At 43.6% G+C, this 72089-nt stretch overlaps 1 protein-coding gene across 3 annotated transcripts; it reads left to right on the forward strand.

Annotated features, from left to right (window-relative positions):
• Positions 1-6203: 6203 nt before the first annotated feature.
• LOC147610374 (Ran-binding protein in the microtubule-organising centre protein) lies at positions 6204-52468 on the forward strand. 3 transcript variants are annotated; one of them, XM_086786013.1, is made up of 12 exons: positions 6226-6419; positions 6530-7002; positions 7100-7201; positions 25168-25248; positions 26275-26384; positions 26464-26599; positions 26692-26790; positions 27137-27718; positions 27828-27974; positions 28078-28275; positions 51456-51782; positions 51867-52468. In XM_086786013.1, the coding sequence occupies exons 2-12, from the start codon at positions 6754-6756 to the stop codon at positions 51957-51959; spliced, it is 2124 nt and encodes a 707-aa protein (XP_086642139.1). In that variant the 5' UTR covers positions 6226-6419; positions 6530-6753; the 3' UTR covers positions 51960-52468. The 3 variants fall into 3 exon arrangements, with proteins under 3 accessions (XP_086642136.1, XP_086642139.1, XP_086642137.1); XM_086786011.1 differs by having other exon boundaries at positions 6230-6419; positions 6562-7002; XM_086786010.1 differs by having other exon boundaries at positions 6204-7002.
• Positions 52469-72089: the final 19621 nt, after the last annotated feature.

A 72089-nucleotide genomic window follows, 5' to 3' on the forward strand; every position in this document is an offset into this window, starting at 1 on the left:
TCACATCGACTTTATGGATGCATTTGGGCAATGGGGCCCCCTATTCCATCATATTGTGTGGATGTTGCTAATGCCTTGATGGACAAAGATTGCATAAGAGCTTTCATGGCATTGTGGGATGCAAAGAGCATTGTATTTTGATTTCAGAAATTGCATTTTCAGTTGAGATTTGGCTCCATTTACAAAGGAGACTATGACGAAATTTTTCCAAAATCTTGGCTATGCATGGCAATTGAGGTTGGTGAAACATTAATTGCAGACCTTGGGATGCAAAGGAAGTGCAAAAGGTGCTAACAAAGGTGTGGGAACAAGCAAGGATCATTGGGGGCACAAAAGGGTCACTTGGGCAAGAAAATTGCAGATTTACAAAACCCTAATTCAGTCCCAAACCTTTTGGACTGAATTAAAGGTGATCATACGAGCTCTTAGTGCTTCCTTAGAGCTACCCAATGAGCCCTTAACCTTTCCGTTTCGATATCTCTTTGGGGTAGAAATTAGGGTTTTTGCAGAAACAATAAACCCTAATTCAGTCATAGGGGTTTTAAGGTCTTCAAGATCTAATCACATAGGCTCGTAGTACTCATCGAGGGCTTCGATTTGAGCTAAGAAGTTTTGCATTCGGATATTTCTAGCTCAAGTTATGCTCAAAATACTATTTCAGCCTATAACCCTGTAAACCCTAAAACAGAGAATAGTAGCACTTCTCACCTCTTAAGGGTCTTTGTATAGTGGTCTAGTACACCTCATTAGCTCTCCAACAAGCTCTAGACCACTTCAATCGGACATTCCTACCTCAAGTTAGAGCCAAATCTTTGAAACCGATACTTTCCATGGGAACGAGGACAAGAGGGCGACCAAAGCATAACACCTTGACTCCCGACGAGGTAGAGGGAGAAGAAGCAATTATGGAGCAAGGAATCTTAGATGCTCCGGAAGATACTTATGGGCATACTTCAAGGGAAGTGCATGAAGAAGTGAATGTTGGAAGTGCCCACAAGCCCACCCCACAAGCGTCACATACCATCCCCATTGATTCGATCATGCAAATGCTGATGCAAATGAATGCGAAGATGGACACGATGGCTACAAGGGTGGAGGTCAATGATAGACTTGATACTATGGCCACAAGGATGGAAGTCTTGGAAGAGAGGGTGGCTCGGCCAATGAGCCAACCTTCATTTGATAGTGGTCATGGTGTTTCACATGCAGGCAAGCAATATGGGACAGCTTTTGAAGGCCGTAGGGAAGGCAAGCTACCTATGGCACAAGAGGTTTCTCCCAAAGTAATGCATGAGCATGCCACCAAGAATGCTACTTTTGGATTCATGGCGGATGCACGGAGGCCCCTTGTCAAGGACATGTTTCATTCTTCTTTTCACTCGGGTCCATCTAATTCCAATATGCACATGATTGATGAAGAGGTGGTACTCGATTGGAACCAATTGTCCTTTGCCCAAAGACAAAGGGATGCTCATGAGAAGTGGATGGAGTTACCAAATGACATCAAGAGGGACTACAAAGACTTTGCACAATTCATGGAATCGTATATGAAGATGCAAAGGTTCAAACCCTCTACCCAACATGACAACCCATCCTACACAGCTTCTAAGGATGTCAAAGACAAAGTCTCACTATCAAAGTTCAAAGGTGATGGATCATCTCCGCAAGAGTTGGAAGAGTGGGCTACTAAGCTTGACACTTATTTCCAACTTTACCCAAAAAGTGAGCGTGATATGGTACAATTTGCTTCCTTACACCTTGAAGATTATGCACATCAATGGTGGAGGCACTTGGTCAAACAAGGGAACACGCCATCAACTTGGGAAGGATTGAAGCGGGAGATGAACTTGGCCTTCATTTCACCCCTAGTGCTTGACCGTTACCATGAAGAATGGTATGAACTTTCTCAAAAGGGGATGATGGTGAGAGATTATATCAAGAAATTTTTGAAGCTTTCAATGTACGTGGAAGGCTTGAGTGAAGACATGAAGATGAAAAAGTTTGTGCATGGGCTTGAACACTTCATCAAGGCGGATGTGTCGGCTCAAAGGCCTAGCTCTCTCAAAGAAGCTATGAGGTTAGCCGAACTCTATGAGCCAAAGTACAAGAGGTCTCAGCCCATGACCTTCACCAAGGACACACTCAAACCAACCACTACTTCTTACAATTTTGGGAAAGGTCCTACCTCTACATTACCATCCTCTAATCCAAGAACTCCTACATCATTTGGGGGTGGACAGCCAAAGAATGGGATATATCAAATTGATGCCAAAAAGGGTAGTGACTTCATGAAGAAGAAGCCCTTTCAACCCTTCAAGAAGACTCAAAGAATGGATGATCCAAAGATTGAGGAGTTGAGAAGCAAAGGGCTATGTTTCAAGTGCAAAGAGAGGTGGTCACCCGGGCATGTGTGCAAATCAAAGAAGATTGTGGCCACTATGATCCTCATGGATGAGGAAGAGAACAAGGATGACTCTCATGACATTGAAAAATGGGAGGATTGCAATGAAGAAGCACATGAGGAGTCACTTGAAGACCATTCTTTCATCACGGAGGATGGTGAGTTTCCGTTTGATCCGGGAGGTGGTACTTGCTGCAAATGCACCTAAGAAGCTCTCTTTGATCACTCCAAGGTGACTCAAGAAAGAGATTAAGGCTTTTGACACTATCTATGTGTTACATGTTACCCAAGAGGGGATGGAAGGCAGTGGACAGCACATAGATGAGGAAATGGCAACTCTTCTTAAGGAGTATGAAGATATTTTTGCAAGTGCCAAAGAGTCTACCACCTAAGAGGGTCTTATTGATGAATACCTTGTCAAATGGAAGCAATTACCCATGGATGAGGCTACTTGGCAATCATAGGCGTATGTCCAACAACATGGTTTACTTGTGGATGACTTTCCGTGACCAAGTGGTATGGTTTACTTGAGCAAATTGGGTAATATGAGGAGAAGTATACATGCTGTAATTTCTGGACAGCTTTGGGAAGGTCTACTATTGGGCCTATTTTTCTACTCCAACAAGCTTCATGGCGTATCCTAATGAAAGATTATGATGTGGGCTACATATGGCTGAGTGTACATATCATTTTCAGCCCAATATATGGAGTCTAAATGAAGGATTTTCAAGGGTCTTCATCGACTAGAAGGGCTGTCATAACAGTCCCACTCATACACTTTGGGCTTGAAGCTTTGTGGACTCGTACACATCCAAATTTTCATTGTATATGTGCTTTGGATGTACTTGAGAACTCTTAACCACTTCCCATCGATTACATTAGAGTCTCATACTTTGAGATTGTACATGTTATTGATTTTGAGGACAAAATCTTTGGGAAGGGATGGTTTGTAATAAAGTAGGAACTTTATTCAATAGGGTTAATAATGGGACAAGTCCATGTATAAAAGAGGGGACTTGGACCATGGTTGTAACTTTTGATGATCATTTTTAGAAATGGAAACTCATGTTTCTTGGAGCTCATAGCTTCTCTCTTGGCTTGTGGAAGGCTATTTCCATTCTCTTGGTGTGAGAGACTAAACACACTTAGGCATCATGTTTACATGGTGATTACTCATATTTTCATGCATTACATCCCTTCATTCCACTGTCCAACCCCACAAGTGGTAGGAAATCTAGGAATGGAGGAGGGTGGTATAGAAAGAGACTTTGCACCCTCTTATTAGAAGAAATAATGGGTGGCTTAGATGAGTCATTGATGAGTGAAGTGGGCTGTGATTTTTTGTATTTGGGCTCATAAAGCTCCGCCAACCTCATAGTCTCTTTAAGGGTAGGTGGTCTGTGAGAGCTGACACATCCGCCTTGATGGAAGAATCCAACCCATGTATAAACTTCTTCATCTTCATTTGCTCACTAAGCCCTTCCACATACATGGATAAGTTCATAAAACTTTTTATGCACTCCCTTACTACCATGTCTTTTTGCAAAAGCTCATACCATTGCTCATGGTATCTATCAACAAGCACTCCCTTACATGGATAAGTTCATAAAACTTTTTATGCACTCCCTTACTACCATGTCTTTTTGCAAAAGCTCATACCATTGCTCATGGTATCTATCAAGCACCAAAGGTGAGATGAAAGTCAAGTTCATCTCCCTTATTAAATCCTCCCACAAGTTTGGTATATTCCCAAGTTTAACCATGTGTCTCCACCATTGGTGAAGCATAATCTTCTAAGTGTAGGGAATAAAATTGCACTTTATCTTTCTCACTCTTGGGATAGAGCTGAAAATAAGTGTCTAACTTGGTGATCCACTCCTCCAACTCATGTAAAGTGGAACCATCACCCTTGAACTTGGAGAGGGACACCTTGTCCTTGATATCTTTGGAAGCATTGGAAGAAGGTTTCTCATCATGTGGCTTACCCTTTTGTGATTACATATAAGAGTTGGCAAATTGGGCAAAGCCCTTGTACTCCTTTTTTATAAAAGAGGGTAACTCCATCTAACTATCACGAGTGGCCACTTGTCTTTGTGCAAAAGACGTGGACTCCCAATCATCCTTGACCCTTTCCTCATCCCAATGCATCTCCTCTTCCACCTCCATAGGCTGATTTGATTTTGGGTATGATGATACCCTCTTGGCCTTTCCATGATATGTATCCATAGGCTTGAATGCAACTTGTCGGGGCTTGCCATTCAATTGAGAGGTACTAGGCTGAAATGACGAGGGTTTTAAAGCCTTGATAAGGGGTTTCCTAGCATCACTCATAAATTTAAATGAAGAGGTTTTCAATGAAGCCTCTTGCATAGCTTACTTGCCTTTCTTATAACCACCATGAGAAGCTTCGTGCATAGGTTGCTTGCTCCCATCCATACCACCAATTCTATCATTTCTACTAGGTAATCCTTGAAGGCTGTGCTCATTAATCTTTGGAAGCATCTATTATCGGCTTCAGGGCTAATTTTTGGAACTTAATATTAAAATACTGCTGTGTGAAGGGAGCTGCATGTATGAGGGGGAAGATTTGACCCAATTGGTGTCAGTGATGTTTATCTTTGCTTCTTTCAATTTGTTTATGCTATGCTTGTCTTGTTAATTTGTGGAAAGTCTAAGCTTTTATTCAGCTAATATACGCGAGAAAATTGATTTATTTTCTTAAGTGTACAAGAGAATTTATGCAAGATTTAATCCTATCTTGCTTAGGCAAGCATGTACACATGGGGTATGACGCGGTTCCTTTGTTAACTTTCACCTCTAGACATTTGTGCTTTTTTTGACCTTCTATTCTTGGACACTGTTAATTACTCTAGGTCAACACATGATCATTATGCGATAGCCTCTATAACAAAGTCTCCTCTTCTTTCGGTTGGTGGAGTCTATAGATTGAATGAGGCTCACAAGAAAGAGATGCTATCATTCCAACTGTCAAGGAGATTGATGTTGCTATTCTTGCTACCTTGTAAGTACTGCATCACCACACTACATGGCTTTGTAAAAACTTCCTATTGAAAGTGCTCTACTAAATGGGGGAATGACACTTTCCCTTAGGTTTACAATTTTAAGGCGATATTTGTGCTACCTGCTTGCCATACCTAGTGTTGGTCTTTTTTTAAAGGGCTTGGATGAAAGTACAATACTCACACCACACACTAGATGCCATCGCTTGCATAGGGGGAGATTTGAACCCATTACCAAGGGACTATCAAATTTCTTCTTTACCACTACACTAAGTGCAATCACACACATATGCACTTAATAAGCGTAGTAATTGTAAAATAAATACCTTTACCAAACAACTGATGTTAGTCAACATGTTCATGTGTAAGGAGTACGTGAGAGGATTCTTATGTATTCAATGATTGGAGCATCTACCTCGTTCCTAATAATTACTCTCCAAAATTTAGCAACTACATTTTTTATATTGCTGTTATGAGAGTTGTTAAAAACTAATCGATATAGCTTAGCTATGATCAAGGTTAGCAAGACAAATTTTCAACAAGGTAGCTAGCTGTCCAAGCATTATAGTTTTCATTTTGGGTTGGTTGGTTGGTTGGTTTGTTTGTTTTTTTTTCATTCTAAAAAGATAAGGAGCACTAAAAAAACAATAGACTATTTTCCAAAGCTGCCTAAAAAAAAGAGAGAGCTTGCCACGTGGCTGAAGCTCTTTGGAGCATTTGTAAAAACCTTCTTAGGTAGCCACGTAATAAAGAACTAGGTAAGCTTTTCCAATGAATTAATTATAAGAAAGAATAAGAAAAATCTAGACGCCTGGTCTTTTTGAGTTCTCATATTTACCTAGTTCGCGGATTCGGATACTCCCGCCCAGCCCAGCGATCGTCGTTCGAGCAGCGTTCCGAGCCTTGCTGATATGGTCTATGGCAGGCACGTGCTTTGCGGTGCGCGAGGAGTTCAAGTGTCTGTTTTATGAGATGTGATCTGACCCTGTTCTTGCACGGTAATTCTTGAGTAGCGAGTCTTGAGCCGTGTTTTAGTACCTCATGGGGTCCGCTCTTCTTTCCTCCTTCTGTATTACGCAATCTCTTTTGCCGTTTTGGTGTATTCCAGAGACTTAACCTGATTTGCTCGCTCACCCTCAGCATTGTTAAAAGACCGTGGCAGTGCTTGCCTGCCCGGTGCACGCAGTTATTTCTACTTTGAAACGGGGAAGAAATCCGTTCAGCTCGTGCTCCAAGTTTTTGGAGCAGTAGTTTGAAAATCAAAGAGCGGCACATCAGCTTCTTTTTAACTTTCTGGCTGCTACTTTATCATCACCACAAGGTCAGGAGCGCATGCATGCCATGGACAATATACCTGTCAATTGGAATGCTCTAGATGCTCTTATTTTGGATTATGCCGAGGCAGAGCAGCTATTCGTGGACAGTGGCAAGAGTATGAGCAGCTTCGTAGTCCGCTGTACCATAGGTCATATTCGCAGACTGATTGAGCAAGGTTCAATTAGTGAGGCATTGGACTTGCTCCGGCAACAGGCACCCTCTGTTCTACAAGATCAACGGCTTCTTTTCCGATTGCATAAGCAGGTTAGATTTTGTCTTATCCTGAAGAATCTGGATTAGCTCTTGTGCTGCATTTCTAATTGGAGGCCTATTCATTCTGGGTAAACTTCATCTTCTGCAGAAGTTTATAGAGCTGCTTCGCAGTGGTGGTGTGCATGCTCGAGATCAAGCAATACAGTGCTCTCGAACTGTTTTAGGGCCTTGTGCTCTGAATGCATATCCTGTGAGTTCTGTTATCTTTGTTAGAATGTGAAATTTTTCACTGTCTGCATGGAGTAACATGTCAGTAACAGCTGCAGGGTTGACATGTTCTAAACACATATTTATGAGAGTGATTGCTGATGTTGCCTCTTAATTTTCTTGAATGCTTTCTTTACTTCTCTTTTTGAAGCGGCTTGATCAAATTAAAGAATTCGATAGGATAAAATAAAATTATACACTAGCAGAACAACACATTTCACAAGCACGAGCTCGTGCAAGTACCGAATTGAGTTCTTGCGTGCGTGAAAATTTAATCCCTCCTGTAAAAAGTTGTCACCATCCCTTGTTCATGTAGGTGCTTTTTGGATGGTGGGAATGGTTATCCATTCCAAAAAAAGATTCATTAGGGACAAGCCCTTTTTAAGATGTCCTGTAGAGAATCTTCATTATCCCTCGCTCATGAAGGCAGATTTTGGATAGTGGGAGAGTTGAACCTCTTTAGGGCATTTAATTTATTAAGTTTTTAAATCAACAATCATTAACACATTTCTAAATAACCAAGAACAAGACTTTAGGACAACTAAATAAAATTATCGGATTTTATGGCATGCAAGGCAAGATCAAAGCTGAAACAGAGATACAAACACCACCCTTGGTACCAAGGGCCGGTGACCAAAAGGTGTGTCCCGAGAGAAGCTTGCCTGATCTCCCACACTGACTAGCATCTAGTTTATGCTCTTGCAAGAGCAATATATCCATAGGTCCACCTGTGACTGCACAATCAAGCTGGGTTTTTACAATTTGTTTCTGTCGACGTGGAAAAAAACCCCCATGACCCTGAATGTTCCAAGAGACAATCCTCATAAAGACTCAGAGACGGAACGACCAGATCTCGTGGTCGACGAAGGACCCCCTTTAGAGGTGGAAGTATGTCTCGCATAGGTAAGGGAGGGGAAATCTGACGATGTAAACCTTATCTCTCTCTCCCACTCCGGGGAAAAGCCAAGGCTAGTCCTCCAAATCTGAGAACACTAGAGCAAGAACAGTGCAGAAAATAAACAGCAGAGGTGTGTAACTCCGCTCTATATACACAAGATCCCGGAATATACAAGATACAATGGTGTGGGGGCCATGGGGCCATTTTATATGGCCCCAAACATGTAGTCGGCCTGTAGAAAAGGCAGCCGATTGGACCTAAATGTCCACGACCAGCTATATCCACCAGTCGGCGAGCTATACACAGTTGGCCAACGTACATGAGAGATCGGGGACCAGAAGGAGCAGTCGGCTAGCATCCAGTACACCCTAACCAGCAGTCGGCCAGTGTATGGATCAGCCCCCACACCTGGTAGAAATAGGGAAAAAATGGGGAAAAATATGGAGAGTGGGGAAAAATGAGAAAACACCTAATACGGGTGGGCACACCCACAACAGAGGCCTCGGTGTCTCAGTAAAGACAAGAGATGACTTCTAACACACCTAACCTTGGATGATTAGAGTGGAACCCTAGCTGACTCGTCACGGACTGGGGCTCACAAGGGACCACTTTCCACTCTAGGTCCTGCACCTGCTTGTCTAGATATGTCCACGTGACACTTTTATAACACCCAAGGGCTTTTTCCCCAAAAAGAACTAGCCTTTTTTAGCCCCATCTCTCTCCCTCTCCGTTGCCTGGGGTGCCTGAGCATGGGAAGGGCCACTGGGGATACTTTGCCTCGGTGGATGAAAGGGCCACTGTAGGTTGCTTTTTACTCGTCCATCAAATTGCTCTTGATCCAAGAGTAAAGCAATACCTTGTAGTAGATCATTGGGTATCCGCATCCCCAGCCCAGTAGTCAGAGTCGCTCTAGCCACATAAGGTGCCCCCCTCTCCATATAAAATACGAAATTCCTTGGTACCTTGCAAGTACCACCGCATGTGGAGTGTTGCCTGCGCGAGTGAGCGTCCAAAAGTGCTTGCATGAAGGCACTGCGAGTGTGGGGGAGCCCATCGGCTATGGCTTTGCCCCATGAAGCCCCATAAGCATGTGTGGCGAGCCCTTAAAAGGGCATAGGCCTTTTTGGCCAGCCTCTAGGAGGCAAGGGGCCAGTCAGCCAGCCCCTAGTGGGCATGGACTGGCTGTAAGCAAGCCCTAAAGGCCTGGGCAGCCAGTTGCCAGCCCCAAAAGGCCTTCTCAGCCAGTTGGCCACCAGCCATGGAGGGGCCTGTCCGGCAGGCGGCCCGCCTGGACAGCATGGCCAGCACCAGCAGCAAGGGCAGCCAACATGTGAAAGGTGCCCATTATATATGGTGTGATAAAGAAGTTGTGGGAATTATTCCTGCAGACCGACTCCTCCTAGAGCAAACCGACCAGCATCATGGATTAGTATATAAGCATGGGTTAGCCCAAGGTTTTAGTCATCTCATAATTCACAAAGTACTCAAGAACTCCAAGGGCCAAGACAGCCAAAGGGAGCCTAAAGCAAAGGTGAACTTGAAGGTCAAGAACCAGGTCATTTTCAGGCTGAAGGTTTACAGCCAAGGAAGATTTCCAGAAGTTAGTCTTCTTCTCATCATTCAATAAAGCAAATACACTAGTCTTTGGCGGGGGCCTTACAGAGGGTATTTGGGACCCAATGGGATGTACTGTGTCTTTGTTGTGATTCTCTCTCTCTCTCTCTCTCTTGCACTCTTACTTCTGCTGCATTGTGAAGTCGCATGAACCAAGGTGCTGAATATTCATTATCTAAAGTATAATCCTATCTGTAAGCTTCCGCATGTTACAAAAAGGGGAGGCCTTAGGTCCCTTGTACTCAACCTATATCGACTTAAGGCGACCCGTTGCGAGGATTCTCAGCCGGCTCTTCATCGGGGTACAGGTGGGTCACCTTGTTTTGAATGCCTTTCTCAAGTTTGTTGCGTAAAACATTTGTTTTTTTCCATGGCTTTTCTAAATTTTAGAATTAGTCACATAGGTATCTTGCAATAGCAGCAGACCTTCCTTTCTTTCTATTTATCCCTTCACCTTGCGGCACGACTCCACTTTGGTGATGCAAATTAACCTCTCTATATAGGGCAAAAATGCCTTTGGTCCCCCCTCATCTCCCACCTTTATTGGTGGTCTCATGGGATGTTCTGGTGGGGGGGGGGTGGGGGGACCCGGTTGGTTGTTGGCCTCGGTCCGCATGCTATGCGCCTCCGTTCACTTGGTGCTCCGTGCTCCTTGTTCTTTCACCATAAACACAACTCCTACCAAACATATTCTAGTTATTGCCAGAGCCATATGCTCAATGGTATCATAGGCAAACTCGACCATAGGGATGTACCTCTTGAAGGCTTTCAGCTGTTAGGGTTAGGGTTTGGAGGTGCTGCAAATACAAACGTGGGGAAGCAGAGAGAGAACACGACTCTAGTTGTGTATTCAGTTGATAATGTGAAGTACAATAGCCACATAATAAAGTGACCTAAAAGATGTGTTCACATGTCCGGCCATAAAATGTGCCGGGTGGACCAAAACACTTATAAACTGTTTATAAGTGTAACTAAGCTAAACTGGGGAAAAAACCTCCACTAACTGAAGTAAAAAGTGCCCCAGTAATCTATTGATGATCACTAGCACTCTTGGAGTGATATGTGATCACTGTACATCATCCACCAAAAGGAAACAAATTCAAAGCAGTGCGGAATGCTTCGAATTTCAGACGTGGTAATGCCTTGGTGAAGATGTCTGCCACGTTCTGATATGTAGGACAGTAGATCAGACTGATATCACCTGCCTGGAGTCTCTCCCGAACAAAATGATAGTGAATCTCAATGTGTTTCGTGCGAGCATGAAACACAGGATTCCTGGCCACAGCAATGGCACTCTGACTATCAGTATAGATAGGTGTAGGCTCCTCCACTGAAATATCCATATCAGTCATGAGACGACGCAGCCAAACACACTCAACAGTAGTAGTAGTGTAGGCTGCTCTGTACTCTGCCTCACAAGACGAAGTGGCCACTGTGGTTTGTTTCTTGTTTAGCCAAGAAATGCATGAAGAGCCAAGAAAGAAACAATTTCCACTAGTGGAATGTCTGGTATCAAAATCACCAGCCCAATCTGAATCACTGTAAGCGTATAACTGCATGTCAATCCAAGAGACAAGGTACCCTGCAAATACCGGAATACATGCTTCACAGCTTGCCAATGTGACAACCGTGGGCTGTGCATGAATCTGCTCAACTGAGATACGGCATACTGAATATCTGGCCGTGTAGTACACAAATAAATAAGGCACCCAACAGCCTGAGCATATGTAGTGGCATCAAAGGAAATACTGTCATCTTGTAGTGACAGTTTCATCCCAGGCTCCATAGGAGTGCTAATAGGCTTGCAATCCTGAAATTTAAACTTCTCCAGAAGTTTAGCAACATACCGAGATTGCAACAACCCAATGCCTCTGTTATCCTGCACAAACTGTATGCCCAAATAGTAGTGTACAAGCCCCAAATCAGACATGTCAAATGTCTGTTTGCAGTATCTCTTTAAAAGCTGCAATTTTGTCATCATTTGATCCCATGAGCAAGAGATCATCTACATAAAGACTGATGACCAGCAGATCTTTCTCTTCTTTCTTTACATACAAAGTGGCTTCTGATGGACTGTTCACAAAGCCTTGAGTGAGTAGGAAAGCATCTATCTTTGCATACCAAGCTCGTGGAGCTTGTTTCAAACCATACAAGGCCTTTTTCAGCCTGCATACTTTCCCTTCATGACCATGTTCTGCAAAACCTATGGGATGATGTACATAAACTTCCTCCTCGAGGTCCCCATGTAGGAAAGCAATCTTTATGTCCAACTGGTGAACAACCCAACCACGATGTGCAGCCAATACAATGACACACCTAAGTGTTGACATACGGGATGGGATGTAGGAGCAAATGTCTCCTCATAATCAATGCCCTTCTTTTGTGCATAGCCCTTTGCAACTAGACGGGCTTTGTACCTGTCAATGGACCCATCTGCATGTCTTTTCAACTTATAGACCCACTTAGTACCAATAGCTTTCTTGCCTTTGGGCAGATCAACCAAATCCCATGTTTTCTGAGCATTTGTTCTTTGAACAGGCAATGGCTGACCTGGAGCCTGTACCTGTTGTCCTCGCACCACTAACCAAATCCCAAAGACCTTTTGCTACGAGCACATTTTTCAGCATAAAACTCCACAAGGAGTAGTTCGTGCCGTCCAATTTGTCTTTCTTAGACAAATACGTGAGTACATCACTCTGCTGTTGATTTGCCATTATGCCAATGCACAATGTTGTACCTGTGTATCAAAAAACCCAATAGCAAGAACCCTAAAAGCAACTGTACTCCATTCAATACAGTTAACCCAAATATGCCTGCACTCTCAATTCTCTGAATGTGCAACACAATGCACCACTGACTGAGTAGAGCAGCAAAAATGGCTTACACAGTGCCAAAATGCCCAAAAATTGCCCAAAGTTACTGCACCCAAAACCTTGCAAGAAACCTGTAGAGTTTTCTTTGCAAGAAAGTCTGCCTGTATGTGCCAGAAGATTTTCAGAGAGAAAATAAAAATGCCCGAAATTCCAAAATATGTAATGCTTACCACTACTGTACTGAACAAGTAATGGTATTTGTAATGAACAAGTACAGTCGACTGTACTGTGCAAGTACACAGCAGCTACAGTCGAGGTACTGTACGGAAGCAGGTACGGAAGGTGCAGTCGAATGCACAGCAGGTACGGAAGCTGCAGTCGAATGCACAGCAGGTATAGTCGATTGGTACAGAAGCTGGTACGGAAGCTGCAGTCGAATGCACAGCAGGTACCGTCGATTGATACAAAAGCTAGTACGGAAGCTGCAGTCGAATGCACAGCAGGTACTGTTGATTAGAACTGAACAGGTACGGAACACTGAATGATGCAGGTCGCCTGTACTGATAGCTGTACGGTTGTCTGCGCAGGTGTGTACAGAGGCGCTGTCTGTGTACGGAGCAGGCACAGGTGTACGGAACAGTACTGTCCTGCGCAGGTGTGTACAGAGGCGCTGTCTGTGTACGGAACAGGCACAATACGGAAGGCTGCAGTGTACGGGCTGTTGCAGGTGAAGTTGTACGGGCAGTGCAGTACGGAAGGTGGTGATGAACAGTACGGGCAGGGCAAGGGCAGGCCAACCTGGAGGCTTTGATACCAAATGAAGGCTTTCAGCTGTCAGGGTTAGGGTTTGGAGGTGCTGCAAATACAAACGTGGGAAGCAGAGAGAGAACACGACTCTAGTTGTGTATTCAGTTGATAATGTGAAGTACAATAGCCACATAATAAAGTGACCTAAAAGATGTGTTCACATGTCCGGCCATAAAATGTGCCGGGTGGACCAAAACACTTATAAACTGTTTATAAGTGTAACTAAGCTAAACTGGGGGAAAAAACCTCCACTAACTGAAGTAAAAAGTGTCCCAGTAATCTATTGATGATCACTAGCACTCCTCTGGGTGCATACACAGCATAAAACCCAACACCTCTACTAATAAAATGGTCGCTTGGAGCCATATCATAGGCAAACTTAGGGATGTACCTCTACTAATAAAATGGTCGCTTGGAGCCATTTGCAGAAAGCATAACCTCCAAAACCCGATTCCACTCTCCCTGTCTGCCCATCAAACTAAGGATGATAAAAAAAACACAAGTTAGTCGAATCTCCACATGATCTGCTGTAGGAGCGTTGCAATAGTCATAAGAAGTCATCTACTAATCCTAGCACAATCCGCCGCATAGACTCTATCATCTCGGAACAACCGGTTTCAAATAAAGTATTGACTACATTCCACCCTAATAGGTGGAATGATCCTTGAGTCTTGGTCTAAATCATTAGAGCTCCCTGTTTAGACCTACTACCAATACCGAATGAAATGTGCCCATTGGCCCGACATAGCCCTCTCAAGGAATTATACAGGCTAGCATAAAAACTGTGAGAATGTGTAATATGAAGCGACACAACATGCAATGGTGATATGTATATAAAGGATGAAGTCTAGTACAGGAGCTCTATATGAGACTCCGAATGAGCAGAGAAGGCTGCTATCCCAAAAAACGCAGACGTCAATCCCGAAGTAAGCTTGATGTGAGCGCCTAGAAGCGAGCACCGATGTATCTTTGAAGTAGAGCTGAGATGTAAGCGCTTATGAGCTAATAGCTGCTCACGGAAAAACGCAAGAGTGTGCTGTGGTGAAAAACGCAGATGTATGCACAATGGACCAACAGCAGCAATATGTGAAAAACGCTGAAGAAGAACTGTAGGAGAACATGTTCAGTTCAGCAGCAGTAGTGACGGGTTTCACCAATTTGAGGGCGGCTTGTTCCAACGCCAACAGATGGTACTGAAGCACGTTGTGGTGCTGTCCGTGATCATCCAGCAGAAAGGGGGTGAAACGTTGATGAGAGTTGGCACCCAGTCGATGTTGGTTGATGGAGAGGATTAAGAGGTGCCGCATATTTATATGAGGGCAAGGAGCTGGTCAGCCAGCATGAGCAGTCGGGCAAAGATAAATGTTATAAAAACGTGGCCCTTTTTGGGCTGGGAATAGTGGAAAAATATGGGAAAAATCCCTAAAAACATCAAATAAATATCTGGATAAAAAGGGGATAAAATGGAGTAAAAGAGAGTTGGAGATGACATGTCCAACACCTCCTCTCAGCTCCAGCATGGGGTCCGACTCCCATACGGGTAGTGAGCTGATCAATAGTATCTCGAGGAAGAGGTTTGGTGAAGAGATCAACAATGTTGTTTTGAGAAGGACAATACTCTAGTGTGATGATGCCGGTAGCGACCAACTCACGAACAAAGTGAAAATGGACCTCAATATGTTTGGTCTTGCTATGGAAAGATGAAGTTCGAGCCCACCTCAAGGCACTCTGGCTGTCCGTAAGAATATGGATCGGATAATCCGAGAGAACATCAAGATTGCTCAACACTTGGAACAACCATAACAGCTCATAGTGGGTATCCAGATAAGCACGGTACTCAACGTCAGTAGATGATAATGAAATTGTATTTCACTTCTTGGATCTCTAGGAAATAAGACCGGAACCAAGAGTGAAGCAATAACTAGAAGTGGATCGTCGAGTATCCTGATCACCTGCCAGCATGAGAGTATCCAACAAGCTCAGTGCCTCCTCTGAAAGAGAGACCATAGTCCAAGATACCAGATAAGTATTGGAGAATCTTAGAACGGCCTGCCAATGAGAATGTGGAGGAGCGGAAGAAAACTGACTGAGAACACTGACACTGAAAGAAATGTTGGGCTTGGTGTAAGTCAAATAAATAAGAGAACCAACAAGCCTCCGGTATTATGAACTGTCATCAGAAGAGGGGAGAGGGATCATCATGGGAGGGCTTGGAGTTAGGATCCATCATCGGACAAGAAATTGGACGGCACTCGGTTATCCCAAATGTCTCCAGGAGATGTTGCAAATATCTGTATTGGCTAATAAACACTCCATTAGAAGATTGATAGACCTCCATCCCAAGAAAGTAGTGGAGAATTCCTAAATCAGTCTTCTCAAGGTGAGCTAAATCTGACTGTAGCTGTTTAATCTTGGCAAGATGTGAGCCAGTGATCAATAAATCATCAACATATAAGACAATCAAGTAGAGCAAAGCATCTTGAGCAAAGACAAAGAGATTGTTGTCTGCAAAGCATTTGTAGAATCCAAGGGAAAGAAAGAATGCATCAATCTTATCATAACATGCCTTGGGTGCCTGTTTCAAACCATAAAGGGCTTTGTGTAATCTGTACACCTTACCCTCATGTCCGGGAACCTGAAAACCTTGAGGTTGTTCAACATACAGCTCCTCATGTAAGTCATTATTAAGAAAGGCAGACTTGATATCCATTTGGTAAACCAACTAGTGCTCATGAGCAAAAAGAGCAAGAACTATCCGGATGGTGGTGTATCTAGTTGTAGGAGCAAAAGTTTCCTCATAATCCACACCCTCAATATGAAAGTGGCCTCTGCATTGACAGGTTACTGGGGTCAAGTGGGTCTTTAAGACCAAGTTTCATGCTGATGGATCTTTGGACAAACATAGAGCGAGATTGATTGCGAAGGGATGGTCCACAAGCTCCCATGTACGATTCCTCTCAATGGAATCAATCTTGGCCTCCATGGTTGCTCGGCCACAAGAGTCTCTTTAGCTGTAGTAGGCTCATATGACTGTATCATTGTACTCATCAGGGCGAGGTTACAAGAATGACGAAGCTACTGTAATCTCTGTGCCCGTGTCAAATATTGTGCTGAAGAATTAGCAAGGTGATGAAGTTCCATATCGGAGAGATGAGAATCACAAATAGTGGTTTCCAGCCATTGTGGAATCTTGGGAGTAATCCTCCATTGCAAGGAGCAAGAGGAGGAGAAGCCGGGGAAGGAGGGGGTGGAGAGGTAGGGGGTAAAGAAGTTGATGGTGGAGAAGCTGGTGGTGGAGTTGGGGTGGCTGAGGAAGAAGGGACCTCGATGGTAAGCTTGGGATGAGAGCGAGAATAATCTGATGATGGTTCAACAACATGAACATCGCGAGAAATCACCAAGGATCTGTTGGAATGGGCAATGGAAATGAGATAGAGATCTCAGAGTAGAAAACATAGAGGTGCAAGCGAGGAGAAGAAGTGTATAACTCTGCTATATACACAATCTAACCAATATAACAATATGGGGGCCCGGGGGGGCAAGTGACGTATATATATGGCCAAGGGCAGTTGGTCGGCCTTGCCTAAACAGGCCGATAGCCCCCTATACGGTCCCACGACCAAGCAAAGGCTGGTCGGCTGGCCCACAACCAGAATAACCTAGTTGGCTAGCATCAAGGTGGGTCCCCCATGGCTAGCCTCCTCCTAAGGTCGGCCAGGGAAAAAAACAGCCCCCCACAACATACGCCTACCAAAACTGGAGAAAGTAAATGGAAAAAAACCAGGGACTCCTCCCGCGGGCGAGCACATCCACATCACAGGCCCTCACTCCCTACAATATAGTATGGTACAGACAAGAGATGAATGCTAACACCCCCTCTTAGCTCCTGGATGTGAAACCAATCCGAGTGGGTTGGAGTGTTGTCGGAGCATCTGCTGAGGAAGAGGCTTCGTGAAGAGGTCCACGGCATTGTCCTCCGTTGAATAAAATATGCTTGGTCCGGGTATGGAAGACCGGGTTTTTAGCAATAGCTATACAGCTTTGGTTGTCTCATTGGATGACCGTGGGTTCCTTCTGCGGAAACCAAATCTCTCCAAGTACCTCCTCAGTCATACCACCTCACAAGCAGCACCACAAGCAGCCCGATACTTTGTCTCAACCAACCGTTGGCTGCTTCTTGCTACCCCAAGAGAGCCAAGGGTAAAGCCGTATCTTGAAGTAGGTCTTCTCGTGTCTGGATCTCCTTCCCAATCAGAGTCACTCCAACCTCAGAGACTGACTCAGTCCTTTGATCCCCCTCCAGTGTCATAAAAGAGTCCAAGATCCTTAGTACCCTGCAGATAGCGTAAGGTCCGCAATCCTGCGTCCCGATGAGTCTTCAAAGGTGTCTGCATAAATGGGCTCAATGGCCCCACAAGTCCAATCAACGAATCGATAAGTTTTCGATATAAAGAGGCATCACCCTGCTCACAAGGATCATGTATAGTAAGTTTGGTATTCGGGTCCATCGGAGATGAAATAGGCTTGCAGTTCTCCATCCCAAAGGCCTCAAGTAACTCATGAATATACCGTTGCTGAGAAACAAAGAACCCCCTTTGGGCCTGCCAAATCTCCAATCCCAAAATGAACCAGAGTAAGCCTAAATCCGTCATCTCAAACTCCTCCCACAAGGCAGCCTTTGTCACGGCTATGTGCTCCACATGACTACGAGTGAGGACAAGATCATCCACATAGAGGATAATCAATGTGACCATACCACGTTTCTGAAAGAGATACAAGTTCAGATTTGCAATTTTATCCGAAACCCTGTATCTGAAACAAAGCATCAATCTTCTGGTTCCAAGTCTTGGAAGCCTGTTTTAGACCATACAAGGCCTTTCGCAACCTGTAAACCATACCTTTTGAGCCCGGAACCTCAAAGCCTGGAGGTTGCTCAACATACACCTCCTCCTGCAAGTCACCATTCAAGAATGCATATTTAACATCCATCTGATACATCGGCCATTGCTGATGAGAGGCAAGGGCAAGAACTGTTTGAATCGTGCTGTCGGTGCAAAAGTGTTCTCATAGTTGATACCTGGTTGGTGAGCATAGCCCTTAGCCACAAGTCTGGTCGTGTGCTTGTCCACAGACCCATTGGACTTAATGTTGAAATATGCAACGTAAACTAAAGCTTGGGGTTATTTGGTTGTATGTGTGAACGCACCCTAGAGGTGCAAGATATTGTGGTAAGATAAGAATGCCACATATGATATTGTATGGTGTGTGAACATTGAGAGCCACATAAAGGAATGTGGAAAAGAGAGTGCCACATAGCATAATGATGTGTAAAGTGGGATAAGGCTAGAAGGCCTATATCATTGTATGGTTCATTGTGATATGCAATAGAGATATTGTGAGTGTGCAATCTCTCTCTCTCTCTCTCTCTCTCTCTCTCTAGTTATGGAGTTTCTTGTGTGGTTTAATCCACCTTAATCTTATGCTTAATCTTGTATCTATACCATGATCAATCTCATATTAGGATTGTTAACATGGTATCAGAGCTAGGATGGGCTCTTGATTATGGTAAATATCTAGTATAGTTTTCTTGTTTATGAGGTTATTTGATTAAGCATTATTTTCATTTTATTATGGAAAAATTTAGCACACTCATTGTCATTAGTATTGCATTTGGAGAGAGATTATGTTGGTTATTGGAGAGAGTCTTGAAGTTGCCCATGGAAGTTGAAAATGGAGATTTCAACAAAGATGAAGTCTTGGAAGCTGCCTCATTATCAAGAAAGATGCAAAAGGCAATTGCATCATTGAAGGTTAGTTTTTTGTGGATTTTGTCTCATTTCAATTTTGGTTGAGCATGGATTTGCTCAAAGTTTTGGAAAGGGGTTGCTATTTTGGGATGTATGAATCCCTTAGTACCTTGCAATTTGGCAATGATGTTTCGCGTGAAAACAAGCAATTATGGGCTGGTTGGAGCCCAAGTGGAGCATGATGGAATGATTGTGCTCACTGATTTGCGCTGGAAGATGAGCTGGTTGTGGATGCTATTGGAGCATTCTTTTTTGGTTTCGTTTGAGAGACCATGTAAAAAGCACCCTTGTAGTTTTGGCATGTAAGAGGTGAGCATGAAAATTTGGAGCTCAATGGGGAACTCAATATTGCCAAGTTATTGGCTAAAACCTCACAAAAGGGGTTACAGAGGCAAAGCTTATTGCAGCAAGAAGGGGAGAACTATTGTGCCGACCTCAATGTGAGATGGGTAGTGGAAGTCATTGGAGGTGTGACAAGCTTCCAACTTGAGACACGGTCTCGTGGAGTGCTCTATTGGCAGGATTTTCCAAACATGGGAGAAATGAGGAGGTACTCTACTGTTTTGAAGAAGGCAACACAATAGTTGAGCCAAGTTGCAAGAGGAAGACAAGATCATGAGGTGTTGCCGCCTAGAGAAGGAAGGTAGCCAAAACTGTAGTAGCTTGTATTTGAAGGAAAGGAAGCTTTTGAGTGAGAAAGAAGCACACATGGTGCACAGTGAACCAGGCGACAGCCTTGACTGTAGTAGTAGCTCAGTGGCTTCAAAGATTTCAATCGATCTTCAAGCATGGCCGCTGTGAGTACGAAGGCATGCATCACTTGCTCAACGTCATCATCGGAAAGAAGGAAGTCTTGTTGCAAGAAAGCAAAGGAGAAAACAAAATTGTTGCATGACTAGTCACCAACAATAAGAAGTAGCTGAGATGGCATGACCACTACACACAGCCAACACCAAAGAAGGGAAAGGGCTTAGAGACAAAGAAGTAGCTTTGCACAGTCAACAATCAGCACAAGGCGAAGAGGACAAAGAGAAGGTCGATCAAAGATCCAGTGGGAAGCACATGTAAGCAGCATAGAAAAAGTGAATGGCAAGCAGTCTGTGTTGGACTCTGCATGGCGTGTCTCTACACAAGAAAGAAACCAGAGGTAGTAAAGGGGATTGCAGAAACTCAATGGCCTGCATACCATGGTAGAGCACTAGCAGCAGGCAGTAGTAGTGAGCGGTGCAACAGTCTTGTCGGCATCTAGCGAGCCATAGCACAGCGATGCTATCACCATTGGCATTGAAAGAAACCACAGGCGACGAGCTCAGTGGTGGTCAACGTGTGTGGTGTTTGTGAAAATGTAGGAGATAAGGGTTTGGACCTTAGAGATAAAAGAATTGTTGTAAAGGGATCCAAATTAAGCCCTGATTCACATGTAACTTCTGAAAAGGCATGTGGTGATTACATTGGTGCGAAGATGCCCAAGTGGAGGCATCTTGTTATTCTTGGAGGTCATCAAGATTGTTCATTTAGCATCTTTAAGGTGCAGAGTTGTATATTTTTATCTCTCCAGTGCCTTGAAGTAGCGAGCAAATATCGGCTTATAAAAATAAAGCCGTGGAAATTGTTTTGACCACTTGGATTTTGTGGGTACCCTGCCCTTGCTTGCACGCATAAAAAGGATTGTATTTTCTCTCACCCACGTTATGAGGGTCCCTTGCCTGAGCCCGTGGGTGCTCAAAAGGAATGTAATGTGGTGTGCGTTGAGTTGTGCACGCATAGGCATCGCACTTTATGGGTTGGTTCCTTCTCCTGGGCACATGGGTGTCCAAAAAGCACTCAGTGGTTTCGCCGGAGCAAAATGGTGCTCGAAACGGACTTGAGGTTTCTAGGTTGGCTAGACACATGCACACACACTTGTTGAACACTCTAATTTTGCATTGAGGGATGGTGTTGAGATTGGCAATGCCAAATTGATAGGGTGAGAGGTGAGTTGGTCACTTGATTTGAGAGATTGTATGCACACACCTAAGTTTACATTGAGGAGGGGTGTAACTAAAGCTTGGGTTATTTGGTTGAGTGCGTGAACGTACCCTAGAGGTGCAAGATATTGTGGTAAGATAAGAATGCCACATATGATATTGTATGGTGTGTGAATGTTAAGAGCCACATAAAAGAAGGTGGAAAAGGTAGTGCCACATGGCATGATGATGTGTAAAGTGGATTAAGGCTAGAAGGCTTATATCATTGTATGGTTCATTGTGATATGCAGTAGAGATCTTGTGACATGTATTGTAGGGCTAGATACTTACCTTCAGTCCTTTCTTTTCTTTTCCAGATAGTGTATCAGATGTCATATGGTTGTAACTTTGGTCTCATAGGTCACTTTGGCCTTTTGAAGACGTTAATATAACATTTCATTTCATTTCATCTCTCTCTCTCTCTCTCTCTCTCTCTCTCTCTCTCTCTCTAGTCATGGAGTTTCTTGTGTGGTTTAATCCACCTTAATCTTATGCTTAATCTTGTGTCTACACCATGGTCAATCCCATATTAGGATTGTTAACAACTTATACTTGGTTTTGTAGACCCACTTGATACCAATGACTGACCGTTTCGACGGCCTCGGAACCAACTTCCAAGTCCCATTCTTCTCTATGGCCTCTAGTTCCACTTGCATGAATTTCCTCTAAGTCTCTTGGGAAAGAGCTTCCTTAACTGAAGTAGGCTCCTTGTCCCTAATGATACGAGACATCAAGGCATAATTTACTTGTAAATGCTCCTCTGACTGACTTTTGTCATGAACTTTGTGTGATATTCAAGGTCCATTGTCCGTGGTCCACTCGGAGGGATACTCTGTCTGACCAGATTCTCGAATGGTATCCAACAACCACTTCGGTACCCGAACAGAACGCGGAGCTGCCTGCTATTGCTGGAGCAAATCTCCAACCTCGGGATAAACCTCTCGTACTGATTGAGGTTGGCTAGGTGGAACAATAGCTCGAGACTCATCCTCATCCTCATCCTCATTTTGCTCTTGAAGAAGCAATGGCTCCTCAACAGTGGAAGCTAGAACATGCTCATTAAAGACATCTTTGCTGACAACCACCTCATTCCGCTCCGGGTCACATAACCTGTAGCCTTTGGAAAGAGAGTTATATCCCACAAAAACAAGCTTCTGGGACTTGGAGTCAAGCTTCCTCCTCTGCTTCTTCGGATTGTGAACATAGGCATTACTCCCAAAAACACGAAAATGGGACACATCTGGTTTCTTGCCAAAATAAGCCTCAAATGGAGTCACCTTAGGCATTGCAGTCGTTGGAGATCGGTTGAGGATATGGACAGTTGTAGCCACAGCCTCTCCCAAAAGTGGATGAGGAAGGTCGCGATGCTTCTACATCGTTCTCGCCATCTCCACCACAGTCTGGTTCTTTCGCTCAACCACTCCATTCTCTAAAGGAGACCCAGTATTGGTCAGTTCCCGCTTGATGCCATTCTCTGCACAAAACTGCATAAAAGCATTCGGAGAGAACTCCTCTCCTTTGTCAGTCGAACAGTCTTCACTTGCAATCTAGACTCCTTTTCCACCAAAGCATACTAGTCGCTTGGTCTTTATGTGGCAGAAAGTACACCCATGTGAACTTGTCACAATCATCCACAATCAGCATGAAATACAAGGCTCCTCCCAAAAATGGGATCTGCATAGGTCCACACAAGTCAGTGTGAACCAACTCCACTGGTTTCGAAGCCCTCTTGGTAGCGTGCTTCAGACTCCCTATATTGCTTCCCATGAATGCAAGAATTGCAATGTCCCTACGTGCTGCCAACATCTGGCAAGCCATCCACCATTTGGTCTTGGAGCAGTCCCTTTGGTGCAGAACCACGCATTGATTTGGTAAGCTCTGAACTTGTCCATCTTTCTTTCTTTCCACTGGCTTATGTCTGCTGCAGATTTGTGTCATATGGCCCTTTGTGAGAGGAGGGGTATGGCAGTTTGAAAGGGTGGAAACAGAGATTGGACAGTGGATGTATATGTGAACTGAGTTGTGGAACCATGTTCATGGAATATGCCAGATGTGTGCTCAAGGCTGCCCTGTTGAATGGTCTTGGTTGATCAGAGGGAAGCACAGAGTGTTGCTTTTGTGGGACACAGATTTGTGTGTGAATCCTCTATGTTAAGAGGTCTTGAGGGCTGCGAGATTGGACATACAGGTTTATTCTCCTGGCTGGTTTTGTTGTACTTAGCTTTACATCTCATTGAATTTGAATAAAGAAATACCGAAAGGGGTGCCAAGCTTTGGGGCCAACAGGTGTCGATTTCATTTCAATTTTGGGGCATTCTAGCTCCAGTTAATTTTGTTATTTATTTGGACTACAAGTGGAAGGGTGACTGCTAGTCTACCGCACTTTGGTTTCTACCAGAGGCCGGTTTTAGTAACCGGTCTTTCTTCCTGCATTAAGACAACACCAATTCCATATCGGAAGCATCACAATGTATTACAAAATCTTTATTTAAATCTGGCAGATGCAGAACAATATATTTGCTGGCCTCTTCTTTCAATCTTTTGAAGGCAGCCTCCTCTCTTTGAGTCCACTTGAAAATAGCCCTCTTTTTGCACAAGTCATGCAATGGTGTAGCAATGTGTGCAAAGTAGCGCACATACTGACGGTAGTAGGAGCAAAGTCCAAGAAAGCTTCTCACTTCATGGACATCCTTCGGAGTTGGCCACTCCACGATGGCCTTGACTTTGGCTGGATCCATCATTGGCACACGTGCCCGGAGCATGTGCCCTAAGAACTTGATTTCCTGCAAAAAGAACTCTCTTCTTTGGATTTATATACAACTTATGTGTTCTGAGTTCTTGAAATACCATAGCTAAATGCTTCTTGTGAAAAGACAATAATGTATTTAAAGAAACTTTCACAAAATTTTCTGTGTTTACTGAAAATCCAACCCATCATTCGGTTGAAGGTCGTCGGAGCATTAGTCGGACCATAAGGCATGATCAAGAAATCATAGAGACCAAAGGTGGTGCGGAATGCAGTGTTTGAGATGTGCTCCGGTGCAATCCGAACTTGATGACCAAGATATCATCGATTCTTTGAATAGGGTATCTATTCTTCATAGTGACGTTGTTTAGGGCTTGGTAATCCACACACATGTGGAAAGAACCATCCTTTTTTTGTACCAGCAAGACTGGCGAGCAGTGGGGAGAGTGGCTAGGTCGGATCAAGCCCTTCTTCAGCAGTTCATTTACTTGTCTCATGATCTCCTCCCGTTGTGAAGCACTTACCCGATAAGGAGCTTGATTCGGAGTCGAGCTTCCTGGAATGAGATCTATCTTGTGGTCTTCAGGTCTTTCAGGTGGGAGTTCACCTAGAAGAGACTCACTGAAACAATCATTGAATTGTTGCACAAAATTCATATGCTCATTATTTACATCATTTTTAGATTTACTTTCTTGTGCAAAAACCAAATAAGTGCAAATGGAACTTTTCATTGCTTTCTTAATTTGTACATGACCAACAAGAGGAATGGGAACTCCTACTTCTAATGCAATATTCTTTCCTTTATGAGTAATCTTGATTTTACCTTCATCTGGGCCGTACACAGGTACAGCTTTGACCTTGTGCATCCAAGGCATTCCTAGCATTACATCACACCCTTGAGTAGGGCCTATGAGAAAATCCACATGATCCAAGTAGTTTCCTATGTGAATCCTCAAAGGATCCTTCATAGGGACAACTTATGCTGCTTGACCAAAAAGTGTGTTAGCAATAGTGGGTATACCTTTGTCTTCCTCCATTAGGCCAATGGATCTGGCCACCTCTTCAGAGATGAAGTTATGAGCTTGGTGTTAATCTAGTAAGATACTTGATCGAAAACAACCTTTATACACTTAGGATATAGCAAAAATAAGCATTCTTGATGCAGCAACATTGGAAGGTTAAAGGTTAAAAAATAAATTATTTCATTTGAGATTCGTGACATGCTTTTTTGTTTCCTTGCCATTGATATTATATACAGGAAGCTTATGAGGAGTTCAAACGAGTGCTCTTAGCTCTAATTTATAACAAAGATGATGATAGCTCTCCAGTTGTTGAGGAGGTACTTCTGTCTACCGTTTTTTCCCATTGAGAAAATTTTATGAAAGGGTTTATGTTGGTTCTAGATTTTCAACATTTTCACTGTTCAAGGGGTGGTGATTATCACTAAGGAGTATCAACTACTAAACATAGTCGTTATGGTGGAAACCAAAGAATTTGACTCTGCATCATTGTAATTTTGCCTTCATGTGTGAAACTTTTGCCATTGTTCTGAATTTTTGTTTGCTTCTGCCAGGGCAATTGAATTTCAGAATCTGCTTGGCACATGTTCACCACCTGTTTTTACCAATGCCTGCATTTAACCATCTGTTTTCACCATTGCTTGCTTTATTTCTTCTTACTGAGCGTGTTTTACATTCTCAATAGTGGCATTGGATTTTCCAGCCCTGTCCTCTACTTGTTCTGCACTGATTATATGCACAGAAGTTCTCAACCGACTTCGAATTTAAATTATTTTCTTTGAATATAATCTTATGTGCAATTTCGTTTCTGTCTTTTTTTCTCTTAGGCATTCCCGTGGGTGCTTTGCTTACACAAGTAGCCCGGTTGCCTTCAAAATAACGAGCTTAACTTTTCCTCTCGAGCTTGAAACTATGTCGGTCAGAATCCTTTGGCTGAATGTTGAGTGAGAAGATGCATGGCTCCTCCCGTACATGCTGCTCTCCTATGCCCACGGCTCGTCTCTCCTTTTTGCAATGAGAAGCAAGAAGTTTCATTGCTGAATGTTGCGTGAAAGCTCCAGATCCCCTTTGCCTACTCCATTTATTGCTCTCCTTTGGCAACTTTACGCTGATTGCTGAGTGTGAAAGCTCTTCTCTGCCCACCCATACATGGATCTTTTCCTTTTTCTGACAACTATATGCTAATTGCAAGAAGTCACATTCTAGTAAAAAAGATGAAAATATTTCAGTTTTGTTGCAATTCTCATGAGATTCATTCATCATAATTTGCTTTTTGTTTCTTTATTTTTATCCCTTAAGGTGTTAATAAAGTCATATTTTGTAAAATTTTGTTATGTCATCAACAGTGGTCTGAATTTAGGAGAGTTGAGCTGGCGGCTACTGTTGCGTCTGTTTTGAAAGCACAGCTGCATGCATATGACCCACTTTTTTCACTTGCTTTGCGCTACCTTCTAAGGTAAGTTTTGAAATCTATGATTTATGAATGTTTCTCTCAAGTGCCTCAATGGAGTCCTCATTTTTTCATGTTTTTACAGTACTCATAACAGCTACTGTGCTCGACAAGGTGTAACCTCACCAATAGCTAAGGTGTCTGATACCCTCCTGGCCAAAGAAAAAGATCCTCCTGCAACTCCACACGATTGTCTTCTAGAGGCCCCAAATTTTGACGAGGTTCGTTTTTAGGACCCTCGTATTTTTTCTTTTGTTCTAAGAATCATGTGAATGTTGATGATCCATTCACACTGCATGGTTGGCTGTTTTAGAGTGATGTGCAAGCCCTGGCACAGGCTGTGGATCTGTCAAGGCAAGGAGCCGTGGATAGTTTGAGATATGCAGGAGGTGACTTAACCCTTGCTTTCAAGGTATATTTGCATTATAAAACAAAAATTGGGCGGATGCCTCATATTGGATATCTATATAGTAAGATTGAAAAGTATAAGCCTACTCCGTTTTATCAACAATTTGTGGATTCTTGCTTATCTGCTTTGTAAACAAGGATGTAGCTCCTTCCCCTTGGTGAGTCGTTACTTTCTTGATTTTTTGATTTGTCAGGAGACATCTCTTATTCATTGTTTCTTGACCTTGACAATAAAGTTTATTTGTTTCAATGAGGGTTTACAATGCTTTTGTATTTACTTTACTTCAGCAAGATACCATGAAAACAAGGAAACAATTCAGCGAGTTCTTTTTCTCTCTTGGAATTTACAGAATGAGCTGAGCCGAATTAAGCTAGACACAGGAGTTGTGGATGAGCTTGTGCATGGTTATTGTGTGTATAGAGGTCTGATTGATGGCACCACAAGTTCAGTTCCCAGCACACTCTCTCAAAACATTGACATTGTGCCAGAGCCAAGAGATGAATATGGTAGTTCAGCAAGAGATGAAAGCGAGCATGCCTCAAAAGCTCACACTCTATGTGATATCTCACTAAAGCATAAATGTGGTGAAGCAACGATGCAGGAGCATTTGGGTACCTTTACAGAACAGAGGGAAATAGTGACAGATGGAGGGGATGCAGCCATGGAGGAGCAGGCTGATACACTTTCAGAACAGAGTGTAGCAGGAGAATCTGCTTGTGCTGATAGCTGTACTGCAAGTGAGAGCATCTGCAGCACGAGTGACTGTGTAGCTTTAGTAGAGCAGAAGCATAATATAGTTTGGAAGAAGTCACAGCCTAGTTGCCCTCGGAAAAGATGGAAAGGGCGTCCAATGCTGTCTCAGAGTGGTAACCAAAAAATCACACATTTGGAAGATGGACATCACACTGCCGCTCCCAGTGGTCAAAGCAAGGTGAAGAATGTTGTTACGAATCTTAATGAAGAAGAGAAGTTATGTTCCCTTATGTAGTTTTTTACTGGGGCAGAGTTAGTGACTGATGCAATGCTTGGTTTAATTTCAGGGATCCGAATTCGATAAGTTTGGATTAGCTCTTGAGATAAGAGAGCTGGCAGGGGAGGGAAATATTCATGAAGTCATTCAGAAAGTAACGTGGTTGAATCCACACTTTTTTGAATGTAATCCACATTTACTTTTTCAGTTGAAACAGGTGGGACTTAACTGCAAATGTATCTCTGATGAATTTAGATATTCTTGGTTGGTGAATCATGTCTCTCGTATCGACTTGTATTTTCACTTTTTTTATTTCACAGGTGGAGTTCCTAAAGCTGGTGGAAATGTGTAATTACACTGAGGCACTTCATGTAGCACGCCGTGATATGGGTCCTCTTGCATCAAGATACACTGACCTATTAAAACCACTAAAGGAAACTGTATTGGCTTTAGCTCGGCCTCAAGGGGAGTCACTTATGAAGCCAATTTCTCCATCAATGCTAGGTGCAACTCTCCAGGTCATTACAACTATCTTCTTTTAAGGTCTTTGGGTCACATTTGTTTATGTTTGTGTGCTTCAGCTATTTCTTGTAGGTTATGTTTGTGGACTTTTAAGTATAGTGAAACAAGAAGAGATGCCAATAGTGGAAGTAGGTTTTTCTTCCTTAAAAGTTTCACAAAAAAATTGCACTTGAGACTTTGGGGAACGAACTTACCAGGTTGTGGCTTGAATCTCTTGACTTTGCACTTTTGTCTCTTGTCTTTTGGCTCTATATTAGCGAACTGGACTAGTGAACTGGGCTGCATTGCAATGAAGCATGGTGATCAAGACGGCTTGCTTTGTTACCAGTAGTTAAATTTAGAAAGTAAGGTGTTAAAGGCTTAGAAGATTAGGTGCAAGATTATGATAAAGATGAAGAAAGGCCAATGGTGGAACGCTTTACAGCGAACAAGATTCATGACATAGTAGCTTGAATTCAAAGATCTTAAACAACAGTATAAGTGAAGGACTGATCGCTTTTTGTTCCTCCTCGAAGGAGAGGAGTGATTGCCTAGATTATAACCTTAGATTGAAAGATTGCTTAGATTATAACCCTAGATTGAAAGCACTTTCTTACATTATTGCCTTGCATACATGATGCCACAAATCTGATGGTTCATTGAAAGTTTGTCATAGTTGAAGAGAGTATATGAAGCTGACTTTTGCAAGGCCCAATTATTAATGTTAATTTCATCAAAACCAAACATTTAGATGCTTATGCCATGCTAAGGTTATTGATCAAGGTGAGGGTTGAGTAAAGGAATCAATCTATGATGCGAGTCCTATCATGTAAAGCCCACGGACGAGGTTATGAGAGTGTGAGGACAAAGGGCACATGGTGAGTAGAAATCAGTCGCATATCAAAGTAATATCACGACATTGAAGAATTATGTTTCTTTTCCTGATCAAGGTTAGAGAGAAAAGTCAATGATTAGGGGCTATGTTAAAGTGAAATGCCCTAATCACGATTAGAGTGTCCTCATGTGGAATCTTTATAATGAGGAAAAGAGAAAAGTTACTTTTTGTAAACTTATGTCTAGAAGTTTTTTAAGAAGGAAACTACTTTTTGTAACTATATTCCAAAAGAGAGTTTTCTAAGTCAGACTACCTCTTGGCTGGGGTAGCTCTTGATCGCAACAAGATTGTCGCTAAAGATTTCCTCCTAGTAGTTTTAAAGGTGCTCAAGTTTTTGTCAGGCATACGGATTATCATTGCCGCTTCATTAGGTTGTATGCTGACATTGCCTCACCTCTCACCCGCTTGTTAAGTCCAGCCATCCCCTTCCAACCCCTGAGTCAACTGCATTCGCATGCCTCAAAAAGCAACTAATCAAAGCTCTCATTCTCATCACACCGAACAGGTCAATTGTTTCCCATGTCCATACAGATGCCAGCCAAACCGCCAGCATCAACTTTGAAAAGCACACAATCAGGAAGATCATCATTTATACCTGTTGCTGGTTAACCTATGGTTATGCAAGAGAGGTGGTCCCCCATAACATGGTGCTTGCCCAGTCTAAGAAGGATTTCAAAGTCAAGCTCTTGGAAGAGTAGCAACCACCGCCACACCCATCCAGCCACTTGAAGGTGCCCAGGCAGTAGTGGTGGAATTTCCGACAAGCATACACTATGTCCAGGCCTTCCCTCTCCATGGTGCCATAATTCTTTTCTGCAATATTAAGCAGGCTGCTGGCATAGTAGATCAAGCGATCCACTTGGTACTCCTCACTATGTTCCAAAGTGGCTTGTGGTGGCGACTGTTCAAGGACACTAAGGAGTGCCAAATCATGCGACACCTGCCAAAGGTGTGGGCAAAAACCTACCCACCAATCTAGTAGGCTTCTTCAGATCTCTCTAGTGTGGTCTCCTTTTGAGCGGTGGGGCATCGATGTTGCTGGCCCAATGTAACTGTAACCAGCCTCCTACTTTGTTGTTCAAATTTATCATTGTTTTGCTCAAAACTTTCCATATGTGAGTTGGTAATTATTAGATAGCTCATGGAGCATGAATTGTGATTTGTGTGTCTTTTGAGTAGCTAATTAAGCTAGAATGCTCATTTCTATTTACGGGTGGCCATTGGCCAAAACGCCCAAAGTATTCAGTCGGGTGGTCATAGACGAGATGCCCGGATGACTGGTTTAGCATTTGGGTGGTCAAATTAACCAGAACGCTCAATTGAGTGATGAGTGGTTTCGAAAGCGAAAACAGATGCTCAAAACCTTCGGATTTTCACAAGGATCAAGAGTTACTAAAGCACCTTTGTCAAATTCTTTACGAGTTGAGATATTTTTAGCATAGAAGGTTATGGAAGAATTACCTCTTAAATTAAGACATGTGGCATCTAGAACGGGACATGTGGCATCTAGAAAGAGATAAGTGTCCCTACACTTTTCATTTCACCTTACACTTGTCAAGTTAATTTAACACTTCTCAATCATTTGGAGCTTACTCTTTCCATTCTAGAGATTTGAAGCCTCAAACCTATAAATTGGAGCACTCCCTCTTCATTTGGATAACACACTCCTCATCTATCGTAAAGATTCAGGCACTTTGTGCCCGTGGTTTTGATTCAATAAATTCCTACAAAGGGAGAGGGGCTTGTTCCCGTGTCTGTGTAAGGTCTCGGATTTCTGTTCTATGAATCCTACTTTCTTTCATTATTTGTGATTGTTGATTAAGTTGGTTTGTTACAGGTAGTTTATCAATTTTGACACTTTCATGCATCACATGCCTTTGCGTTACATGGTTTCAGAGCTTAGTCTTCTCTTGTGAGAATTTCTCGGGGTGACAGAATTTTTGGCCGGCCCACAGATTACATTCACCATGTCAGGAGAAGAAGAGAAGAGTATTCATCAACAATCTGGAGGTTCTCGATGTTCTTTGACAGTGTCTTTTTTAGACTATGAGAAGATTCAAATGTCCAAAGTGCTTGAAGCAGATCCAGAGGTTCAAGCTTTGATGGAGAGAGGAGTTGAAGCTAAAGTCTTTGAAGACTTTCTTACTGAGACTGAAGCTAGGAAAGCAAATTCAAGAACTTTGACAAAAGATGAGTAATATTTTATTATTATTAAAATATAAAAGCAAAAAGACAAAAGCAAAGAAAAAAGCTTGGCTGAAGTTTTTTTTGGCAAAAAGCAAGTCTCTCCCCAAGTATAAAAGACCGTGATCGGGTTGGCTCTGATACCAACTGTGAAGCTCCCTCCATAAGGTCACTCGATACACAAAGCTAAACACACAAGGTTAGAACACATAGAAGGGTGCAAGCAAACTCACCTCCCAAGTGTAGGTTCCATCAAGAATCTCCCTAAGCTAGGGGCTAAGGTTCCACTCCGCACTGGCCAAGCTAGTCAGGCTTGGCATTCCATACCACTAGAGTATGTCCTAAGGGACCTTGGCCAAGACCACCTATGAACTGCCATGTCCATGACATGAGTAAGACTACTCTGGTCCAAGCACATACCAACCGTCAAGTATGACCTTGAAATCTAGTATAAGCTCTGGCACATATGGAACAAAGGACAAGTCCTTAACCTCTACAAGCTCCTAAGGTGTAACATTGTTATCCTGAGCTCCCAGTTTCTCCTTGAGTCTATTCACATGAAAAGCTGGGTGAACATTTACATTATAAGCCACCACAACCACCCTTTTTTCAGGATCTAGTAAGGTCCACAATACCTAGGGGACAACTTCCCAACCTTCCCCGTCCGTTATTGTCGCAGTCTTGGGTATCCGTAGATATACAAGCATTCCCTTGGAGAACTCCCTCGACGAATGCTTCCTATCAGCATAAAACTGCACTCTTGATAGATTCCTGTGAATTGACTGGCATGTGTTGCATATCTGCCGCTAAGAAATCTCTAGCCGCATCAATCTATATTCCGTTAAGTCCTGATATAGTTACCAAAGATCTAGGTTGGTAATCGTACGTCAGCAACCAATAGCCGAATGTTTAGCACTATTGTAGGCAAACTTGACCATTGGGATGTACCTCTCCCAATCAAATGGTCGCATGGAGATGTATGCATGAAGCCTATCCTCCAAAACCTAATTCACCCTCTTCGTGGAGGTGAAGCTGCAAATGGACTGGCACAAATCCAGGAGAAAGTGCTGAAGAAGTGGGACCACCACAGGTCCAAGAGGGTTGTCGAGGAAGCAAGACACCATATGTTCACAAGAAAGACTGGTGAGCAAAGAGTTGGCCAGCACAGGGGCCGCATCCGAGATGAGAAGTAAAACTTGATGCATGCTAACCATGTAGCAATTCTGATGGTATATACAATGAGCTGCCATGGAAGGTAGAATAACATAAAAGAAACAGTTTGGAAAAAAAACTAAGAGCAAAAACATGGAGTGGTGTGGTTCTCCTAGGTCACAGTTGTCCACGAGAAGCACCGAGGGAGCTAGGACGGGTAGGAAACCCCTAAGTGGTAGCAGTGGTAGTTGTGGTGCTTGTAGGAGTGCTGGACGGTGGTGCCGCAAGAACAATGCCGAGAGCACCAAAAGCGAACTGGAGTGTCTGGTGAATCCCTTGAAGTTGTGCTGCCTGCTCCCGAAGAGATGGAAGCTCGGAGAGGTCATGCTGTGCGGCCTTAAGGCAAGAGCGAGTAGCCTCAAGGTCGGTCTCAGTGGTGGTGAGGCACGCCCGTAGGGAGGCTAACTCAGCTTCCAAAGTAGATCGCCGGCTCTCGGATGCTGTAAGAAGGTGGCGCAGCTTGATGCACTCATGACGTGACTCCAAGAGAGAGGCCTGGGCCTGCTGAAGATGGTGCTGGAGAGGTGTTGTGGCTTTTGAGCGGGCTTGAGTGAGGGCAGCCTGTTCACTGCATGTGCGTTCCCACTCACGAGAGAGAAGGATAAAGTAGTCCGTGATATGCTCTCAGTAGATTCGTGTGTCGAGGGAGATTCTGTCTAAGGAGAAGACGAGGCGGCAGGCGCGAGCAGGGCGAGGCAGGGAGTAGCCTGGTGAAGGGCAGGACATTCCAAAGCGGGTCAGGAGTGGCGTCAGTGAAGGGAGAGCCACTGCGGGTGCGGGATGGCGAGGAAGAGGATGAGTGGGTGGCGGTGGAAGAGTGGGTCTCGGAAGAGAATGGTGCAGGTGGGGTGTCACGCGAATGGGTGGAGAGGCCCAGTGAGGTGTCTACAGCTGCTGCGGGATAAGAACTGGTGGGAATGGGTGGGGATGGCGGGGAGTGGATGTCCTCGAGGGAAGGAAGCAGCTTGAGATCAAACAGTGGTGCCGGGGGCGATGGGGATGGAAGTAGGGGAGATCTAGGATCCGAATATGGTGGTGACAGCAACAGTGGGGAGAAGGAAGCGAAGGTGATCACATGGCTGGAGCTGCGGGGGGTGGGGCGGCGGTGTTGGAGAGGGCGAGAGGAGGAGAAGGGATGCGGCCGGTATGGGCGAGGCGAAGAAGGATGGCGGCGGTGAGGAAGCGGATGGAGGACCGCGAAAAACTGGAGCCATTCGGAGTGTGGTACCGGATGTGGAAGTGATGGCATTTGACCCGGATGGATTTGTAGATGAGGTGGCCAAAGGGAAAGGGCGTGTCGGTGTAGAGGCAGTAGAAAGTTTCCATGGCGTGGGCGGAGATGAGAGGACAAGGGGTGGAGGGGATGTCGCAGAAGAGGAAGTAGTAGTGGAAGAAGGTGTAGAGTTGGTGGTGGCGGAGGTCAGGACCTGGGTGGAGAGGAACCACTACCATGGAGGAGAGAAATGGTGGCGGCAGTGAGCTCGGTGGGTGACCTTCTGGTGATCATGGCGTTGGAGTTTCGGTGGGCCACGGAGGGGTGTGGGAGACCAAGGAGGGTGGTGATATGCTGTGCGGAGAGGCGGTCGATGAGGGAAGGGTTGCCGAAGGAGGGAAAATTGCGGATGGGGGATGCACAAAGGGAGGGGTCACCAGTGGGAAGGGGCAAGGAGGAGAGACTTGCCAGCCCAAGTAGAACGGAATGTGCTGTGTGGTGGCCTTGGAGGTTGTGCGGTAGGCCTAAAGTACACCAATGAGCGCATCCGACCATTGTGGAGGACGGTGGTGTTAAGTCTTACGCAATTACACAAGACCTTGTTGGTGCTCTCAGCTTGACCGTTAGCACAAGGATAATAGGCACATGACTTCCTAAGGAAGATCTGATATTGAGTGAGGAGGGTGGTTAGTAGCTCATTGACAAAGTGGGTCCCACGATTACTGGTGATCTCCAAGGGACAACCAAAGCGAGCAAAGATGTGCTCGTACAAAAATTTAGCCACTGTCTAAGATGTGCAGTCTTTGGTAGCTACAGCCTCAGCCCATTTAGTGGCATAATCAGTGGCCACAAGGATGTACCTGCAGCGACTGGGGTGGGCCATGGGTTCAATGGGTCCCACAAAGTTCAGTCCCCATTTTTCAAATGGAGACCCTCCCAAGGAGATGTGGAGAGGTTTGTTGGCCTACTTGCTCGGCTTGGGGGCACACCTTTGACAAATGTCACAAGATTGGGCATGAACCCGGTAATCCTTGAACATGTTGGGCCACCAGAGTCCTGAGTGAAAAAGGCGTTCAGCAGTGCTGTGACCAGGGTAATGACCCCGAGATGGACCGTCATGAGCATCCTCCACAAGTTGAGGGACTTCATGTGGGTTGACACACCGACGGAGGACACCATCCTGACCGGCTTTGTAGAGTTGGCCAGCCATGAGTTGAAATGGATGGCTTTTCAAGCGAGGACGACATCTACCTTGAAAAGCACACTATCAGGAAGATCATCATTGATACTTGCAAGGGTGGTGGGCTCACCAGAGTCGATGCGTGAGAGGTGATCGGCCATCACGTGGTGCTTGCCTGGCCTCAAAAGGATCTCAAAGTAAACTCTTAGAATAAGAGAAGCAATCTCCACACTCAGCTTGCTACCTGGGGTTTGTTGAGGAGGTACTTGAGAGCGTGATGATCGGTGACAACGATGAAGTGCACACCCAGTAAGTAGTGGCGAAACTTTTGACAGGCATACACTATGGCTAGAGCCTCCCTTTGTGTAGTGCTATAGTTTTTTTCTGCAGAGTTGAGGAGGCGACTAGCATAGTAGATGGGCCGATCAATGTGGTACTTCTCATTGGGTTGGGCTAGCACTGCACCCATGGTAGTGATGCTGGCATCTGCATGCACGTGAAAGATGATGGACCAATGAGGAGGTATGAGGATGGGTGCTTGTTTGAGACAATGCTTAAAATAGGAGAAGGTTGAGGACTCAGGGGTGGACCCAAGGCAGGTGAGGGGTAGGGCGATGTCAGCATACATGCGGATAAAGCGACGGTGATAGCCGGTGTGCCCAACAAAGACCTGAGTGCCCTTAGGAGTGATGCAAGGGGTAACCTCAAGATGGCAACTATCTTGTTGGGATGTGGAGCGAGGCCTTGGGTGGAGACTATGTGGCCCAAAAGTGTGCCCTGCACAACCAAGAAGTGACATTTGAAGGGGTTGAGTCGGAGATGAGAGGAGCGACACTTACCAAAGACCAAGGCTAATTGGTGGAGATGGTCAGCAAAGGCTTCCAGACACGTTGCAAGATGTGTGCCGGTGAAGTTGGAGAAGTCATCTACAAATGCTCTAAGGAAGCTGGTGAGAAATTCCCGAAAAATGTTGGTCATAATGCATTGGAAAGTGGCCGGGGCATTGCATAACCCAAATGGCATCTTGTTATAGAGGTAGGTGCCCCATTGGGTAACGAAGGCTGTTTTAGACTGGTCATCCGGGTGGATGGCCACCTGGTTGTAGCCACTGAAACCGTCCATGAAACTGTAGAGAGCGTGATCAGCCACATTTTCTTGCACCCTGTCCATGAAAGGAATGGGAAAGCCATCCTTGATTGTGGCCTTGTTGAGAGCACGGAAGTCGACACAGACTCGGTATTTGTTAGTCTTCTTCTTCGGGGTGAACACCATTGGTGAAAGCCACTCTATGTGAATTATTAATGAATTCATAGTTCTTGGCTTAGGTGGAGTAGAGTAACGATGCATAAACACTTCATATTTCAAACATAGAGTTAGCTAAAATAGCATGGGAAACTCTTGATAGACTCTTTGGTGCTAGTGGAAAGAATTCAAAGATAAATCTGAAGTTACAAATCTTTAGGCTCACTATGAAGACTGGAGACTCCTTTCCCAATCATCTTAATAAGATGAAAAGCCTCCTTGCACGACTAGCAGATGTCAAGGCACCTGTCAATGATGAAGATACAATAGCTTCATTGCTAAACAGTATGCTTGAAGAATATAATAATATTGTAACTACACTTCTGAATGTTCCGGATCTCAAAATTCAAGATGTGGAGTCCTCTCTTATGGAAGAAGATAAAAAGAAACAACTACGATATGAAGCCTCTGAAGAGAAGCTGATGGATCAAGCATATGTCACTCAAAAGAAGAATGTCAAACCTCCTCAATGCACTCATTGTGGTAGGATTGGCCATCTTACAAAGAATCGCTATCACAAGGATAAACCAAAGCTTCAATGCACAACATGTGGAAAGCTAGGACATCTTGCAAAATGCTACAACAACAAGGGTGAAGCAAACATTGCTAGCACATCTACACTTGAAGCAAATGTTGCACTATGCAACCATGTAAATACCTCTTATGATGATGAAGAGGCATCATGGGCTTTTTAAAGCCATCTAATGCTCTCCATTACCCACATGTAAAATCACCTCTAACCACCTATGATGTAGGTTATGTGATATGTCTATGCCCACATTGTCTCTCACTTGGCCATGTAGCCCTCAAAGGGGAGATTGATGGGAGTGTTGGGTCTCCATGCCCAACTCATGATAGTGCACATGAGGCACTATGTTTTCATGGAGTTATGATGGGGTTTTGGAGGGATGCACTATGACTAGAAAATACCTAGGACTCATGCATTTTTATTTCATGTAGAGCTACGCTCATAGGAGCTGTGCTCATAGGAGCTATGCTATTGCATTATGTTTTCTGTTCCATGTATGGATCAAGGAGGGAATGTTGGATATGCTCCATCACATGCATACATGAAGTTCCTCTTGGTCAAGTTCAAACTCAAAAAATATCAAGGTATTAGCAAAGGCTCCTTTTACTCATGTAACAAGGTCATAAAGCCACCATAATCTACACGCCTTCATCCACCATCCTTGGAGAGATTCTTGGAGGAAAGAGGTGGAGAAAATCAAGGAGTTAATAGAGGAGGGGGTTATGGAGAAAAAATAGTACCTAATCACTTGCTTAATCACCTGTTAACCTCATGTATACAGAGCCTATTTAAGACACATCAAATTAATGGAATTATGAGTCTTTACTCTCTATCATTTGCAGTATTACTATTGCTAATCGTTATTTTCAACCTCCTTAATTAACAGGTTGTTGATCCAAGGGAAAGTCACTAAACTGCTCCTTTGTCCAAGATGGGGGTAGTTCCTCGACGGGGATCGGGGGCTCCCACGGTAGCTGTGACGTCGGACTGGCTCGAGATGGTTGTGGCTATGGGTGACTTTTAGTGGGCCTTCGTCATGACGGATCCCTTTGTGGTGGCCGAGGGTTCAGACTTAGGGTAGGTGGAGTGCTTGCCACGCCTCCTATCAGTGATGGGCTCTCCAAGGCTAGGCTAATCACCTCAAAGTGCTCAATTGTGGGTTCCTGAGGGGTGGTAGCTTCATGAACCTCCGTGATGTTCACCATGCAGCATGAGAGATCCTTGGCAGCTCTGAGTCTTCCCCATAGGGCACTATGCCTTCCTCCATTGGTGTGGGGCACCCCACATGGCTTGGTCTGGGCCTACTTCAAGCTTGAGTTCTTTTTGGCCTTGGGTCTGAGGTATCCACAACCTATCAGAACCCCAGTCGTGGAGCATGTCGGCACCTCGCAACCATGGGTGGCCAATCAGTAAGGAGTATGCTTCTTTGACCTCGGGAAGACGGATGACCACATCTAGAGAGAAGATGGAGAGGTGTCACATCGTGTTGGTCTGCCATCCGGACATGGAAATTGGCTGGTCAGGTGAGTTGCAGACCAGTGGCTTTGAGAGTGAACTATGGCGTTAGGTTGACTCTGGATCTGCCATCCACAATGGTGCCAGAGAGAGGGATTCCATTGATTTGCACTGTGAGGCGAGGGCTTTTGAAATCGGTGAGGGCGCTGATTGCATGAGTGATACCCAGACATTTGGCTGCTTGAAGGTCAGCTTGAATCCGTGGCTCACCACCTGGAATCTTTGACCCCTCCTCAAGTTGTTGCAGGAGCAGATCCAATTGCATGCGGGCAAGGGGGCTAAATTGGAGTAGTTGGTAAGAGTGACATCTCCACCTTGCTCTCCTTGACTAGGTTGGCCATGGAAGCTGTTGAAGGTGTGGGGTGGGGAGTCACATCGGCTCGCCCTCCGTGAGTGAACATGGGTGGCGCCTCCTGAAGATCTGTGTGAGTTTGCAGAAAGGCGTGGTCCACCACATTATGAGAGATGTTGGTGGGGACTTCACCTTGCTCCGTTGATCGTTCTAGTGCTCCAAGGGCCCTCTTTTGAGCACGGGTGACCACACCTGTGGTGGGGTGCTCCACATGAGATGAGGGTGTACCCAAGGTGAAGGATGGGTGAACTGGCACCAAGGAGGGGTGTCTCCAGCACTTCCCATAGAGACCAAGTGAGTGGCAGCTGGCGCTTGGAAGGTCAAGTCAGTGGAAGCACCAGCTCGTTGCTTTGGGCAGACCCAGGTGTAGTGATCCAAGGCCTCGGGTCAGTGACGGCATGGGGTGTCCCTTCTGGAAGAGGACATTGACCTTGGTAGTGACCATACTCCCCACCACAACGGTAGCATAAGATGGGACGGTTACGAGGAGCGGGTGGGTGGGGAGGCTGGTTTTGTGCAGGAGCGACCGCAAGGGTGGCAGGTGTAGGAGATGGTGGGGTGGACATGAGGGGTAGAAGGTAAGGGTTAGGGGTTGAGGGTGTGTGGGTGTATGCGGGACTGGTGGGCTGGTAGACAGGTGTGGGTGCTGGGGTGAAAGATGCGGGGGTAGCTGGCAGAGGAAACTGTTGCTGGTGATGCAATTCATGGAAGCCCTTCAAGTAGTAGCAATCCTTATCCTTGTGATCGCCTTTCTTATAGAAAGAGTAGTACTTTCTCCGTGGGCACTCTTGGGGGGAGTGCGGTCATGACCCAAGAGGAGGAACTGTTGTCACGTTCGAACATCAAGCGCACGTTCTCCAACTTAGAGGTAGAGGAGCAGGGGGGCTTCTGGGGGGCACAAAGTTGACCGATCGTTTGCGGGTGTAGCTCTTGATAGAGAGGGGACTCTTGGTGGGACTGATAGAACTAGAGCTCACCCGAGAACGTGTATTGGGCATGTAGAGATGATGAACTACCACAAACTCAGAATTTTGGGAACTCCCGACTCACAAGAGTCCCCAACAGGATCGCCAAATTCTTAGTGTACCTGTAGCGGACTCGGTTGCCCGACATGTCAGCACACTAAAGATCACTAGGGTCCTCTCTAGGGCAGTATACCCTCAGGAATCGGCACGGGCTAGGGAAATGGCAACCACTCTGGCCCACTCCACTACGCACTCACACAAACTCAAGAACGGAATACACACAAGAGCGACATGCACACCACACTAGGCGGAAGTAGGCAAGAGTTGGGACAGCACAAAAACATGTATTGCATGGGGATCCCCTCTCAGTATACCAGAGTCTCTCTATATAAAGTGGGAGTGGCCCCTTGGGCTATCACGAGCCAAGTGCTAAAAGTGGTCACTCACAGATGCCGTTGGAGTAGGTGAGAGGCACCGAGCACAAGTAGATGAGCACCGCTTCCGTCGGTCAAGTGGGTAGCCAAATTTGGGGAGGGGGGCCACCGGAGATTCCCACCTTGTGTGATTGGTGGGTGGCCTTGAGGTTCACGAACTTGGGGGTGCCCGATCTTGGGGGTTCATGACCTTGGGGTGCCTGACCTTGGGAGTGCCCGGTCTTGGGTGCCTGACTCCTGGCAGTGAGGGTGGCTACAATGCCCATCGGTTTGACACAATCCTCTCAAGGAATCATACAAGTCAATACTAATCTCGATGAAACTCTAAAGATTCACCAAGATTAGTCCTTGCAAGGAATCATTCAAGTCAACACTAATCTTGGTGAAACTCAAAAGATTTACCTCTCCAATCCGACTCAAAGCACGTGCAACTCGGTTCAAGCTACCCTTCCTATACTAAATCTCCATATCAAAGTCGTGCATAAGCTCTGCCCATTGTGCCTTCCTCTCTACTTAGGTCTATCACAAATGCACTTGATCGACTCATGGTTAGTCAAGACAACAAAGTTGGATCCATACAAATAATGTCTCCAGATTTTCAGTGCGTGTATATACTATAACGGCATACAATTCTTTCTGGAGTATGCCACCTGACCTGGCCATCATCAAGCTTCTAGCTTTCTAATGCCACAGGTCAATCCCCCTCGAACAAAGCAACCCTTGTCGCATAATCAGTGGCAGCAGTCTCAACTACAAATGGTTTGCCAAGATCCGGTAAGGCCAAAATAGGTGCTTCGTTCACCTTGAGAGTACGAAGAGCCTCGTCAAGCCTCTCATTCGAGGTAATAGGGCTATTGGACTTTTGTCTCATCCTCTAAGAAGGTTCGTGAAAGGAACAATCGGATTTGAATAACCCTTCACTGACTTTTTAAGAAAGACAACGAATCTCAAGAATGACGAAAGTGGATAGCTATTCTTAATCGTAACTTTATTTAACTTTTTATAATTTACACACCGGCCAAGTACCGTCTGCTGGTACAACAAGTACATGGGTTGGTACAGAAATTAGGGCATCTGGTATGGTTGGTATAGCAAGTACAACTCATCATAAAGGGTGCCGGCAGTGAGGGAGAAGTGGTTGCAGCAGAAAAATAGATTGTAACAACGATCTCATATGTATGTATGGATAAGTGTTGGGGAAAACTGCACACATCCTTTTTGATCTCGGTAGCACTCACAATTTTATTAATGCCAAATTGGTGCTGAAATTGGGAGTGGTGACCCGGCCATGTGATCATGTCTACCATGTGAGCCTGGCGGCGAGGCATGGACATATGTGTGACCCAGTCACCTATATCTATTCAAAGTTATTCGGATAGACTAGATTTTTTGTTAATGAATCTAGATAGGGTAGACATTATTATAGGTAAAGAATGGTTTCATAACCATAATGTCTATGTAATCTGGAAGGATCATACATTGTCTTTTTTATTGGAAGATGCTCTAGCTAGTCTCAAGGGTGATTTTGGAGTCCCACCCTCTTCTCTTGTAAACTCTGCAGAACTTCATAATATTATACAGAGTTCGTATTTTGATTATGGAGTGTTCCAATTTTTTCTTGATCCTCTTTTGTGATGATACTTCTGATTTTTAAATTGAGTGAGTGAGATGCTTGGGAGACATGAGAGTTAGAAAGCATTAAAGTAGAGCTCGCTGATGTTTTCCATGCAGAGTTACCTCATGGTTTATCACCCATGTGGTCGGTTGACCTCAGGATTGAGTTGATTCCAAGATCTCGACTTGTGAATATTTCACCTTACAGGATGAGCCAGTTGGAGGAGGACTAGATTGCAAGACAATTGTCGGAATATCTTAGGGTGGGACAGTTTACTAGAGTAAATTCCCTTGGGAACCTCTAGTGCTTTTGACGTATAAAAAAGACGGAACTTGGAGGATGTGTGTCAACTATAAAATGTTGAACAAAGCTTCAATCAAGAATAGACACCCCGACTTGTGGCTTTTGAAAGCAAGAAGCTCGATAATACCTAGGTGAGATGGCATACTCAGGAGAAAGAGTTATTCGCGGTTATTCATACATTTAAAATTTGGAGACATTACTTGTACGGATCCAGATTTGTGGTCTTGACCAACCTGAGTCCATCAAGTATTTCTGTTATAGACTCAAGTTGAGGGGGAAGAAGGCGCAGTGGGCAGAGTTGATGTAGGATTTTGATATGCAAATTTGGTATAGATTGAATAGGATTGCAGATGCTTGAGTCAAATTGGGGAGGTAAATCTTTTGAGTTTCATCGAGATTGAGTCTGACCTTTATAATCGATTCCCTGAGAGGGCTACGTGAGACCAATATATATTTTGGGCGGTTTTGGCAATAGGTTGAGGTATGGAGCTCCATTATTCCATTCCACCCGTCAAAGTGGTTGGAGGTCAGTATCTTATTCGGAAAGGGGGGGAGGGGGGGTGTTGTTCTGAAACAATAGAGTTGCATGCCGGATAGTGCTGAGATTAGGAGGAGGATCCTTTACGACAGTCATAGCGCTCCTATAGCAGGTCATCTGGGTGTACAACGAACCTATGATTTGGCAAAACATATGTTTTATTGGCCCAAGGTAAGGGCATAAGTCCAGAACTATGTGGTAAAGTGCAACCAATGTTAGGTGAACACTGTTGAGCGCCTTAGGGTTGGAGGAGTGCTACATCCTCTAGATATCCCTTATAGTAAATGGGAGAGTATCACCAGTTTACTACGCACTTGCAAAGGGCATGATGCTATTGGGGTGGTGGTAGAGAGATTGACAAAGATGGCAAGATTTTTACCGACAATGAAAACAGTAACATCTCTTGAATAAGCACAACAATTTGTTGAGCAGCTTTTCAGGTTATATGGTTTATCTTGTGACATAGTGAGTGATAGGGACTCTAAGTTTATTGGACACTTCTGGCAGCTAGTCTTCCAAAAATTGGAGACCAAGTGAGTTTAAGTTCCTTTGATCATCTTCAGTCTAACAGGCTAATGGAGAGGGTGAATTAGGTTTTGGAGGATATGCTTCGTGCATACGTCTCTCAGACTGGGAGAGGTACATCTTGATGGTTGAGTTTTCCCATAACAGTGCTAAGCATGCAGCCATTGGATACAGTCCGTTTATGTTGATGTACGGATACCAACCTAGATCTCCGGTAGCTATGGGACTTAAGGGTATTTAGATTGATGCGGATAGGAATTTCCTTGCATCTCCAAGCATCTGTGTTCATCCCTAGGGGGTATCAATATAAAAGTGCTACCCTGCTCTTCCAACAACTCTTACACCGGGGCCTCAGTGATATCCTCTTGCACGTCTTCTCTCTCCAAATACCATCCTTCCTGTAGAGAGAAATAGACCAGTGTGTCATCCTCCCCCTGTGGTGTGGCGGGAGGTGTTCCACTTACATGGACTTTCAAAGAGGATCGTCTAGGACACAGATCCAAAGTTCACTCGAGTGCTATGAGTTGGAACAAAGTTAATAGTGTCACCATTTGGCCACCCAATTGGTCCACGCGTGCTTTCTTATCATGTATGTACATTGGACTGGTATCCATGGCAGTTGTATATGCCGGGGATTGATGCCACTCATGTGATACTATGGACTTGGCTTTCCGTTGGGACTTGTGCCTCCGTGTACATGCCCGGAAATGCTTTGCGGATTGGTATTCCATTGGGTCTGGTACCTCGTGTACTTGCCTGGAGCACGTCTATTTTGGTATAGTCTCATGAACGGGGATTGTCAATACCAATGCTGCATTACATTGCATCTTTATGTGCTTGCTTGCAATTGAAATTGCATGCTGTTTTCATGCTTGCTTGACCAATGTGTAGTTCCGGGTAAGGGGATGCCCGCCCGCGAACCGTGCGTGTGAAACTGTGCTGACATGGTTATGTGGCATGTGACAGGTGGTAAGTATTGGTCATAAACCTAGCCTTAGGAGTTAGCACTAATTTATAAGTGAGTGTGTATGCACTTCATTAAGTTTTGGGCGACCAAAACTCACTTATAAATTCTGACCAGCTCAGCGTTCACACATTGATGTCCCGAGGTGGACATAACCCAATGTCCACCGCCCAGACCTTATCCCCTTTGTACAAAGGGAGTAACTAGCCATGTGTCCACTCTAGCTTGCTCCACAAAGCACCTGCCTGCCACCTACACTGGACAACTCACCACCTCACTCCTCCTCCTCTCTCTAGAGATTGCCGCCTCCTCCATGAGGGCTGGTGGGCTGCATTTTCTGCACTTTCTCCTTCCCAACTCCATTTCCAAGCTTGCTAAGGTGTTTCTCAAGCTTCTAAGAGTGTTTCCGGATGCTAATCACTCTCCTATACACTCCCAATGACTGAAATTCAGCAAAACCGCTCTCTTTATTGCTGTAATTTCTGGTCTTTTTGCTGAAAACCCTAATTTCAGCCCTCCTTTCTCAAGTTGAACCATAGGGGAAGCTTTCCCAAGGTTCCCTTCATCCTCTTGAAGACTTTTGTCACAAAGAAAGGCGACAAATCAAAGATCTCAACACTCCAAGGACTTCCATCGTGAAGACTTTCGCTGTCATCAACTCTACTTGCTATTGAGAAGCTTTTATGCTTAAATATGGAAGCAAGTAGTAGGAGGGAGGAACCGGATTACAAGATCACATACCATGTGTAGTGTTTTCTTGTCCTATGTGCTCTCTTGCAGATTGTTGCTACCATGTGTTGGTGGAACAATAGAGAGCAGATGGTAGGGAACATGGGCACTTGAGAGGGTAGTGTGGATTGCAAGTCTACATTGACAACCACTTGTTTGAAATACTGTATTCATAAGCATTGGTATGGAAATCTGGTCAGGAATGCCCATGATACTATGTACTTGATTCTCCCAAGATCAATATACTTTATTTGAGGGAGGGGTCAGCCGTTCCAGCTCATTACGTGTCTATTGTCAATTCAGCAATTTACTTCTTGTATTTGAGCAAGTGTCCATCAAATTTTAGTGTATTTAAGTGTATTGATTAGCATTGTGTTCAACCAAGTTACATTGGTATCAGAGCATACGGTTCTCTTTCACTTTTATCGTGAGAGACGATCACCGTGAACACTAGCTGTCTCTACACTTAGAACATTATGGATAGCCATACAATGAATGTTGGAGATGCTAACACAAGAGGCAGGGACAATGAAATGCATGCTTCCAATGCTTTACAGGATGAGCAAACTCATGTGGTACACAATAGGGAACATGAATATGTGGGACAGCCGTCCCATGGCAAAGAGAAGATGCAGGAAGAAGAGTCCATAGTCTTGAGGACTGAACTTACTCGTATGCAAGCTCTTCTCCATACACAACAAGAAGAATTGAACCTCTACCGTCGCGAGGATCCATTGGTACATAACCGTTTGAAGGCCAAGAAAGCTGAATCTTATATGGATTGAGGATGCGTATGCAGAAAAGGAAACCATCCCACATGTCTTGGAATCCCCACAGGTGTCCGAACAAGAACTATGTCTAAGAGGATGAATCTCCATGCTACGGGAGAGGAACAATCAGTGACTTCACGCCATACAGGAACACCTTATGTAGCCCGTGAAGGATACAATGTTTATGGCAGTGGTCAAAATGTATGTCAAATGCCATTGCCGGCTGAAAATGTGCATGCAAAACACATGCAACATGGGCTGCAATTTTCTGTTGGTGCAGGTATTCTAGGTCTCTCTCATGCCACTCATGCCTTCGAGTGTGCTCGTGAGGGAGATGCTATGGCTGAAAATGTATCAATGCATGTTGAGGGTCCAGCCATGCCTCATGCTTACAGGGCACATGTATCTATGCCTTATGCATCACCTTTTGGTCCTAAAATGATGCCAGTCACAGGGGTTGTCCCAATGGACAAACATGGGGGAAAACATGTTGAGATGTAGGCATATGCATCAAAGTCTCGTGACTTCAAAGCCGGAGACAAATCTGTGACGTTTGACACGTATCATGGGGAATATGATGCATCAAAGGCACTTGCTTTTATTGCCCAGTTTGATATTGCTTTCAGTGATGAGGATTTCACTCAGAAATCCATGATCGGGCATGTAAGCATGTTCATGAAAGGCACTGCTGCCCATTGGTGGCTCACAGAGAAGCTCTCACCGAGGTCATGAGGTCATGCCATTTTTTGGCAAGTTGCACATACACATTCAAGGCTATGTGGATCATGAGGATTTTCTTGTGGCGCCTTTGAATGGTTGTGATGTATTGCTTGGAAAGCCTTGGCATACACGTATTGATCCGTGCAAGGCTTAGAAGACCAACAGGATCACCTTCATGCAGAAAGGCCGAGAGCATGTAATTGATGCTGGTGAAGAGGGTGATACCATTCCCCTTGTATCTCATGTACAAATTAAGAAAGTAATGAAAAAGATTGTTTTTGCGTACTTGATTTTTGTACGAGATCATGTTGAGAAAAATAATGTACATGTAATGGTAGGCTGAAATTTTTGCAAGAGCACAATGATTGTTTTGCTGATGAGTTACCAAATGAGTTGCCACCCGTACGACCGGAAGATCATCGCATCGATCTTGTGCCGGGTAGCTCACCACCTAATAGGTCAGCATATCGTGTAAGTGCATCCCAAAAAGAGGAGATCATGAAGCAGGTGAATGAGCTTCTTGGGTTCAGCCAAGCTCTTCCCCATATTGTTCACCCGTCCTCTTGGTTCAAAAGAAGGATGGATTCTTTCGTATGTGTGTGGATTATAGAGCTTTGAATAAGCTTACCATCAAGAATCGGTTTTCGATTCCACACATAGATGACATCCTTGACAAGTTGGATGGATCGGCATGCTTTAGCCAAATTGATCTCAAGAGTGGGTATCATCAAGTGCGTGTAGTGCTTGAGGATGTACACAAAACTGCTTTCAGGACAGCATTTGGGCTTTATGAGTATCTTATTATGCCTTTTGGTCTTACAAATGTCCCGGCAACATTCAATAGAATGATGGATCGTATATTCCGTGGGTATAAAAAATTTACAGGTGTCTTCTTTGATTACATCCTAGTCTTCTTGAAGACCGAAGAAGAGCATAAAGCTCATTTGGCCATTGTTTTTGAAGAACTCTGTAAGCATAAACTCTTCATAAATGCAAAGAACAATGAGTTCTTCTTGTCAGAGATACATTATCTTGCGCATATTGTGTCCAAAGATGGAATGCGGATAGATCCTACAAAGATTGATGCAATTTGGAATTGGCCCGAATTGAGTTTGGTGCATGAGATCCGTAGTTTTCTTGGATTATGCTCTTACTACCGCAGGTTCATTTGGCACTTTGCATGCATTGTTTCTCCTTTGCATGATTTGACAAAAAAGAAGGCCGTGTTCAAATGGACTAATGTAGAGGGATACATTCCTCAAATTGAAAGATGCAACTACTCATGGTCCAGTGTTGATCATTCCGGTTTTGCAAAAGCCTTTTAGTGTGGAATGTGATGCATTTGGAAATTGCATAGAAGCTGTCCTTAATCAAGAGAGACATGCCGTGGCTTATGAGAGCCGTAGATTGCATGATGGAGAGCTATCTCTTGGCATTTATGAGAAAGAGCTCTTGGTTGTAATTCATGCACTTACTATATGGAAACATTACCTTCTTGGGGTTGATTTCACTGTGAAGACAGATCACCAGAGTTTGAGGTATTTTCTTACCCAAACTAAGTTGTCAGAGAAGCATATGAGGATGGCCAATTTCCTCTCTATGTTTCATTTTCAGATCTTGCATACCCCAGAAAAGAAGAATATAGTGGCCAATGCATTGTCACGAAAGCCGTATGTAGCAGCTATCTCGGTTGCCTCTCATGGGGACTTGTCTTCCATGCATGATTTGTATCATACGGATGCTGATTTTGCCACTATTTGGGCTAATTTGATGGCTGGTCATGCACATGCCTCATATGTGATCAAAGAGGGTTATCTCATGAAAGATAATTACGTATGTGTGGTGTCTGACATGAGGCAAAAGGTTTTGGATGAGTGCCATGCTTCTCCATATGCTGGTCATAGAGGCATAATGCCTACTACGCACATGATTGAGCGGTATTTCTTTTGGCCAGGTATGCGGAAGAACATAGAGACACATGTATGTGCATGTATCACCTGTCAAAAGGTAAAATTTGATAGACAAAAGGCACCAGGTTTGCTTCAGCCATTGCCTATTCTCACGCAGCCATGGGAAAGTATTACAATGGATTTCATTATGGACTTGCCACGGACCCAACAGGGTAATGATGCAATTTGGACAATTGTGGACAGGTTTAGCAAGCAAGCTCACTTCTTGCCGGTCAAAAAGACCATAAAAGCTGAGCATATGGTTAAAATATATCTTGCACAAGTGTTCAAGCATCATGGAATACCGAAGTCCATTGTGGGGGATAAGGACTACAAGTCTCTTTTGGCAGGCCTTATTTGATAATATGGGCATCAAATTGGACTTCTCTTCAGCTTATCACCCTCAAACGGATGGGCAAAGTGAGGCTGCAAATTCAGCCGTGTTGGATCTCTTGAAATGTTATGTGGCGGATCAGAAGTCTTCTTGGGAGAAGTACTTACCGCTTGTGGAATTTGCATACAACACGGTGCATGCATCTACGGGAAAGGCCCCGTTTGAGATTGTTTATGGTAAGGTGGTTTTGCCACCCATCCTTTGCACAAAGCATGAGATATTTGCAGCTGATGAGTATGTAAGAGACTTGAATATTGCTTTTGCTCAGGTGCGGATAGCCATTGCAAGGTCACAAGACAAGCATAAAAAGGCTGCCGACAAGCATAGAAGGCAATTGGATGTTAAAGAGAATGATTGGGTATTGCTGAAATTTGAGAAAGCAAGACTTGCAAAGAGGCCTAGCAAAGAGGGTGCATATCCTAAGCTTGCAACCAGGTACTATGGGCCTTTTCGAGTGATCGAGAAGATCAATGAAGTGGCTTTCAGATTGGCATTACCTAGTCATTAGCACATACACAATGCTTTTCATGTGAGTCTCCTTCGCAAGTATGTAGGGCCGGAGCCCAGTGAGACGGTCATTGAGGATCCACCAGAAGTGGATGAGCTTGAGGAGATCTTGCAGCTAGAGCAGATTGTGTATCACAAGGGACGCAAGCTTGTTGCAGGCAAAGTTGTGAGGCGTTACCTTGTGAAGTTTAAGAACTATCTTCCCATTGATGCTTAATGGGTCGATGAAGAGTTTTTCAGAGATTTTCAGAGATTGCCCCCATGTGCTTCAAACATATTTGGATGCTTTTCAGTTGCGGACAACTGTTTAGAAGCCGGGGGGGGGGATGTCACCATTTGGTCACCCAATTGGTCCACCCGTGCTTTCTTACCATGTATGTACATTGGACTGGTGTCCATGGCAGTTGTATATGCCGGGGATTGATGCCACTCATGTGATACTGTGGACTTGGCTTTCCGTTGGGACTTGTGCCTCCGTGTACATGCCTGGAAATGCTTGGTGGATTGGTGTTCCATTGGGTCTTGTACCTCGTGTACTTGCCTGGAGCACGTCTATTTTGGTATAGTCTCATGAACGGGGATTGTCCATACCAATGTTGCATCGCATAGCATCTTTATGTGCTTGCTTGCAATTGAAATTGCATGCTGTTTTCATGCTTGCTTGACCAATGTGTACTTCCGGGTAAGGGGACGCCTGCCCGCGAACCGTGCGTGTGAAACTGTCTGTTGACATGGTTATGTTGCATGTGACAGGTGGTACGTATTGGTCATAAACCTAGCCTTAGGAGTTGGCACTAATTTATAAGTGAGTGTGTACACACTTCATTAAGTTTTTGGCGACCAAAACTCACTTATAAATTATGACCAGCTCGGTGTTCACACACACTGATGTCCCGAGGTGGACATAACCCAATGTCCACCGCCCAGACCTTATCCCCTTTGTTCAAAGGGAGTAACCAGCCATGTGTCCACTCTAGCTTGCTCCACAAAGCACCTGCCTGCCACCTACACTGGACAACTCACCACCTCACTCCTCTCTCTAGAGATTGGCGCCTCCTTCATGAGGGTTGTTGGGCTGCATTTTCTGCACTTTCTCCTTCCCAACTCCATTTCCAAGCTTGCTAAGGTGTTTCTCAAGCTTCCAAGAGTGTTTCCGGATGCTAATCACTCTCCTACACACTCCCAATGACTGAAATTCAGCAAAACAGCTCTTTATTACTGTAATTTCTGGTCTTTTTGCTGAAAACCCTAATTTCAGCCCTCCTTTCTCAAGTTGAACCATAGGGGAAGCTTTCCCAAGGTTCCCTTCATCCTCTTGAAGACTTTTGTTGCGAAGAAAGGCGACAAATCGAAGATCTCAACACTCCAAGGACTTCCATTGTGATGAAGACTTCCGCTGTCATCGACTCTACTTGCTATTGATAAACTTTTATGCTTAAATATGGAAGCAAGTAGTAGGAGGGAGGAACCGGATTACAAGATCACATACCCTATGTAGTGTTCTCTTGTCCTACGTGCTCTCTTGCAGATTGTTGCTATCATGTGTTGGTGGAACAATAGCGAGCAGATGGTAGGGAACATGGGCACTTGAGAGGGTAGTGTGGATTGCAAGTCTACATCGACAACCACTTATTTGCAATACTGTATTCATATGCATTGGTATGGAAATCTGGTCAGAAATGCCCATGATACTATGTACTTGATTCTTCCAAGATCAATATACTTTATTTGAGGGAGGGGTCGGCCCTTCCGGCTCATTGTGTGTCTCTTGTCAATTCAGCAATTTACTTCTTGTATTTGAGCAAGTGTTCATCAAATCTTAGTGTATTTAAGTGTATTGATTAGCATTGTGTGTAACTTGGTCTTAGTGTGTTTAAGTGTATTGATTAGCATTGTGTTCAACCAAGTTACAGACAGCCACACCGCGAGTGTGAACAAAACTATAACCACTATGCAGCAGTATTATTGTCAGGAGCATCAAATCCTTTGGGAGGAGTTTATGCCATCAATGATACAGAGTACGATTTTGGCCTATGTATGCAGACTCCCACATGTATCCCGATACCTTTGGTAACTCTCTCAAGGCTTCGTTGTGTTGCATGTAGAAAACCATATCCTCGTCAATGTAAGAAGCTTTCTAGGTCATACTATAAAGTACCATTGCAATTCCATTTAGCCATGTGTAATGTATCTACCATGTGATATATCGTCTATGAGAGTTTTTTTAATGTTTACGAAAGACACGAAGGATCTATTACACAAAAGTAGTGTGTGATCTGTGAGTAAACTGTAAGGCAACAAGACATGAAAGGGAAACACTTACTACCCGAGAGAGAGAGAGAGAGAGAGAGCATGCCTCTGATGACCCATCTCGATAAGACATTTTTTGATATATTTTGCAGGTTGCATTAAGTGCAAGCCTAGGGGTTTCTGAGCCTGATCTAATGAATATAATGAAAGCAACCCTTCACACGCATAGTGAGTGGTTCAAGCTTCAGATGTGTGCAGATCCTTTTGCAGATATCTTAAACATAAATGCCCTTAAGGATACAGAATCTGCAAGTTTAGGATGCTTGTGCGGAAATATCTTTCCGGAAACCAGCACCATCAGCTCTAAACTGGGTGCAAGTAAAATTAGCTCCCTACCCAATGATGGGAGCTTGCCTCAGCAATCAGATGCATCTAGAGATGGAGCTCTTTTTGATGATAGTTCAATTTTAACAGTCATGGTAAATATAAATATTCTTTTTGGCAGCAGATTTGAGTCATTCAACCACGGTTTCATTTTGATCTCTCTCATAATTTCACTGCAGGAATGGATGGCACTTGCAAGAGGGGATGCAATACAGCTTCTTGCACAATATGATGGGAGTGTGGAAAATGTGTTTGAACATGTGCTGTCATGATATGTGTTTGGATGTATCAAGGGTGGAAACATTTGGACACTGGCTGTAAAGGCTTCAATGCCTGCGGTGTTCTGATGGCAGAGGACACTAAGTCCACTTACAGCTGAGGTGAAAAAGGGGATTCAAATGATAAATTTTGAGATGACAACATGAAAAGTTCTAGTTGTGTTAGCCCTAACTTGATTTCTGTCCCGATGCCTTGACATGGGCCGGACATTTAATCTGCAACAGCTAACCCTGCTCTGCCTGTTGGTTGTGCCTAAAATTTGTAAAGATAGAAATTGTTAGGTAACGCAAGCTTGTTTGCACAAGGCCTTTTTGCAAGCTCATCACATGCGGATTCATCCAAGTAGTGTGGAAAATTTCCCTGGAAAGCATGAAGAGGAGGGTTAATTGTTGGTGTTAATAGATAATCCAGTCAAAAATCGTTGTCCGAACTGGCCACGGCTTGGAAAAGCTTTGATAGTTGAGACAGCCCGTTACTTAGAAAAGCTTTGATAGTTGAGATACCAGGGATTCTGTTAATTAAGTGCTTGCGAGGGCAAGATTTGTGGTACAAGCGAATTCACCAACGTTCTTTTTTAATCTTTTTGGCTAGTTTTTAAATGCGTTCTTTTTTAATCTTTTTGGCTAGTTTTTAAATGCAGTGTATGCAGGGCAACGGCAGTTTCCAAACGGAGGTAGTCTCAATCGGGGTGTGCTTTGTAGCACGCAAGCCATGTAGTCTGGTAGATCATATCCTACACGTTCCCAAGCAAGAAGCATTCCAAGATTCAAAGAGCTTCTCTCACCCCACAGGTTTCTTCAACCCTTGCGTGGTCGACCACAAGCATATAATTTGAGTGACATGAAATCCCACTTTTCACACAGGAAAGATTTTCACTCACGTTGGGAAAAGAAAGCGAGGTAAGGATAAGGGTTAATATTACGGTGTTTTCTGATTGCTTGCAGTTTATGATTATGTTTTCCACGGCTTAGGCCTTGTGCATTCGTTCTGAAGAATAAGACATATATTGCTTATTATTTATTCACTCTAAGACTCTCTTTTTTTTTTTGAGGGTGCTCGTTTTTTATTTTTTCATATAAACCTCAGGCACACTAAGGGGTGAAACCTTAGTAATAACCTTGGGCAAATTTAAATATTAAATTATATTATTAGTAATGACCCCACTGCATGACAAAACCACAACATACTAAAATTTTAAAAATTATAATACTCAGTAAATTAAAAAAATGTTGTAAAATTAGACAGATGTTGTACTGCGAGCCTCCAGTTTGTTGTACTGCGAGCCTCCAGTTTATCGCAGCTAAAATTTAAAAAAAAAATACAAGCTACAAAAACGTACACACGAAAATGTTTTGCTGTGAAAAGTTTACGTCGTACTAAAGCGTAGATCGCAAATAGTTTTTTTTGTATATTGATTAATTTGGTGCTACCGCTTTTTCAAACAGTTGGTATAAGCTTTGAGTAGGATGGCAGAGACGGTCGCGTTGTGTTTTTAGCACAAAGGGAGGGACTACACACGTGAGCAGAGCCCAGGTTATACCTCACTGGAGTCGGCACAAGTCAAGAATTTTTGTGTGTTATAGAGAGAGACTGTGTGACAGCAGCAAGCCGACCATCCTCTCCAACGCCCAGGACCATCCTCTCCAACGTCGAAGGCCATCGGACCAGCCCCTCCGTGATCGCGTCTTGTCCACCCATTGCCCTCTGCTCCCCCCCCGCCCCCCCCCCAAGATGCGTGCAAGATGCGTTCGTTGCCCACAAGCTTCTCCTATCGGTTTCCTTGGCTCTCTCTGTAGCATCATTGAAGGCATGCTCGATCTACTACTAATATAATCACACGATTAAAAGTTGGCGCCTGCACTCTCCTCCTCCATCGCCTTGCACCTGGCTTCTTCAGAGAGTGCCCTCGCTCGAACCTCCTCACGCGACTCCTTTATTGTACCTGTAAGGCATCGAAATAATGGCTAGATGGCTTCCATGCAGTCCACTTGTATGTGCGCATGGCAACGCGTGGGTAGTAAGCTGATTTGCCAAGACTTGTTTCTAAAATAAAACAGGTCTTTGAACCTTTTTAAAATTTTCCAAAACTCAATTTTACTAAGGTTAAATAATAAAGCAACAAATTAATTAATAGGGAAGAAAAAAACATTTTGGGTGCTTATTTGCCAAAATCCACAACAAAAGAAAATGACAAGCATAAACTATGATGGATTATGTTAGCATGTTTAAAATGTCCTTGCTTTTTAATGGCTACTTTACCATCCCCACTGGCTTTTGAAGTCCTGTGAGCTGGTGGTCGTGTGGCATGTCTTTGATTCTTGTAATTTGCCTATTTTGCAATTAAAAGTTCTTTTGGCACCCAACATTAGCTGTCTTTTTCATGTGAAAGGCGTGGAGAGGCTTCTTGTTGTTCTTGCTGTAGGTTCTTCTTCTTCTAGGTTGCCCTTCTTGGGTTAGTGGAGTGGTAGCTAGGTAGTCAATTGAGGTGACCATTATTTGGTTTAGTAGTCATGGATCTTAAATAGGACTTCACTTTCCTTAAAATTGATTTGAAAATTCTTATGACAAATTGGGATGTTCTTACATCCTTTAATCTTGAAACAACATGGGCCTAGTAGACTTGGGCTTACACAACTTCATATACTAGACTAACATCTTGTTTGGTAATGCTAGTGCCATATTCCAAGTCAATGGAATTCTCTTTGATGGTTTTCCTTGAAGGAGGTCTACTAGGCAAGGCTACCCCTTTGCACCACTCCTTTTGCTATCGATGCAGATGCTTGAACTAATTTGTGTAGCAGAAGCTCCAAGCGTGAGAATCAAGTCATTAATTATCTTGGTAATAAAGGGCATGTGGCACTACAACAATTTTAAATGACATCCACAATGATTTTAGCTCAATTTACCTTATGCTTCAATATATCATGTACTACCTTTGGTTCTTGCACCAACCACACTCAAAATTGGATTCATCCCCCCTCCAAATATTCTACTTGATTAGGGTTGTCAAGTTATACAAGAAGAGCAAATATTCATGCTTCTTAGAATCCCCATGGGATTTAATGTATCTTTATATTAGAGATGACAATGGGTTATGTCTTAGACTTAAAGCTAAATTTGGAATGCATGAATACATTGTGCGGAGATGCTCTGTTTTCAAATTTATGTAATATTGTCAATGATATACTTTCTTTCTTGCCAAAAGTCCTCTAATATAGATATTGATAATTTGAAAGCTCTTAGAAGGAGGTTTCTTTAGACTAGTGGTTCTCCTAAATGTGTTGGAGGACTGAGTCTCTTAGATGTGGAACTCTTGGCCAATAGATTAACTGCAATATAGATAAATTGGACTCCACATTTGTAGTCTATTTGCAAAGAGGAATACTAGTGCATTCTAAAACTACTAACCCCTTTCTACAATTCTTTTTCACCTAGTTACAATCAAAGTAGTTGGGAATGAGCAGTTCAAAAGTATTTGGAAAGCTTGGCAAAACATCAAATACTTCAACAAATGGAACGTTTTTTCTCCTAGAAGGCAAACTAATGTCTTCCATGACTTGATTTGGTTTTAAGCTTTGTGGGAGAAAGAATTTCCCCTTTAGGCTATCAAAGCATTTCTTCTCAAGAAGAAAGGAGTTTTTCTTTGGGCTAACATGTGCGACTTAGTTAAACACAGATGGATGAGATGGAATGGGATTTAAACCATGTATAACCTTTCTCCTTTTGATAGAGAACTAAAGGTCTTATGGGTTGGCTGTGATCCTTGCTAATATTAGAGAATCTTTTTAGTTTACGGACTTTTGCAAGATCAACCAAATCAATTAAACCTTTAGTCTTGCTCCTCCCCATAACAATTTGTAGAGGCATAATTAGAGAATAGGGATCTGCTCTAACTCCAATATCGTCTTGGGAAACTTTCATTGGGTAGCTAGTTTTGTTGCTTTCTCCCATGAGCATTGTCAATACGGGTTCTCTTGTGAGCGTTGCACTACTAGTCTCTCACCATGTGATTAATAAGAAGATTAGCAAGAGGGTTAGCAAGAGCAAGAAGACTCAATTGCACAATGGAAGAGTATATGAGAGAAACTAATTTATGTACAAGGCCATAAGTCTTTCTACATTTAAATTGACTTATATACAAGGCCACACACTTAAATTGTGGCCAGTTTGCAAGGCTCTTTAGTGGCCTATTGATTATACAATTGTTAATGTCATAATACATTAAGAAGTATATCATTCGGGACCTTATTCTAGCTTGCTACCACACACTCTTGGAGCGAGAATTGCCATAAGTATTCGGTCATACCATTACAGGCTCATGCCTAAGTTATAATATTAGTGGCAACATTTGTTAATCTCAAAATGGTTGAAGATTGCCCCCTTCTTGTCGTCGCTCGCATCTGTAAAAGACTTTGTTAATGGGAGAATTAAGAAGTTGTTTTCACGATACTAATGTTTAATAGTCTGTATTTCTCTCGAAGGAGCTCGGAAGGCTAGTTAGTAAATGCAAAAGTTAGGGGTGGGGACCTTGACAAGTGATTGCATTTTTCATATATTTTTGCAAGCTTTTTCTTTGTTTTTTGTTTATTTTTGTTCACTTTCTTTTTTGGCAATCACAAGTAATGTTGTAATGTTTTAATTCTGAGGTTACACTAAGGCATGTTAGCAATGGAGGAGAAGAGATATAGGGGATCCTAAGGAATGTATACACATTTATCAAAATGAAAGTTTGAATCTTAGTTCCACACTTGATAGTGCAACACTGTGAGATCTTCTTGCTTGTTAGTTTTTCCTGTTAGATCATTCTCAGCTAAACTTGAGGAAGACCTATCCTTGTATACTTTATGCGATGTGCTTTTTAATTTTAAGTTCTCTTACAAGTAAATGCACAATAAAGTGCATAAAGGCGAGTTAATAAAACTCTCATTATTTATATCTACTGCTGAAGTCAAGACCATTGGAGAGGAATGAAAGAATTAGATTAGCTTGCAAGGCTAATGAAAAGCCTTCTTCACCTTCTCAAGAGAGGAATGTGGAGGTTGTTATTTGAAGAGGTTTGTTACTGGCGAGACTTGAGTGAAGGGCAAGTTTTGTGCCTGAAGGTTTCAAAGAAATCCAGGCGATGGGTCATGCCATCCTGCCACTATTGTTAGCTGGTTGAAACTAAGAATGACAAGTCAATGAACTTACCTATTGATGTGGCTTGTTATTTTGATGATTTAGGTGCTTTGTAGATTGTTATCATGTTCTTGTTTGTTGGAGATTCCTTTGGACACTTCACCACCTGCTACTCCACCCTGGTGGAGGAGATCCCCACCTGCCTCTCCAACTTTGCCATCACCCCCCTCATCTCCCAAGCTAGCCCCACCACCAACCTCTCTTGGTGACGTCCTCAATGGACTCCCCCAAGGCCTCAACCTTGCAAGCCGAAAATCACCCCTTTCTCCCACCGCACATCTTAGAAGAGGGTGATATCTTGAATCCCTTGTCTAGAACAACAGCAAATGCACTTCCCTGCCCACCCATTCAACAAACATAATCCTCTCGATAGGATAGAAATTGACCGTGCCCTCATAATATTGGACCAAACGTAATGCCTAGATTCTACCCTTGGCACTAATAGGATCACTGATCGCCTTGACTTTAGCCTCATCAAGTTTTATCTAAAGTAAAGTTTCAGCAGTGGTCTAGATCTCATCGTAAAATGGGATAGTGGAGGATATAAGCAACCACCCCAATCACCTATGATCTTATGGGCAAACAAGTTGTGTGGCGACGTCGGTATCTTTTGAAGGCCAAATATTCGAAGGTGTGCTGCTATGCTTTGTGGTATCTCAAGATAAGCCCACTTTACTTTCTAATTGAACACAGATGGGCATGGGACCTTTTTGAGAAGGAGCTGGAGAAGAATCCAAAACTACAGTTCAACTTTCAATGGATTCCTTTGCCCCTACCACCCCTTGTCCTAACTAAATAATGGACGCTTCGCACTATGCACAAGTTTATCTAGGATTATAAAGTTGTGTTGGACCCAGATATGGTGGCCACCATCCGCTTTTTCACGCTCATCATTTTGTCCTTTTGGTGGAATTCCTAGAATGGTACACATTAGTCGATGAAGGGAAACAAGACATGTCCTTTGATAGCATGCCAACAAATACTCGGCTCCTATACAAGCGAGTAAAATGGATGCAAGGTGGTGCATGCTCACTTTTGAGGATATGTTAGAGACTACCTTTTAGACATTCTACAAAACCTTCCATTGAACCACCCAGTACACGACGTCTCACTTTGACTTCTACTGGAACTTCAGCGGCTTCTACCACTAGCCTCCCATGGAACATCATTGCTAATTTTGAGGAGGACGAAACCGTGATTAGGGAGGGGGTATGTTAACCACATTGGCTATCATTACTCCACATTGGCTATCATTACTCCACACGTGTGACTTAGGTAATGTGGAAAGATAGTCAAAACACTGAGCTTATGACTTGTGTAATGCCGGTGATGTACATTTATGCTAGGAAATTAGCCTAGACTAACTTATTGGCCCCAAGGTATTAGTTGGGTGGTCGAGCATTGTATATAATACATTTTAACTAATGAGAAGACACATAATCCCATTCTTCTTGCTCTTATGATTGAGTTTCTTGTATGCTTTTCTCTTGTTCCTTGAGGTGGTTTCCATAGTGTTATACTTTCAAGAGCAAGATGGAGAGGATGGATTGGAAGCCGTACAAGCTAGAGATCAATCAATATACGATCCACTTTATTGCAAAATGTACTATCATCTCCATGTTGTGCATGTGAGAAGGAAACATGGTTTAGCTATGGTAGTAACAACCCATTCATGCTCCAAAATCAAATATGCATCCAATAAATACTCAAATATTAAAAATAAACTTGCACTTTAGGGCTTTAGATTGGATATAGATTGTCTATTCAAATTATCCCAAAGATGGCATGTTAATGTCCTTCATGCATGGAAAGCACTCATGAGCTTATAGTGCAGGCTAGCCCAACAATTCCCATAGCTCAAAGATCATGAGATTATGTTCATGCCATGGATAGCTTTGAGCTTGTATTGTTTTAATTTCTTTGGCCATTATAGCTCAAATTTTTATTCCAGATTAGGGTCAAGCTTAGGGGTTTCAAAATTTTTTAGGGTATTGTAAAAATGCCCTTAGTGTGCCCAAGATTGCAAGTTGCATGGATTAATTAATTGTACCACTCCTATTGGTGCCACCAAGAACAATTTCTTCTTTAAGGGTCCGGAGACTAGTGATAGATATACGAAGAGCTTTCACAACTTCCCACGGTGTGGCCCACTAATCATGCTTGAACAATGGAAAGAGCGATAATTCGTTGGGTCTAAACCGATCACTCACTCTTTCCCACTGCTTACTTCGCTTTAGGGTGGAGGAACCACACTAATCCATCTCGAACTCCATGCCTGAGAGATACCAGAATATCAACGACCTTCAAGGGAAGCAGAAAAGGCTTGGCATACCTATTCTTAATTGTGATCTTTTGGCTCTTCAAATTATGGATAATTCAGTGGGTCAATGCTTGAAGTCACTGCTCCCCAAGTGAAACCTCGGAACACGAAGTAGTGAAGGCAGCTTTCTGGGTCTCTACACTGAAGCTCGTAGATTGTTACTTCAAGATTTCGAATGGGAAAGAATTTACATTCCATGGTTCCACACATTTTGTGAGTATTATTACTTGGATTTTTTAATTATGCATCACATGTCATCTATCTAGGGACGATTATTTCCTTAAGTATTTGAAGGAGTTACAATGAGCTTGTGTTTTGTGGTTCCACACCACTGCGGCGAGTATTGCTTGTTTAAAATGGCCTAATTTTTTAATTAGTTATCAATTAGTTCTCAAATAGAATTTAGCATTTAGAACATCACAGTCTCCTAGGAGGGATGTCTCTAGGGATGATTATTGGTTGGCCCAAAGATATTTGAGTTTCCTAGGACATGATATTGTGACTAGTGTTGTTTGAGAAATGTGGTGCCACTGAGCACAAGAGTTGGTAGGGAGTGAGTTGAGTAAGCCAAAGAAGGAATTGTCTAGCAGCAATAAGCCACATTGAGCAAAGCTGAGTTATCCCACATGAGCTAGCAAAGCAAAGCTATACCTCCCTCATATAAAAATGGATCATTTTTTAGCGACAACGAAACAAGCTCTCAAGCCTCTTTATAAGTACAAGCCTCAATATTGTAACCTAACTGTTCTTGAGTCTAAGCTTAATTGGTTTAGCAATTAATCATTATGTCTTGGCTTAGGCATCACCAACCTTAGCTTAATCACTAGATTAATATAGGATTAGTACTAATATTCATAGCTATGTACATGTCTGGGATACCCATGTTTCTCAACATGGTATCAAAGCCTCCCTCCCTCCTTTGAGCTTCTCCTATACTCACCACATCATTTGACATGATTATCGACTGTTTTTCTGCTTGTTTGTAACATGTGATTACAATTAGCTCAAACACTCTTAGGGGTGTCTTGTCCATGGTCCAAGCTGCCTATAAATCAAATCTTTTGTGAATTGGTGCAATAGGCAAGGGGCGCGAAGAAAAAGACCAGTCGAAATTCAGTAGATTGGTGCCTGGTTCTCATGAAGAAGCGCTACAATCTATGCCTTGAAGCCTTCAATCTCATCAAGGACAAGCAGCCTATGCAAAAAACTCATAAAATCCTAATCACCAAGCTCAAATTTGGCCTCCAAATTTTGTTACCCTTAATCACTCCAATTAAGTACTAATCACTATCATTAATATATCATTAGTAAAAATTAGGCCAAATTAATGTCAAAATTAGAAAATTAGGATATAAATCTACTATGGGAAGCCCCATGTTGCATCCAAATCCATCTCATCCATTCACATTGCTCAATTAGAGCGCTTTTTTACCACATTTAGTTCACGTTTAACACAGTTTGTAATTTAATAACTTAGATCAACTTGAAATCATCATTACAAGAAAATCAGAGCACATTACCAATCTTGTATGAGAGTAGACACTGCTAGTGAACCAAAACACAAGCTCATTTGGTAAGAGCTTCTTAAATGTCAAGCATTTTGCACCTCAAAGCATCATGTGGGGAGGGGTTAAATCCTTGGGAAATAAAAAATAGGTACACACATGTGCATAAGTAGCAACAACAAAGAAAAGATGCATTAAATACTATCCTAAGCATGCTAAGAGCAAAAATTCATGGAGTGACCGCATCACAAAGAATGAAGCTCACACATAAAACATCAAAAGAAGCAACAAAGCACGAAGCAAAAGCCTCGAGCACAAGTGGTAAAGACAAGGTCTACACTAAAGGTACAATGAAGAAGACAACGTCAAAAGGTGGACATAAAGACAAAGCAAGGACTCAACATGAACATGAAGTTAGCAATGTTAATGGTTTAACATGCTACCTCACAAACACAAAAGAGAAGAACAAGAGAGTGCTTACAAGGGTCAAATCCGGTGATTTGCACTTGGCCAATCCTATTAGGGTTAACTCCTCCTTGATGTGAGGCTGCTAGGGGCTCACTCTACACTCTCTTTGTGTCAACCAAAGAGAGATCCAAGTAAGCTAGGTAGGAGCAAGAGGGAAGGAGCTATGGAGAGCTCAACCTCTACCTCATGCCAATCGTATATAAATAAGACAAGGTGGAGAGCAATGAGAAGGGAGAGCAACACCATTCCTATTCACATACCCCAAAAATAACAAGCATGCAAGCATCACAAGTAAGCAAACTACCATAAGCTCAAAAGAGAGAGAGAGAGAGAGAGAGAGAGAGAGAGAGAGAGAGAGAAGGCAAGGCTCAATTGAGACAAATGGGACTATCCCTTTTCATATTCCATAAAATGTCTTATATATATGAGCTCACTTTTTACAATGGCTGGCCGCCCAATTACAAATGGGGGCCTAAAACTAGTCTTCCTAGTTTAACTAGCTCTATGTGCATCAATTCCTTATTTTGACCGGCATTACATAAGCCATAAGCTCGTTCATCCCTTGTCTTATTTACAATTGGCACTTAGAGCGGTTACAAAAAAGATGGATTACAAAGGTAGTGTGGTAGCCGGGCAAAAGGTCATGTTAACCAGAGTAGTTAACATACCCCCCTCCTGATTGCAAGTCCATCCTCAGGAGTAGTTAACATACCCCCCTCCTGATTGCAAGTCCATCCTCAGGAGTGGTTGAAAAAGCTATCTGTAGTAGACTATGTGCAAACGAAGTCCCATCGCGAGGTAGGAGCGAGAGGGGCACGATAGAAGACGCGGTAGCTCATCCAAAATGTCATCTCCATCGTGTCTTCAAAATTCCGGAGCTACCAAGTAGGCATCGTTCGTAGTAGCCGAACAGCTGCTTGAGTGTGGGCCCTTTGTTGATGTCAAAGGTAAGGCCTTGGGCTCCCTCGAAGTAGTGGTCCCATGTCAGGAGGAATGACTCCAGCAAAGTGATGATAAGGCTGAAAACGCAGATGGTAGCAATCACTGCTAGGTCCGGGACCTTGTTTGGTAATGGCGTGGATGAAATCGTTGAAGCTCCTTACCATGGTTTCTTATGTACTCTGTGGTGACGAGGGCGTGAACTAGGGGAAGTTGAATTTGTAACTTTGGGTTCTTTTGCTGTTCATTGTGGTGGAAAGTTTTCCAAGCCCACCGTCTCTATAGATGGGGCGGTAATCCATCGCTAGGCTGGCTGCTCGCCCATGAGATCAAAGGTGATGGGACGAGCAGCAGGGCGGGTAGTCGGTGTGGTAGCCACCGTGGGTTTCGGGGTGGGTGATCACGCCTCCATGTCATGTGCTTGGCATCAAGGTACGGGCGGAGGAAATGGACGTCGAGGTGGTCGGTGATGCGGGTGATGTGGTGATGTTGGAGCTGTCAACCGAGTAGGATGGCGATGGCCTGCTCAAACTCCGTGCGATCTAGGGGATCATGCCAATTCAAAGGGTTTGGCAACGGGTAAACTTCCTCACGCTCAGATGGTGGTGGTGGGTGGCGAGATCTCCCCTTCTTTGATGAGTGGTGGGGATTGGTGGGTGAGGCGGAGCCAACGACGAGGGTGGAGGGGGTGTCGATGATGAAGGTCGAGTGGTGAGGCTCACGTCGAGGAGAGGTGGAGCGGATATCCCTAAATTGTGTGCATTTCTAAGTTAAGGGATAGTGAAGGTGGCGAGGGGGGTGTGGGTGATGGGGGTGGAGTGGGAAAGTGAAGGGGGGGAGAAGAAGTTGGGGCACCAAAAAGTGAAAGTGTGGAGGTGCTTGAGGGGCATGGTGGGGGTGGGAGTTTTGTGTGAGGAGATGTAAACAAGGGTCCTGACAATGGAGGAGGGGGGGTGGTGATGAAGAGGCTTGTGGGTTTGGAGGTGGCAAGTTGCCCTGCCCATCTGTGCCATCATCGTTGTCGTCGGGGGCAGGGCCAACTGCAGCGGCAACCTAAGGATCGTGGGTGTAGAAGAAATTAACTACAATTGTAGCCTTGGCTTCGCTGAACTCTTATGGAAAAGCAATGTGTGTGTCATCAAACTGGCATATGCCGGTGGCCTCCGTGACCTCGATTTGGGTGAAGTAACGATGGTAGAGAATGAGGAGGCCGGGTGCTGAGTAAGGTGGTAGAGGATCATTGAGGAGGGAGTGTAGGAGTCATGGATGACATGCCAGCAGCCCACGGTGCGGAGGTATTACAGTGCCTGGCTCAAGAGAGGAGGGGGAGATAAGGGTAGGGGTAGACACCATCTAGTAAGGATAATTCAATGAGGTCAGATGGGGCTGAGGGGCAGGGAAACCATATTGAAGCAATAGGCTCCAAGTTGTTAGGGTGGAAGGGGAAGGCTCCAAGTTGCTAGGGTGGCTTGAAGGGGGTGGAAGGGGAGTTCAAAGAAGTCATGAGGGTGTTGGAATGTGATCAACCCCTGGAAGAAAAAATGGGGGATGAGACTTAGGCTATCAAGGGGGATCTTGGAGAGAGAATATGTAAACTATTGGCAGGAGAGGAACTCTTCTGTATAAATATCATGTTGGAGGAGGTGGAGGCGGATGGCTCTTGGAATTGTAGGTCGAGGAGCTGACAAGGGGTTTGAGGGGGGAATGCCAAAATGGGGAGCTCTGGTCTCCATAAGTGCGTCCAGCGTATGATTGATCGAGCTAGATGAAGGGGCTGATGGAGTGGTTGGCGGCTGGGCATCCCGGGCCTCTACCTCTCTGAGCTGCTCATGTAAGTGATGGAGGATGGCCTCTGTTAAGTTTCGGTGCCTTGCAAAATTCGTGGTGGTGCAGGCTAGAGCTTGCTCTACCGTTTGGGCCCGGCTCATGGCCTCCTGATGCAGTCCTTCTATGACAATAAGTTCTTTGTGGACTGTCATGGCCGCTGCATGGGCTTGGTTAACCTGTTTGTTGGAGCTCAATAATTCTAGAAATGGTCGTGCCCAGCTGCTTTGTTTGATGATCATTTTTTTTTTTGCAGCTCCATGAACTAGACATTTGTATGGTATAACTCCTCAGACACTGCTCTCTCATGGGCTTTGGCTAATAACATTTCTCTCAGTGAAATTTGTGCCACTTCTTACTGTTAGGAGATGCAGTGTGTCATCTGTTGGGGATGAGCTCTCGGGCCATATTAGCAAAACCTTCGGCAAAATCGAGCACTAATTTTGGCTAGAGCTAAAACTGCCAGTGCGGGCCCAACGGTATTTTGGGTGTCAGTGGGGCATGAGGGCCCGGCCATGAGGTGGCATTTCTATGAACCTGTCAGGGGGTGTGGTCTCATATAGACTTCTGTGTGAAGGAATTCTACGGCCTTCTTGGCGGCTTCTGCCAGTTGAGATTACTGCTGCCGGCAGCAATCTCTTCCTGTGTGTGGGCTTGGGGCTTGGGGGGTGGCTATGCCTATTCTCTGTAGGTGCGGATTCATGGTGGGGCCTCTTGGTTTTTGGGGAAATGGGAGAGGTGGATGGAGGGTATAAAGAAGAAACTATGGCATCGGGTCCGCTCAACTAGATGGCTGGGGGCATCTCATCCCATCCTATCACGTAATAAAGAACCCTAGTAAGTAATGTTGTGACCACCAACTTGCCCTGAGGGTTGGAGCAGACTGCATCATGGAGCTCCCGGAAGTGGTAGTCGGCCCAATTGACCTACTGGCCCTGATAGTCATGATGGCCGTCATAAAGTAGGCACGTGTATCCACGTCTGAGCCGACGGTGGACATATAATAAGCCCGAGCAATAAATCCAAGAACTCCGATACTGATCATGGCATACACTGTGCCTGAATAACCAAAGACAGGTTTTTCGGGGAGAGTGGAGACGATATAACTAATGATACCAAGTTTCGACGGAATCCTGGTGCACACGAGCCAAGGTTGTCGGACTACATCTACTAAACTTGTCCGTCCACCTTCTCTCGTGAGGAGAAACTGTAGAGCGCGTGTGTTGGCATTACAAGGTCATCCTAGGCAATGTTTCCCCACTCAACTCCATCCTTGTTGGCATTCCCCCGCCGGTACAGACCACGGGTGAGCTTAAGGGCATTAACGAGGTGTACATATGATGGCTGTTACAGTTGTGGTAGTCTAGTGCCTCTCGCACAAGTCCTATGCTGAGATGGACTGGATGCCATCTCCCTTCGATATCCAAAATGATACCTATGTGCTGATTTGCATCATAGGTCTCTGTGAAATGTTATTGCATTGTACAAGTTTGGCCCCCAAGGCTTCAGTGTGGGTAGTCAGCCTAATCCGAGTAGCTCCAACTTCTGGACCACAATTGGTTCAGCTGCAAACAGCTCTATAAATCAAAATCCATTGCAAACTTTAGCATACACTTATGCTTGCATTATGCTCATTGTTCCCTTTCTTCATCAAAATCCATTGCTCCAAATCTTGCAATAGTCATCCAGTAAAGCAATATCATGCTCTCACCAAGGCATAACAAATGCAAAAACCATTAGTTGGTGGCATTCTTTTCTCATTTCTCAATCCAAGTGTTGGCTTCTTTGCATATGTAGGATAAAATGCTTGGAGAAATGTGTGAGAGCATGTAGATGCTAAAGGCAATGTAGGCATTATGCAAAGAAATGATGAGAATCCGTTGATTTGCAATGATTATGTCCTAAACCTTGTTTTCTCCCAAAACCCTAATGTCCTTGGCCAAATTGATCAAGCAATCCTTAATTGTGTAGAGGAGATCAAGGGGCAAAGGATTATGGATTGTTGAAAGCACAAGAAATCCCACCATAAATCCTAAGAAAATTCCCAAAACCTTGTTTCCCAAGAAACCCTAAAATGGTATTCATTATTGCAAAGAAATGGCGGGAGGGTAGAGGAGAGTAGGGGAAAAGAACTAACACCCTGGATTCCAAAATTTTTTTTGTGGAAACCCTAATTTTGGCAAGAAACCCCAAAATCTCCAAAGTAGCTAAGAAACTCTAATTTCTTATCAAGGATGTAATAAGGGTGTCATCAATGGGTGGAAGGGAGAGTATAGGGAAAAGAATAATAATGCTAATTTCTTGAAAATAAGTGAGAAAATCATAATTTGGTGTGAAACCCTAATTTTTGAAACAAGCTCAAATGATGCAAATAAAGTGACAAATGCAAGCAATTTGATCAAATGGAAACTTGTATACCATGTATGAGCCATGATTGATGGTGAGCAACTCCACAATATCATCACAAAGGCGGCGATTTCCATGCTTGTTTACCTAAATAAATATTCACCTTGCATAAGGGGAGAAGGTGGTAGTAGAGGGAGTAGGTGTGAACAAAATTATACCGCAATTTGGGGTATTCTAGGGAGGAGCGATGGAAAGCTTTGTAGCTTGTTCAAAAAACTATCTCCATCATGTCTTCAAAAGTCTAGAGGTGCCAATTTGGCATCTACTGTATGCGCATGTAATACTTGAAGATTTGGGTAGATGGGGAGATATGCGGGGTCGATGATGCAGAGGTGGCATGGGGTGCTACAGTACTCGGCCAGATGTGAGGCTTTAGAAGGAAGGGGTGCCACCAGATTGGTTGTTTACCCATAAGATCAAAGGTGATGGGCTAGGTATCTGGGTTGGGCTACATGGATCCAGGCATCCTGCTTATTAGCATCGATGTAAAGTTTGAGGACATGGATGTCCATGCAGTCTGTGACTTTCGTCAAATGTGTTTGTTGGATTTGGCTGAGCTAAGAAGGATTTGTATTGCCTATTCGAATTTGGTGTGATCCATAGGGTCACACTAGCTGAGGAGATTGAGTGGAGAATCCACCTCATCCTTTTCCTGTGGGGCCTAGGGTAAAATTTCACCTCCCTCTAGTAGGGATTACAGAGGGTTGGGATTCCTGGTGGGGAAGGGTTTTTGATGTTGAGAGGGTGTGGTGAGGAGGGTGGGTGGGCATGTTGACGAAGAGGGTTTATCATGGGGAACAGTGGCGGGGCAGGCCTAAGTCAATGTCAAGGGAGGATTAACATGGAAGGACTCATGTCCTTCTCGACACTTTCTATATAAAAAAACTTTATCATAGTCTCTGGCTATAATTATGGCTTTTGAAAAAGTGGATGGTTTTGCATCTTGACGAGATTATTTAAAGGTAGATTAAGCTTCCAAATGAATCGATGGAGAAGAGTTACCTCATCCATCTCTAGGACAAATCGGAGAAGTTTAACAAAAGTTATTCCTTTCTTGGGTTAGCTCCAAAAATTCCTTCATTTTATCCTCTCGAAATCGTGGAGGACAAAACCTTTCTCAAAGGTGTACTTTCATGGCATCCCATAACTGATTTTGGTTCCAGTGGTGGTTAGATTGACAATAGTGCTTCCAACTAATTTGGCGTTTCTTACGATTTTTAGACGCGAGCAAGGGTGAACTTGTTTCTTTCATTGTATCTATTAAAAGTTCAAAACTATCAAATACTTATCATAGCACCACATTTGAAGACAGTCAGGATATTAATACATCTGAGATCTTTATTTTTTTGAGAATTACACATCTGGTGCCTTGGGATTGACACATCCAAAGATTATTAGGATGATTAACACGTCTGAGATGATTAGTTTTCTGAAAATTACACATCTAGTATCTTGGGATTAACAAATGGAAGTTCAGGAAGAGATCATATAGTGGTATACAAAAGTGCTTGATATTCCTAGGTTAACTTAGTTAGTGTTTACCAAGGAGTCATCCTACTTCTGATCTATGCACGTGCTTCTTACTTAGATGTCTGTAGTTGTTAGTTTTTTAATCTAACTGTTCTATTTCTTTCTTTTTTTTCAACATCTCTAGGTATTTGAGATAGCTAATAAAAGTGATACCATATCTTGTGTAAGGTCTCCCGTCCCCTCCCCCCTCCAACACACACACACACATATATATATGAAGTGTTTATTAGTCAAAATGATTAACTTAATAAGGGATTGATGCTCTGCATATGCAAGGATTGTGTGAGAGACATCGGAATGTAGAGATTGAGAAGCAAGGCATGGGATGGCAATGACTGTGGAAGGACCAGAGAGTTCTCACGCATATCCAAAGCTTGTATGCCAATCGACGCCTCCCTCCACCAAACATGAAATGTTTCATGTCCGCCCTAGTATTATACTCAACTTTGGTTTCATCCGCGAGAATTTCTCTACGTTCTCACCCCCCACTTTCTTGTTTCGTACACATGAGAAGACACTCATCAATATATGTGTGTTCTTTGGGTGGCCTTCATAGCACAGTGCGGAACCACAAAGGGCCCCGGTCTTCCTAGTCTAAAGGTAATGAAGATCACTCAGGTCAGCTTCCTCAATCAATCTCTCGCTCCCAACCACAGCATCTATGTTATTTTTATGTGAATACAAATTAATTAATGAAATGCTGGTGTGATTACCACATGTAATGTGATTAAGCACCAAAAACTATTTCTTCATGAAACAATACTCCCAAAAGTCACATCTCCCTTGTAATGATTTTTAATCCATAAATGAGAATATGGATTGATTGATAAAAATGCGTAATTTTCGAACATAATACAGGTGATTTCAATGACTAAGCTAGCTACATAATTGTTCAATAAGCACGCTAACATGTTTTTAAATTTGTGCATCTCCCTTCCATTGTACATTTTAATTGTACATGAGAGTCCACAGGCATAGTTGCCCAAGCATTACTATTCTATTCTTAATTTTACATGTGTAGGCATGTGTGTGTGTGCACACACACGCTTATATGTTTGCATGTATGCACCCATTAACATGTAGTTCAAAACACATAAAAATATTGGAGAGCCACGCAATAGTTAGATCTAGATACCTCAACAAGCGTGTTCATAGCACTACTTTGGATCTTTCATTGTTGAATTCCATGTAATCCTTGCAAGGGTACCAACAAAGGTGGTGGTGGCATTTTGATAACAGTTCAAAAGTAACTGTATGAACCAATGGACTACTACTTACATCGAGAGATAATTCCTTGTCATTGTGAAAAAACGGAATCAGAGGACGAGTTAGAGGGGTCAAAGGAGGCAAGGTTAGAGGAGGGGTCAGAGGAGGAGGACTGAGTCAGAGAAGGAGGGGGGTCAAAGGATTGGGGTTCTCAAGGGAGGGGTTAGAGGAGGGGTCAGAGCAAGCAGAATAGAGGAGTCAGAGGAGGCAGAGGAGGCAGAGGAGGCAGAATACAGGAGTCAGAGGAGGGGAGTTAGAGGAGTTAGAGAAGGGAGTCAATAGTAGCTAAGTTAGGGCTGAATCAGATAGGAGTCAATAGACAATCACAGCAAAGGGGTTTTGACATGATGAGCAAGGTTTTGGAGCAAGGGATTTGAGAGTTTTTGGTTATGGAGAAAATTTTGGGAGTCTAGAGGATTAAGAAGCTCCTGGAAAGTCTGGAGGATTAAGAAGGGATAAGGTAGGTGGTCAGAGCAGTCAATTGTGGTTAGATAAGGTCAATAGTTGATAAAAGGAGGTCAGCTGAAGAAAAAAAAGGAGTGATTGGCTTGAAAAAAGCCTAAAGGAGGGGCCGGGTTTACTTTCTTGGCCACGTTTACCCAAGGGTGGTCGACGGCCCGGCTTGTGTCTCACTGACAAGCTCACAAAAGGATCATGTATGCATGCAGGATCCTTTGTGAGCTTATGAGACAAAACACTCACACAGTACTAAGTGCTAGTTAACTTATCTAAGTGCTACAAATTGTAAGGGAGGAAAAACTAGAGAAAATACACCACAAAGTAAACACTTTCCAAAGGATTCAACTCCCAAAATTGTCCCTCACATGTTAAATATCATAAGCTTGTGAAACCATATAAACAAAAGAAATAGTTTTCAAAGGGTATAGTTGAGGATTAAGTGCTTCCTTTAGTGGGATGAGAAACTACAGCCTTGGTGGATTGTAGAGGCTTAGAGTATGTGGTCGGATTCATTTCGTGATCTATAATAAGCTATATTTGCATTTCATGCTTCTATCTTCTTGAAATCTAACTCTAATCTCATCTTTTGTTTGTGGAAGGAGGCATCTTGAGCATCTTGAGATGATAAATTGTGGAAGAAGGCATCTTGAGCATCTTGAGATGATAAATTGTGTTATTAGCCTAAATTGTAAAAAAAGCTCACCAGAATTGCCAAAAAGCTCACCATAGCAAGCTCACCAAAAATATGTACCCCATTTTAACATGGTAGATTCTAGTGCTTGTTTGGAATGAACTTACACAATTTGATTGAGAATCCAATATATAAAGATAGTAGAGTGTTAAGGGCATATAATTCAAAGCATGTACTCATGCTCATGTACATTGTAAACTTTAGCATACACTTATGCTTGCATTATGCTCATTGTTCCCTTTCTTCATCAAAATCCATTGCAAACTTTAGCATACACTTATGCTTGCATTATGCTCATTGTTCCCTTTCTTCATCAAAATCCATTGCTCCAAATCTTGCAATAGTCATCCAGTAAAGCAATATCATGCTCTCACCAAGGCATAACAAATGCAAAAACCATTAATTGGTTGCATTCTTTTCTCATTTCTCAATCCAAGTGTTGGCTTCTTTGCATATGTAGGATAAAATGCTTGGAGAAATGTGTGAGAGCATGTAGATGCTAAAGGCAATGTAGGCATTATGCAAAGAAATGATGAGAATCCGTTGATTTGCAATGATTATGTCCTAAACCTTGTTTTCTCCCAAAACCCTAATGTCCTTGGCCAAATTGATCAAGCAATCCTTAATTGTGTAGAGGAGATCAAGGGGCAAAGGATTATGGATTGTTGAAAGCACAAGAAATCCCACCATAAATCCTAAGAAAATTCCCAAAACCTTGTTTCCCAAGAAACCCTAAAATGGTATTCATTATTGCAAAGAAATGGTGGGAGGGTAGAGGAGAGTAGCGGAAAAGAACTAACACCCTGGATTCCAAAATTTTTTTTGTGGAAACCCTAATTTTGGCAAGAAACCCCAAAATCTCCAAAGTAGCTAAGAAACTCTAATTTCTTATCAAGGATGTAATAAGGGTGTCATCAAAATGGGTGGAGGAGAGAGTATAGGGAAAAGAATAATAATGCTAATTTCTTGAAAATAAGTGAAAAAATCATAATTTGGTGTGAAACCCTAATTTTTGAAACAAGCTCAAATGATGCAAATAAAGTGACAAATGTGTTGAGATATCGAGCTCGTCTAGTGAGGCGGTGGCTACTGATGACCCGCCTGGGAGATAGGCCCCACACTTACACCACTGGCATGGTTGGTGAGATCTTGGGTGATATGCGGCCAGTGGGATGACAGGCTGTGTGACAGCCATTCTAGAGACTGGCATAGTTATAGCGCCAGCTCATTTAGTCGGGTTCACACTATAGAGAACCCGCGTATGTATTGGTTGAGTACCTTTCATATTATGTGTACTCTTATTCTTGTATATGGTGTGTTGAGTGTTGAGTAGAGAAGAAGAAGATTTTCAGCCTCTCACCTTGTGTGTTCTCTATTAGGGTTTTGTGTGAGTGTGTGTGTGTGCTTGCAAGAGCTCAAGCTCTCTTCCCCCCCTACATCTTTTCATGGTATCAGAGCCTGGTTCGTGCTAAGGACTAAGCTGCAAGCAAGAGAACCACAAGAAGCGGTACAAGGGTAAGAGCTTCAATTACTCTTC

Source organism: Cibotium barometz, chromosome 49 (genome assembly GCF_041138505.1).
Source record: "Cibotium barometz isolate CiBa-2024 chromosome 49, ASM4113850v1, whole genome shotgun sequence".
Lineage (NCBI taxonomy): Eukaryota > Viridiplantae > Streptophyta > Polypodiopsida > Cyatheales > Cibotiaceae > Cibotium > Cibotium barometz.

Excerpts from the sequence above, each read along its gene's own strand:
- LOC147610374 (XM_086786010.1), top strand. The coding sequence starts at position 6,754 with ATGCATGCCATGGACAATATACCTGTCAATTGGAATGCTCTAGATGCT. Across the intron at positions 25,249-26,274 it reads GCTCTCCAGTTGTTGAGGAG|TGGTCTGAATTTAGGAGAGT; the intron begins GTACTTCTGTCT and ends TGTCATCAACAG. Across the intron at positions 26,385-26,463 it reads GCTTTGCGCTACCTTCTAAG|TACTCATAACAGCTACTGTG; the intron begins GTAAGTTTTGAA and ends ATGTTTTTACAG.